The sequence below is a fragment of the Falco cherrug genome, chromosome 15 (genome assembly GCF_023634085.1).
Source record: "Falco cherrug isolate bFalChe1 chromosome 15, bFalChe1.pri, whole genome shotgun sequence".
NCBI lineage: Eukaryota > Metazoa > Chordata > Aves > Falconiformes > Falconidae > Falco > Falco cherrug.
Window position 1 is genome coordinate 16,031,292 of NC_073711.1, and position 71,076 is coordinate 16,102,367.

The 71,076-nt window shown below is 42.0% G+C and overlaps 2 protein-coding genes and 1 non-coding gene across 4 annotated transcripts; 1 reads left to right on the forward strand and 2 right to left on the reverse strand.

The window, feature by feature from the left end:
* Nucleotides 1–3,088: 3,088 nt before the first annotated feature.
* On the reverse strand, nt 3,089–13,926 carry RBMX (RNA binding motif protein X-linked). Of its 2 annotated transcripts, none has more exons than XM_055727732.1 (9): nt 13,788–13,926; nt 12,246–12,372; nt 11,943–12,049; nt 6,338–6,509; nt 5,107–5,223; nt 4,618–4,732; nt 4,379–4,504; nt 4,199–4,287; nt 3,089–3,697 (listed from the first exon to the last, which is right to left on the reverse strand). In XM_055727732.1, exons 2-9 carry the CDS (start codon nt 12,352–12,354, stop codon nt 3,390–3,392), a joined length of 1,143 nt encoding a protein of 380 aa, XP_055583707.1. In that variant the 5' UTR covers nt 12,355–12,372; nt 13,788–13,926; the 3' UTR covers nt 3,089–3,389. The 2 variants fall into 2 exon arrangements, with proteins under 2 accessions (XP_055583707.1, XP_055583706.1); XM_055727731.1 differs by having other exon boundaries at nt 4,199–4,302; nt 13,788–13,925.
* On the reverse strand, nt 12,121–12,193 carry LOC114015048 (small nucleolar RNA SNORD61). Its single transcript, XR_003558789.1, has one exon. It is a non-coding gene; the product is annotated as a small nucleolar RNA SNORD61 (small nucleolar RNA).
* Nucleotides 13,927–18,648: 4,722 nt separating the features above from the next.
* On the forward strand, nt 18,649–52,209 carry LOC102058650 (transmembrane 9 superfamily member 2-like). The gene is made up of 17 exons (XM_055727329.1): nt 18,649–18,930; nt 19,439–19,506; nt 20,807–20,900; nt 22,712–22,839; nt 23,058–23,187; nt 25,447–25,574; nt 27,932–28,043; nt 30,482–30,561; nt 31,509–31,617; nt 36,028–36,160; nt 37,691–37,810; nt 37,987–38,044; nt 40,648–40,807; nt 41,464–41,615; nt 43,143–43,254; nt 43,687–43,858; nt 51,583–52,209. The coding sequence occupies exons 1-17, from the start codon at nt 18,664–18,666 to the stop codon at nt 51,648–51,650; spliced, it is 2,091 nt and encodes a 696-aa protein (XP_055583304.1). The 5' UTR covers nt 18,649–18,663; the 3' UTR covers nt 51,651–52,209.
* The last annotated feature ends 18,867 nt before the right edge of the window (nt 52,210–71,076 follow it).

A 71,076-nucleotide genomic window follows, 5' to 3' on the forward strand; every position in this document is an offset into this window, starting at 1 on the left:
GAAAAAGCTTAGGGTTTTTAATCTTTAAAGAGACACCTGTAATTCACATAGTGTCCTTTCCAGTAGGATTTGTGATTTAAATATTTCAACAGTCAAGCTTAAGAGGAATGCAAAGACAAAGAAAGTAAAGCTTTTTGTTGGTTGAAATTCTACCAGGTCACAGAAAAAAAAAAAAAAAGCTGTGTCAGGTAGCAGTTTTTATTTTATTTAACTACATGCTTCCTTTGACTCAGAACAGAAAATACTTGTGCTTCTACTGTACTTGATTTGAAATACAACCCAGTATCCTGAAATAAAAGTGCATTTTTTCTTCTTAATCAAGGTAATAGCAATTTATCTGAAGTATTTACAAAACACTACTGGCATATTCTGACAAAGGTGCTGCACAGAGCTATTTAGTTGCTGAGACACAAAGAACCGACTGTAAGCCAACTGAAAATACAAACATCACACAGTATGCAACAGAACCTAGCCTTCACACAAGATGGAAATTCCCTGAAATCAGTGACCATGTGTCAGATGAACAACACTGTACAAACTACAGCTTTTTTTCTGTCATCATTTCAAAGTCGATTCTCAAAAGCAGTATCTGAAACGAACAGCAAAGCATGTTCTTGCATTTACGAAGTACTTTGGAAACGAATTTAAAAATTACATAAAAACACACAAACTTCTTAAATAACTTCCGTTGGAAAAGGGATTTGTCCTTATCCTTTACACTTTACTAAATTTTCACACATTTTGTACACATTATAAGCCTGGGTTTGTTGTTGGGGTTTTTTTTTAGTAACAATTATTTAGTACAGAAGTTTTCCAAAAAGCTGTATTAGCATAACGGCCATTACCACTTTTTCCCTGGCAAATTATCAGAGAAATGGGAGACAACCACTCTTCCACATAATGTCTGAAGACAGTTGCTCCTACCTCTACTTGAAAAACAATTTTAATAGGGTAGGCTTCGAAGTCACAAAACACAGCTGACCTACAAAGTTTTAAACCACTCTGGAAGCACCTGCAGGGGTCTGCAATTTAATCCAATGATCTCTGTAGAGATTAATTCCTAATCAAAGATCATAATCACTATAATCGTTAAACTGCATGTTCCACACACTTAACAAGAGTGATTTAACATCTGTACTGACTGTGCTGTATTACTCCAATTCAGATTTTTATGGTCTGGTCTTACAAGATTAAATACTCTCTGCAGCATGATTTACAAGTCCATTTCTAATCTTATTTTATGTTCAACCATACCCAAACTGGACCAGTTTCTGCAGGGCTCACCATCATTCCTAACCTGTCAGGCTTAAAAATCCTATTTAAACCTCCTCCTCCAAATTCAAACACAAGTTGAAAATATTATTTAGCCATGAACGATGCCCATCCAAATATCTGAACACAGAACCTCCAGAAATCTTCCTTTCAGCTATTACACTAGTATATTTACCTTACATATCGGTAGAGGCACCATCCATCTCTGCGATCAAAACAGATGACACAGCACTATACTTCAGTGGTATCTTCTAGAAGTTATCACCCTGCAATCAAGAGAAGATACAACTAATTGAGAAAAGTACATTTTACAGCATGAGTCAACCTATAGTGCTTCCCCCCCATTTAAAACAAAAAAAGTCACAAGCTTGGGTTTGCAGATTATTCTGTTGCAAGTTTTACTACTTCTCTTTTAAAAGTGGTGGAGGATTCACTGCCTTGGAATGGACTGGAATGGCTTAGTGATAGGTTGCATGGCTTATGGATTCTCATTCCTTTTCAATGGTGCACTGCCATGTTAAATCCATAAGTTGAACGACAAAATTTACTGAGGACTAAACAGTAGTGCAAAGCTTTTGGGTTTGTGGTTTGTTTTTAGTTGGAGGTCTTCACGTCTACTATATTCAAGAGCATCTTTTGAACTTCATGGCTTTACCTGAGTCACAACTTGCCACAGGTTCTGCCACATGTACTAGGTATCCCCGCAATGCAGTGTCAAACTAAACAGAGTCAGGCATCCAACTAAACGTCAAGTTTGCAATGGCTCGCTTCAAACTCCCCATAGCCGAGCTGACATTTGTCAAATCTAAACCAATTCCTGATTTCACAAGGCTTAAATTTTGTTCAAATATAGCATATGCAGCCTCTTTAAGCATCTTCACTGAAAGATACTGGGCACAAAATACCCCCTCCCAACCCTACTTGGCAATATTCTGTCTACAGTGAGCTGCATTAATGTCTTTAGTTTCAAAATAGGTGCCATAAATGCTTTTATCCAAGAAGAAATGTTGAATTTTGAGAACTTCTAATGTATTGGAGTATTTCTTTTCCTTTTTTTTTTTTTAATCTAGACAGCACTTCCATTGCCATGACGTGCAGCTTGTCTTACTGTACTAGAGGAAGATAACTTGGTTCAATTTTGACTTAGACTGAAAAACTAGTTTGCTTTGCTTACCATCTTTGCTGTTTCACAGGCATTTGATGCTTTAAATCAGCTGTGGAATGCTGAAAGATTCACTTGTTTTTATGAAGCCATAAGCCTTTGAGAAGTTGGAGAGAAAGACTTCTTTGCTTATCTTATTTTCTCCTTTGGAATCAAAGATGTTCCTTTAAAAGTGAAACACTACAGAGTTGCAAAAATTTGAAACAGTATGAGTAAGCATCGTTTTGCAGCTTCTTTGATGGAATTGGTCAAATTCTTTTTTTTTTTTTTATTTTTACAGTATTCTGTAGCTCACTTACATGTACATGATTTATGGAAGGGGAGACCTTTTCAAACTCCCCATGAAACAGTAGAAAGGCAGAAAATAGTATTATCCACTTGCTTTCTCAGGTTAATTGAATGATATCCTCTATTTTTCTTTACACAAGGATCTGAAGGCAATTTGTACTGGGAAAACTGTGACTTCAAATTCTAGGCACAACTGTACTTAGTGTGGAATATCCCCACCACCCTCCACATCACAAGCAATACTCTGTTAAAGAATGAGATGCTGAACATGTAGAACAATCCATCTCCACGTTAGATGGCTGGATGTTGTGTGGAAGATCTTAAGAACTGCTTGTTCCATTCATGAGGAAAATCAGATGGGAAGTGTGGCATTTCAGGGAAACTTTACTTTGAAAATTACAACACTAGTACACAGCTCAAGTTTTATACATTTAACATCTGCTTTCTGAAAGAAATGTTAACAATTTTGAAATGAAATTAAACATTGGTTTAACTTTTCCTCACAAAAGCATAAAAGTCATGGAGGGGAAAACTTAACAGGCAACAATAAAAAAAGGTAAAAACAACGTTTCCTTTTAGTAGTTCTCTGGTAGTAAAGATAGAACAACTTCCACTTTTCGTTTTTTTGAGAAGTAATCTGTCTTGGTCCAAAAGTTTAAGAGTGTTTTTAGTATCTGCTTCGGCCTCCACCTCTATCGGATCTGCTTCCACCACGGCCACCACCTCTGGGTGCTCCGCGGCTTGAACTACTGTAAGAATCACGAGGAGGTGGATAGCCCCTTTCCATGGATGGGGGAAGACCCCTGTCTTGTCTTCCAACACGATCACGGCCACTTGAGTAGACATCACTTCTGCTGCTTGAGTAACTTTCTCGGCTTCCATATCCATCTCGAGTGCTGCCGTAATCATCATATCGACTGCTTCCACCATAAGATGGCGGGGGCCCTCGTGCAGGTGGAGCACTACGTGAGTTACCTGCAGGGTCAATGGTCAGGTAATATGGCAACACCATAAGTTATATATAACAATTTCAACCTGAATTTACAGAATTGCTGTATTTAAATGTTTACTGCTACTCTTTCGTATGTATTGAGATGTTCTAATATAATCTGCCACATTATGGTATTTAAAGTGAGGACTGCATATCAGGCAGTGAGTGGATTTAAAGACTCTGAAGGAATGAAGACGGTGTTTATTCAGGCAGGCTCTTTACTGGGTATTGCAGAACAGCTTGTTATTTTAGAGAAGAAACTCAGCCATTATTTTCCAGAGATAGTTGCAATTCTGAACTGTAGACTTTGCTTCTTTAGCTTACAGCTTATTTAACAAGATGATCAAATGATAACCAACAACTGCACTTTCACTGTAGGGGAAAAAAAGTGTGCCACTTCCCCCTAGAACATAAGCAACCTAGTAAAAGTCAGATTTTATGACACCTGTACAGATTACTACATAATCCTCAAAATGGATTCTTACCATAACTCTCATATGAATCTCTGTAGGAGCCTCCACTTGGATGATCCGAGTAGTCTCTGTCACGTCCACCACCATATCCATCACGATCACTGTAAGAGGAAAGACTACTAAGACTTAGTACAAATCAGTGAGATCACAGCAAGAATAAAGTGACAGAGAGAAAAATCCAGTAGTAGGTACCTATATCCCCTAGATGGGTATTCGTCACGTGAACTGGAATGACCATAATCACGATATGCATAGTCTCGTGGAGGTGGCGCGTAGTCCCGTGTATCCCTGGAACTGGGATAATCTCTGCTTGAGTAACTACAAAGAACAAGAATTGGTATGTTAGCCATACGTCACACCTCAAAATATCAGGGATCAACATCCTTTTCTGAACAAAAAGAAAGTCAAACTAAATTAGAAAAATAATTTACCCGTCTTTAGTGCTATAGCCATCATCTCTTGGAGACATGTAGACATCTCTTCGTGATGGCATTGGTTCTCTGCGTGGAGGACCACCGTAACTGTCTCTTCCACGAGACACAGGAGCTTAAGAGAAACAGTCCCAAGTTTTTAAAATTAATTACCATTTAGCCACACAGACTCTTCAAGGCAAAGAAGTATTATCAGACTGTTTACAGCTATTTCAAACTATCTCCAGCCTACATCTGTAATACGTTTCTGCTTGTACTGTTTTGAAGCAGCATTAGAAAGAACCCTCACTGAATCACAAATTCCACACAGCTACAAAATTACATTGGTAGGCATGAAAAGAACTGATAAGATTAAAAAAACCCCACCACGCTACACTACACTACCCCACAGCACATTTAAGTCAGAATCAATGACTTGCAACACTTCCTGAAGAGAGACTAAGGTGCTACAGCTGACCAAGCAACAGAAGTAATTCAGCAAGTCCTTACCTCTTCCTCCCATACTACTGCTACGCACTGGTCCTGAAGGTGCAGATCTTTTAGGTGGAGGGCCTCCACTTCGTGGAGGTGGACCTCTCTTCATAGGAAGTGGCCCTCGAGAAGACCCTAGAAGAGTAAGCCATGAACCAACTTTTTATTTCTATGATACTTACCTGCACACCCCTAAAGCCTGAGCTGCAATAACCTAGGCATTATTTGTTATTACCACCATGTGATCAACAAGACATCTCTAATATTAAGACCTCAAAGCATTCTCTTGTGTTTTGGTCACTATTCGATGCTATTGGCAGAATTGAGAGCCCACCAAGTTAACTTTCCACAGCCTAAATTCCTGTCAAGAACTGTCTTTTAGAACTTATCCAAAAGCCACAGCACGTGACACAAGGCAGAAAGACAGCTGACACATGTAATCAGTCACAGCTTAAATGCTCAACAAGTTACTGTTCTCGGAAGACAAGAGCCACCTGGGAAGATGTACTAGAGAAGATCCTAGAGAGGTAACAGAGGCACTAGAGAGTCTGCAGAACCTACTACACAGACTCTTCAAGACACGAGTTTTCACTATTTCAAGTTTGCAATTCTTTCTGTGCATTACAGCTTTTACTGTTATACCTCAGGTGCTGCTTGCTTTTTCTGTTAAGCAAGAGTTTTGTTTTGATACTGAAAAGTCTCCGAATAAATAGACATATCTTAAGTTAAAAAATATCCAGTATCAAGTAGTATACTATTCTTCCACTTCAGAAAGCTTCAACTCAACACACTAATATGTTATAACAACAAGGCTTAGCTTCCCTAACTCCCATTATAATCTGGAAGGATCAGTCCTAGAATTTAGTAAGTTTAGACCTCTTGCTAGTAAGAACGAAAGGCAGTTCCCTTTCCCTGGTGGAAGAGAATCACTTTTTCAACTTGAAATACCAGAAAGCTTCCTTCCTCACGTGCAGGGCAGGAGTATTGCTTTTCTTTCATAGCCAAAAGTCAAGTGGAGTGTTAGTTGTAGAAGGGAATCTTCATATTTGGAAGCCTTTTCTTAAGGAGTACTTGCCTAATCAAAAATTTGACTAAACTGCCGAGATCATATTTCATCATTTTAACAAAGAACAAGGAGTGCACTATTCAGCTGTTTGGCTTTTTTTTTTTCCAGTAGGATTACTGTGATCTTCCAATGGGATTCTCTTGTATGTTGTCCAAGTATATAATGAGAGAGGTAAATACATACCCAAGTGACTCCCTCTTGAAGGTGGTCCTCTCGCGCCACTTCCGCCTCTTCCACCTCTAAGGCCCCTGGGAGGACCTCTGCTTCGTGGAGGGGGTGGCGGCCCACGCCTACCACCACTTTCAAAGGATGGCTTGGTTGCTTGTTCCACTTTAATTGCTTTCCCATCTAATGACTAAAGAAGAAGCTGCTTTACTTACTGCTCAGTCATGTTTGTATTTAAATTAAGCCCCTCTTGCTTCACTATTACAGGGCTTCCATTTTATAAAGTTAGAGCAATTCTAGAACTGATTTCAGTCTTCAGTATTAGTCCCCATGTACTCAGCGGCATGTTGGACCTAATTTCTACAGTACTTCATTCTTGTGGTATTGACGAAAAAAAAAATACAGAGCAGCATCAGAAAGGACTTTCACTGAAAACACAAGCGTCCAATGATTACGGCAGCCCCATGTCATTTATTCTGTAAATGAAACACGATTTATGATCTCCAATTTACTTTTCAATTGCCACGGACTTTTGTACCAAACTAGGACCGCACCAGTAGTTACAGGATTAAGCTGAAGATATCTTAGCTTCAGTTGGGATTTCTGGCAATGGGGAGGCCGTTTAGTACATTCTCTTGATGTCCTCATAAAACGGTGATCACTGAAGTATTTAGAATTTCAGCATCTATAAAGGAGACTGAGTATGGTAATTCACCCCTCCTTCCTACTGTTTCAAGCTGGGTTTTCAAAAAAGGTGACTGTCACGATTTACTCTATTACTTGCTTTTCCACAGTGGAGGTGCTTTGTGGTTTAAGGGTTGGGGGTCTTTTTGTTTGGGGGTTTTGTTGTATAGGGTTTGGTGGTGGGGTTTTTTTGGTGGTGGGGTTTTTTGGTGGAAAAAAAGTAGAATCTTTTTCTGGAACATGGACCTGCAGTAACAGGAACTCTGCAGCCAACAATTATACCTCAAACATGTGCAGCTGGTTAAGACACCCTGAGTAGCTCAACCTAATTAATCAAATTTCTGTATATTCTTTCAGATACCACACATTTAGTAACTGTAGCAAAGCCAAGATCACAAGCTCTGCTCAAGTTAAGTTACTGCACATCTATCCAGGCACAGTTTACTTGCCATTTTGAGCAGTTAAATATTTAACTCTGCTGTAACAACTGATGAATTATACAGGCAAAAAGTGTTGTTTATTGCACTATTTTGCTGCAATGAGCAAACAGAAATTTAACTGCTAGTAATGCCCTTCCTCTGAACTGCCGACAGTATTTTACCGAGGTACTGAGTCTTTCTTGCTCTTCACTGAAACTAGGTCTTTCTGAAATCATCCACTTCAGCAGCTTATGTATTCTGCCACCATATGTAGTTATAGCTACTGTCTGAAAAAACTATGTGTATACCCACAGGTCCAACTCGATCCATTGTGAGGAAAAAAAATACTAGCAAAATCATATTAGTCTTGTTGGCTTTGACTTAATAAAGATGTATTAACATATGGAAGGTTCCTCAAAAAGCCTTTTGGCATGACAATCTGAAACATTCCTGGAGCGAGCATCAGTACCTCTAATCACTGGAACTTCTCAGTTTGTATCATATTCATCATCATTCATCTGCCTCAGTCATCCTTCTCAAAACAGGAATAATTAGTGGGCCTGAAGCCCTAAGGTTCACCATCATGACCACTGCTATCCTCAATTGCATGGCGTATTCTTGACAGCTTGTTTGAAGTTTGGACACCAAACACCATCCCCTTCTGCTAGGCTTGGGTTTTGAAAACCTGGATGCTAGGTCCAAGTTCTTTCCTTTTTTTATGCAGGAGGTAGTGTTTTCCTTATTATTTCTCCTCCTATTTCCTTCTGCCTTGCACTTGCGTTATCTTACCCAGGCAAAAGATGGTTTTCTTTTGAAACTGCTTTATACAAGCAGTCTTAAAAAGCTATGCCCAAGGTCCAAAAAGACCTTTCAATAGGTCCAAGATGAGTATTTACCTTTGTAAATCAGAAAATACTTGTCTGTCCTATTTTAAAGCAGAGGGGGAAAACTCATGTTACAGGTTTTTAGCTCAAAGAAGAAACTTCTCATCTCACCAAACAGAAACTTACACAAGCCATCTCAGAATAAGGAATTTTTTTTTCAGAGCCCAAAACACCAGCTGTCAACACAAACATTCATTCATTGGTGTTTAGAACCTTGATTCAGAGTGTTACAGTAGCATTTTTAGTATGATATGGCCACCATGAAGTGGGAATCACCTTGGTGCTACAAAGCAGGAAATAATTTGAAGTCAAGTCATTTAAGGATAATAGACTGGCAATCATAAAGACTCCTGTATGTGGAATGAACAATCTATACAGCTTTTTAGTGTGAACCAGGGAACCTTAACCAAACAGAATCAGAGAACTGTCCGGCAAACTATTCCACATTCCAACAAAATTGATGAATGAAATTTGGAAAGTTTTCGGAGTAGGGCAGAAATAAAGTACTTCGAAGAAACTGTTACAGAAAACTTGCATGGATCTGCAACCTAACACCACATAGGGCTTTCCTCTCCAATGGATCTTTTACTGTTGATGCTGCAGTAACTCCATTTCTGCATGTTCCTTGACCAACACATCAAATGGGCTTCCTTTCACCAAATATATTCAAGAACTGAAGATCACTTCTTACCAAGGCTGAGCTTCTACATATTGCATCTCTTCTTCACCAAAAGAACTGGGAACACATTCTGTTGATTAGAGGACAACAACCTTCTGCAGCGCTGAGTACAGATCAGACTGTTGACTGGACTGTAATATTTGCTGCCAACCTTTTAACACAGTCCAGCTGGCTTGGCAGGTCTACACTGGAATTAAATCTTTGGCTTGTCCTGGATGTTTCCTCTAAGGTCATATCCTCTCTTTCATTAGCCATTTTGTCCTCAGGACTTAAAAAAAAAATCAAAAGATCTTGAGAACAGCCTACTGCACAGAATGGCCATTATAGACTTGGGAGTATTAACACTTGTGTCCAGGTAAGCACGTGCACTCCATGACATCAGGATGTGGACTTGATGACTGCCATGAATTAAGGTTCTTAAAGGCTAGTAATTTGCTATGATAAAGTACTTAAACATTTCTTCTGTGCTGCTCAGACATACTAACATTGATCCAGTTCTGCAGAGAAAGTAATTTAAGTGAAAAATCTCCACCCCCGCTCCAAAAATCATTATCTTCTGACCTCTTTCTGTAGGACTGAAATGGATCTTCAACAAGCAAGCTTAGAGGAGTCCATGCTTGTCCCATTTTAGAATGGAATATAATTAACCTTCTTCCTTCACCCCACCCAGAAAGAGCAAAATATTTTATATACTTTTTCATGCACACTTACAAAGCAAAAAATCTAATGCAAATTCACTCTTGCAGAATCTAAGTCAGCCTCTTCTACTGGCTGCAACTTTGAATTCTTTTGGAATGACAGAACAAGCAATGCACTGGCAACGCAGAACTCTTCCACCAGCTAGACAGGTCAACTAACTTCTTTGCAGACTGCTTGAACTATTGTCTGCACTGTACTTCTGCTGCTGCTGCTTCTTAAGTGCCCGAAATTCACGAGTGCTCCAATGCATTATTTCCAACTGGACAGAAACTCCGAAGTGCAGATTTATTACTATGATCTCTTCCCACAGCATGCCTCAAATGTCACTCCTCCTCAGATCTAGAACACAGAGTCTTTCTAAGGTACAAGCAGTACTTGTCCAGAAGGCTTTCTGAAGACGAGGACAAGAGACTACCTCATGAACATCTTCCACATCTTTCATATCCATGGTCAAACCAAGCTAGACCAGTATAGAACTGGAGCTATACATAGCATTCTTTTCATACACTATTTGCTGTTCAAATTTCAAAGCAGATGAAGGAACTTTGAGATTTGTAGTGTTGAAAACAGAAACCACGAGCATGATGATCCACAAGGCAGTACTTTCTAGCATTTCTTGCCAGTGCTGCAGACTGTGCATTCCAGAACGCAGACATTACCTCAGTCTCGTTGAGCTACTTTACCAGACATTACCCTCCTGAACGTTTCCGATATGATCAAATACATGCCACAACATTCAAGATTTAGAACAGCTGGCAATTATTTTCAGAGGTATTTTCATTTGAAAGCTGCACTCCACAAACACTTAGGATTAGTGACTGAACTCCTTTCAGTCTGCCAATTAGTTGTTGGTGCTTGAAGTTACCTTATGTGAGAGTTCAGTGTAATGCCTACTTCAGAGGAAATCAGTGTTTAAGAACTACAGTAAGTCAGTCTTCAGAACTGTAGCAAACCACACAATGGAGAAATTCAACAGAAAGAGTACCTTTAAAGATGTTTAGGTTGGTACAGAAAGGACATTATCCAACTTGTCACTCTACCTTTACAAGAACTACAAACTTGTTTAAAAAGGAAGCAAGTCTCCAAAGAAAGTAATACTAATTGTCATGAGGTTGTCCTGATGCACCCAGAAACTAAGTACACACAGCTGAAAGCCTGCTATAATACAAGATTTACTAATTGTGTTCACTGAGAACACTACTGCAAGCTCATTTTATGTGCAAGTATTCGTTATGCTTCACTGACTGCAACAAACGACATTTTTCTTCCATTTCCATGTCTTATACTAACATGACAGCTATCAAAATCCCAAGTGCTAATTAACCAGAAACAGTAAAGGCTTCTTCACCTTACATGAATGGCATCTCAGAAACACTATTTAGAAATAGGCCACTGTAGCATGACCTTAACTTGACTGCTCAGATTATGCATTAAAAGACCAGAAGAGACAGCTTTCACTGCCTGAAGAGACAGCACTTCTATGAAGATATGCAGCTGTTGATGATTAAATTGCAAAAAACCTGCACCTAGCTTTTCAAACACATGCCAGAACACAGATCTCAATAGCCTACAATCCTTTTGACAAACTCCTGGTATTATTTCAGAACTTTTGCTCCCACTTCCTAGTTTTCCTTTCTGAAAACATTACATATGTATTCCATTTTTATTCCCTCATAAAGTCATATCCTTGCATTGCAGAACATAAGCAAGAAATTTACTAACTGCGAAGCTGTTTCACATGAACTGGCAAGATGCTCCTCATACATGCCAAGTGGATTGACAATGCCACTCACAAACGTAGGAGGTTATCTACAGATTACCAGATAGCACATCAATGCTCCAGTACAGTAGGGAAGTCACATTAAACCCATGTTAAGGGAACCATTAGTTTTCAGACAAATCACTTCCCTGAAGTGTAATTTACACAGTACTGCATTAAAATACGATAAAACAGAAACATTGTATGAGACATCCAACAATGAAGAGCTGACTACTAAAAAGCCCTCCATAACCAATTTAAAAAAAACCAAGTGTGACTGACAACCAGACTTCACTTTCTACTGTCAAATCCATAATCAGGAGAAAGTGATTCCAGCTTTGTGGAGACAAGACACATTTTGCCAAATCTCAAGTTACAACTTGTCTCAAGGACCTTCTAACCCACTGTCTTCCAAACTTTTATTACTAGTTAATTCACCCCAAAGAACAATTCTGCTGGTCAGTAGCAACAGCAACATATAACTGGTCGTAATTCCTACCTTTCCATTCATATCTCTGGCAGCATCCTTTGCATCTGCTGGACTCTCAAATGTGACAAACGCAAATCCTCTGGACTTGTTGGTTTCCCGGTCTTTCATCAGAAGGACTGCAGAAATAAAGCCACATTACCCTTTCCTGCAATTAGGCAGCCAACACTTAACTTTTATTTAACCTTTTAAGCTCAGAACTTCTTAGAGGACATGAAAGCACCATCATTTCACACGATCAATGCCAAAAAAGTCATCACTGCCATGCTGCTGCTGTTTGTTTTTTATTATCTTGAAATAGAGTTTTCTTTTTACCTTCCACAATGCGTCCATATTTGCCAAATACAGCCTCAAGGGCTTTTTCATTAGTCTCTGTGTTCAGGCCCCCAATGAACAGCTTCCCAGGACGATCCGCTTCTACCATTTTGATTCTGCAAATAACCTATTAAAAGCATAAGGTTATTATTAACAAAACATCAGCCTGCAAGAGACTTCTATACCACCACATGGAATATAAATTACTTTTCTTAAACGTGCAATTTTTTTTTTAGAAAGATGTCAATTAAGAGGTATTAAGTACAAAGAACTTTAAGAACTTCACATTTTTATACTGAAGCAACTAGAAGCACTACTGCCTTCAGTTACTTCACATTACACAGCCTACTGAAAATAGATTAAGAAGCGGAACAAAGCACCCGTAAGAATTCTTGTTAAAATCAAGCAGTATTGGTGAATGTCTTTCAGGGTTACCATCTTTTTGCCCTTGATGGCAATCCTAGCACTTACTCCCTCTAAACCCCATCATGTTTCAAGACAAGTACTTAATGTGTCAAGGTAAACCCCAAATATCAACTTTAATGCTATCTTGGACCAACATTCCAAATCGAGGTCATTCTTTAAATTATTTACAGTACATCGAAACTACAAGGAAGCGCCTGCCTACACAACACGTCAGCCCGAACGGACACCAGACCATCGCGGCAGTTCTACAAAGCAAGGCCACGGTTAATACAAGGTGGGAGGGCCGAGAAAAAAAAATAAATAAAAAAGCAGCCGAAGACAAAGCAAAACCTCAAAGTGCCTGGCAAACCGCCTAGCGCCTGTGGACAGACGTTACCCGCCGGCTCCCTGCCCCATGGCGGGAAGCCCGCAGCGCCGCGCAAGGGGGGCCGGCGCCCTCCCCCCCCCCCCCCCCCGCACACGAGGGGCGCGGGGACAAAGCGCCCCCCCCCCCCCCCCGGGGCGCAGGAGGCGGCGGGGGCCGGCCCGACCGGGAGCCTGCGGCGCGCGCGCGGCAGCCCCCGCTCTACCCGCGACGGCGCGCAGCGGGCCGGGGGGAGCGGGGGGCGTCAGACCCTCCGCGATCTCCAGACACCTCCACAAAATGGCGGCCACCTTTGGCAGGGCCTCCTCTCCCTCCCGGCGCCGACGAACCGCCTCGGCGCCAAGCCGGCCGCACACCTCAACCCCGCTTTGCACATCCGCCCGGCCCTCCAGGCGCGGCGGCCGTCCTCCTCAGGGATGCGGGGGCCCACGCGGCGGGACCTCGCGCAGAAACCTCCGCACCTAAAATGGCGGCCACCGCGCCTCACGCGGCTGGGACCCCCCGCTCGCCCCGCCGCAGCCGCACCGCTCCCTCCACCCCACGCAGGGACAGGCGGACAGGGAGGCCGGCCCGGCTCCGCCGCGCCTCGCTTGGGGCCCGCAGCGGCGGGCGCCCGGAACGCAGCTCCCCCGCCCAGCGCCCGGGCCCTCCGCCGCGCCGCCACGTTCCGCTGCCCGCTCCCGCCGCGCAGGGCGCCGCTTCCCGCTCCCCAGAGCCCCCGGGCCCGGCCCGGCTCGCCCGGCGGCACTCACCTCCGCGAACACCGAACTGCAACTGCGCAATGAGAGCGAACAAAGGCGCTGCAGGCCTTTATAGCGCTGACGTCACCTGCCGGCTGGAGCCCCGGATGCACGCGGCGGCGGGCCCGGCAGGGGGAGGCCGGGGTCCCCCGGGGCCGGTTCGGCCCGCCCGCGGCTGCGGCAGCGGCCGCTCCGGGGTCTGCGTGGGGCCGGGCCGGGGTGTGCGGCGGCCGGGAGCGGGAGCCGCCATGGCGGAGCACGGGTTGACCCTCCCGGCTAGGAAAGGCGGGCAGCGCGGCCCTTTGTCTGCCGGCTCCTCGGGGGCGGGCGCGCCGCGCTGCTGAGCGGGGTGCCCGGGGGGTGGCTGCCTCACGGCTCTGCGAGCACAATCGCTCGCCGTAGCGTCACTTTAACGTTGGGGACGTCCCTGTGTTAAAACAATCTTAAAAGTGGTTGTCGTTAGTTGAATTAATAGCTGTGCATGTCAATACCCCTTCCTTGGAGACTTACAGTAAACTACAGTAAGCGCGGTTTAAAATGAAATATGTTGTCCATAGCGCCAAGTTTTGCACTGGTGCAACTAACTCCATTTCTTAATTATATCTGAAGTTCGTGGCCATTTTCTTTTGCTGGCTAAACCTGATAGCTGGAAAGTTAGGAGGAAATCTGTACATACAAAAATTGGCCAAGCTTTCATGATTTGAACTTGTAGATGATCTAAACAGGTATTGATCCGTCAATGAGGCCTGTTTTCTTCGAGTCACCCACTCTAGTCACCACCTAGTCTTTTGATTTAATCTAAAAGCATTAGATTTAATCTAAAATCTAATTTTCCTGTAGGCTTCTTAAAAACTAAGTGGCAAAACAAAAGGGAAATTGATCTTGTATCCTGTGTCCTTTTTCAACAGGACAGCTATTTTGCAAGTCTGTCTGTCTCCATTCATTACATTTTATCAAAATTCCAGAAGCATGGTAGCTTGGTCACTGAAAACTGGCAGCCAGGGCCTGTAAATAACAGCTATTCCCACTCGTTGAAGAAGGACCCTTAGAGTTGATCTCTAGAAGATGCAAAAGCTAAGGAATTGTTGAATGTTTGGGGATTTCATATAGCTCCTGACTCATCCTTGTGCAGTGAGGGAACAGTGCCAAGATGTATCACAGGTAGATTATTTAATACACCTTGTTCCAATGGTGAAATCCCACTAGGATTGACCAGAGGACTTAGAACTTCAAGTGAATCCCCTGATTCCAGGTTTGAGTAATAGGATGCCAAAGGCCAGTCCCTGCACATTCTTGGGGGTTTGTGGTGCTGAGGGATGCCTGTCATGTCTGAGGAGCTGGTTCCCAGAGCCACTCCATGTTCCTGTGCTGCACCAGCATCAGCCGTGGCAGGTTAACAGGTATTTTTTCCTAGGGCTTTTCAAAGGATATTCATGCTGGACAGTAGGCAGCGGAGCCTGGTACCTATTCAGTCTGTTGCTTGTACATACACAGATGCATGTCCTTCCAGACACCATAGCATGTTGTTACTGAGAAGTCCCTAGGGCTAACAGGCTCTACAACGAACCTGCAGGGCACTAAGAAGAAAAAAACGCTGCCTCTCCCACATGTATCTACTGCCCTCGACTCCTTCCAACACTGCTGTTTGTACCAGCTGCACAGGGGGGTGTGTAGGATGGTATGCGTGGGGTTGAAGCAAACAGCAACTGTGTAGTTCCCTAGGCCGTGTTGTCTTGCAAGTCACAGGAGACAAAGAATATGGTTCACCAGCATATTACCCTATCCACTTAATGCATGGGATGGACATTGCTCAACTTCTCTGTGATTTCTGTTCTCCCTTGTGGTATTCTACAGACTTTTATTTCTGAGAGATGCCACAGAATAATCTACAGACTCTACTGCTATTGCCCAATGCCGTTACAGTGGCAGAGCTGCAAAATTGTTGCATTCTGGCAAGAGAACATCACACTCCATGCTTATCTTCAGTTTTTCCGTCTCCTCTGTTCATCCTGATACTGAACGGCTCTTTGTGTTAGGGAAAGCAGAAGGCAACATTGCTTCAGACTACCTCAAAGATCTGTTGAGAATACAAAAGAAGGTAGCTCTCAAATGCTTCTGTAGACTGTAGTACATAGTTAAAGATTATTACCTTTCCTGCATAGATGCTAAGAGTTACTGGATGCTGTTACAGTGCATGGGAAAAGGGAAAGATGACCTTGGGTAACGAAGTGGGAGGGCACTGCACGTGATAATAATGCAGTTGCCAAAGAATGGCATAGCTAGATACTCATCCAATTATCATATGAAAAAAAGGTTCAAATTCTAGTTTCAATACAGCAGAATTTAAACATCAGAGCCTCCCTGGAATGGATAGTGAAGACTAAAGCTAATTATTAGTCCTGTAAGACACATGCTAAAAATAGACAGAATCTATGTGTGAAGTCTCTGTGTGCTTCTATGACCTACAGTAGCGTATTTGCTGACTGCCTCACAAATAATTGGGAAGATAAGCAAATGTAAACAAAAGTATCTTTTTCCTCCTCTGCTTAGAAGAGTAAAATTGGTAACTCCAGGATTTATTAACATTCTGTTTATATGTACTGTACATGTAGCTAGATGGGATTAGCATGAACATAATTACATTGGAAACAGCATTTGAACATAACTGCTATAATTGTTTTAGGAACAAATTTTTCTATCCTTTGTCCTAAAAGGTATCTTCATCATGCTTCTTATCAAAACCTTACTTCCATTGCAAAATGGAACAGTATTTTAATCTATTCTACTACATAGTTTAAGTACGATCTTGCTCCAGGTTTAGTGAGACAGATTTTTTTGTCCTAGAATGGAGATTATATAATTCTTTTAATTCTTCCCTCTCCTCTTCCCCCCCCCCCCCTTTTTTTTTGTACATTTGAATTTTTATAGAAAAACTATAGAAATATTCAGGGAACAAACTGCAGTCTGAATAGAAACTAATCCTTATGCTTCATTCAGTAAGAAGTTCAAGGCTGAAGAGCTATAACAGTTTCTTTCACAAATGATCTCTCAACTTTGAATTTTCTGAGGTCTGAGTACTGGTCCCTACAGAATAGGGAACAGACTTAGATTGGATAACTGGGGAAACAGAGACCAGGAAAACTCTACCAACCTTTACAGAGAAGACAGTTGCTATCTAACTAGCACAGATATACTTGCCCTTGCATTATCATAGCTTAGAAAATTTTCCTTACATTTTTTAAAGTAGAAGAAATGCAATTAAGTATGTTACTTACAAACCCAATACATATAAACTGATCCCTTCGTACCTTTTCAGTGATAACCATAAAAATGAGCCCACTAGATGGGAGAGGTGGACAACATTCCATGAGGGTAATATTTCATGAATTTTTGTGCTATCTTTCACCTAAAATGTCACACTCCTGAATAAATCCTATGATGTTCAACAATGTAGTTGAATGTACACTACAAACTTGTTCACACAGTGGGCAGTACTCTGGATCTCCCTTGTACAATGCTGCATATTTTCATCAACCATGTTGGCCTTTTACCAACTTCATCATGCTTTGGCTTTAAACTGGATAAAGGGTTCAGGAGAGCTGGGGGATGAGGACTAATAAATACATAAATAATCTGATCACATAAGACTCATTCAGAATGAATAAAAAAGGGAATGTAATTTCCTCTAGAGATACAGTCCAGCTCTAATAACTGAAAAGATCAGTTTGATACTGTCATGACAAAGAGCAATTTACTAGGCAGCTGTCAGTTGGTAAGTATTTATAGAAATTCAGCATTTTTCCTCTGTAAAACTCAGACTAGAGCGGATGAGGGCAGCACAAAGTAATTGTTTCTGAGAGTGACTTTGTTAGCCATTTCTAAACTGGAACTCCCTCATGTGCTTCTCCCAAATCACTTGTTTGGGATCTAATTGTGGTCCCTTTTGGTTTAGCAATAGAAGGTGGACCACAGGTCACTAAGACATAGCTGGAGCTGCCTGAAATAACTACAGCTTTCCAGGCTCAGCTGAAAAGACACAGGCAAAACAATTATTATAAACCTTTTAGTCTTTCCCCTTTTGCCTGGTGCTGTCCTATGGTAAGAGCAACTCACTACTGATTGACGAGTTGAGTAAAATTGTTGGACCTGAAGGTTTTTCAGGAGTAATGCAAACATAATGTCACAGGTTGGAAACCTGAGTGGCAACAGCTTGCCTAAACAGGAAATACAGAGAAGATGGTGGAGGTGGTGTCTACCCAGTACCGACAGCAATGCCATTAGAGCCATGTCTTAGACAGTAGTATCTGTCTTGCCATGGTAGAACGGAGCTCAGCTCGTACCTGTCATTTGTATCTACCCAGCTTCTCAGACGGGTTTTGCAGCTGTCCCAGAGTGCTGATCCTACCATTGCCACCTGAACGAGCAGGCCTGGAGCTTGGCATCAGGTTTGTGGCACCATAGTGGCTGTGCTGTAGCAAGGAGCCACGGGACACTGGGAGCTGGTGCGCATCCTGCTGTTGTCGGCTGCAAACATCACAAGCTGCTGAACCAGGCATCAAAAAACTAATCAAATAAAATTCTTAAAAATTGCAGGATTGCAGATAAAGGTTGCAATACAAAATCTTGGATTTCCACCCCTAATTTTCTCAGCTGGTAAAATCCCATTTGAGTCTTCCTCTGCTTCGCCGGAAGCTAAAACCTGACAAGAGGTTCTGGTACAAGTCACTGCAGGGGACTTGGGGAAAAAAGGCTGAGGTGAGCGTGTAAGGCAAGAAGGGAAATCACTTGCCCAGCGAGACAGAGGCGACAGCCCGCCCAAACGTCCCGAAGCCAACGGCGGCCTCCGTGAGGGAAACAACCGCCGTGCCTCAGCGTGCCCTGCCTCAAGATGGCGCCCAGCGCCTCACCGCCTCACCGCGCAGGCGCCGTGGCCCCAACGCGATGTGACGCTGCCGCTACTGGCCTCCGCAAGGCGCTGGCCGGGGCGCTCGGGGCTGCGGTCTCGGCTCATGGTGCCTTGGTTCCTTCAGGCTGGAAGATGAGGCTGCTGGCGGCCGGACTGCTGCTGGTGGCACCTCTCTGCGCCGCCTTCTACCTGCCCGGCTTGGCACCCGTCAGCTTCTGTGAGGAGGGCGAGGAGAGCGAGGGCTGCAAGGTGAGAGCCCTCATGGGAGGGCCCCGCTCGGGCGCCCCCCCCGCCCAGTCGCGGAAGCCCGGAGCGGGCCCGTCCCGCGGCGAGCGGGCACCGCCGGGTACCCCCCGCCCTGCCGCCTGCGGGCCCGCGCGTTCTCCCTCAGGCGGCAGCCTTCGCTCTGGGAGCCCAGCCACCCCTAGCGCCCTTTTCCGTCTTTCACCCCGTGTTTTTTTCGGGTGAAAGCTTTCCCTTTTGCCGCTGAGCTTTCCGTTGAGCGCCGGGAGGGTCGCTGGCCGCTGCTGCGCCCCCCGCGGCGGCGGGGCTGGCGGGGGAGGGCGGCTGTGGCGCGGCCCAGCGCCGCCGCGGCGGCCGGGGCCTGTCACGGGTCTGTGGTAACTCCGCCGTGGGATAGCCTCGGAACTTGCAAAGGCGCTTGCCAGCTGGCTATGCCTTTGGCGTCGGCCACGCGTGTGTTTTCACAAGCCTGTATTTTCATACTTCTTCCTCCTCCTGCCCTTCCTTGTTTCAGTCGTTAATCGAGCTCTTCGTGAACAGACTGGACTCGGTTGAATCTGTCCTGCCCTACGAGTACGATGCGTAAGTACGTTGCAACAGGCTTCCAGAAGCGTTTGGAAAGTCTGTTCTCTGTGCAGCAGTGAAACTCCTGATACAGCACGCATGTTTCTTGCAAGCAGTGTTTTGGATGTAGGGGCGGAAGAGTAAATCCAGCGCTTGGTGGCAGGAACAAAATACATGGGTGTGGAGTGGATGAAGGCCACACCTGTGCCTCCTGACCGTCCTCTGTTATTGTTAAAGGCAAGGCTGCTGGGTTTCTGATGGGTGTGTATTTTTGAGCCCAGTACTAGAATTAGTGTTGAAAATTCTTCCTGTTAGTCAAATCTGGGAAGACAGGAGCTTTGTGTTCTTTGTTTCTGGCAACTAAAAGAAATTGGAAGAAGAGTTACTGTTATTTTTTTTCCTTTTTCCACCAAAGCTCTGTGTCTAATTGTTTTTTGTTTTGATTTTTGTCTGTGAAAACTATTATCTGCTTTTTCAGATATTTATAGGCCTACAAAGCAATGATACACAACATGATTTGCACTCTTGCTCTTGGGCATACAGAAAAGAGAAAAATGTAGGTGGTATACGTCTTATCCTGTGCAGTGCAACAGTAGCAGCAAGATCAGAGACTAGCTCAAAAAGCCGATTTTGTCTCTATTTTAATTCAGCTTTATGGAAGCCAATGAATTTAGGGCCACTTAAGGAGCAAAAGTACTTATAAGTGGTTCCCACCCCCGCACCTCCCAACCTACTACTACTCACATTTGAATAATGAATATCCAGAATAGGAGGCATGTTCTCTCTCCCATATTCAGCTGTTTCAGACTGTATGTAGTTGAAAAGAACTGCTGAATGGTGTTTGGCACTGTGGCACATCAATATTAAAAGTGCTTCCCTTGTTTGGAACATATTTCTGGTTAAATACTATTTGTAAAGACTCCTTTAAGATAGGATTGCGGTTGTTTTTCTGAAACCTTTTAGCAAGTGAAATGGACAGGCTGTAGCATAGTCTTCTTTTTTCCTACTATGGAACATTCTGTTGTTTTAGATTGCCATTTGAAAAGGGTGCTTGTACCAAGCATTGTACCTTTTGTTAAAGATACTTCAGCTGTGATACATCTTGGTTGAAAGAGATATCAAAGCAGATATATTTCTGTGTAATATACACCAAATTTCTTTGCAAAGGCACTCAAATTTTTACTAACAGTATCTGACCTGCCAAAAGAAGCATGAAAACTGCCATGTTAAAGGCATAACTCAAGAAATTGTTTTAGGCTCATCTTTAGACTTGTATGTCAATTAAAAATCACAGGTAATGTTTTCCACTTCTTTCCAGATTTGACTTCTGTCAAGATACAGAAGAAAAGAGGCCATCAGAAAATCTTGGACAAGTGCTGTTTGGGGAGAGAATAGCATCATCTCCATATAAGGTTATTGTATCCCTTGAAGTTGATCTTGTTTAAATTTGATAACTGTCATTTTAATGACTGTAATACAGACATAGCTGAATATTTGATGATTGTGTGATATTTTTTTTTTTACTTTTTTCAATATCAGCCTTATAGTGTTTATGTAATAAAAACAAAACCCCTCCCACCAACCACCCCAAAGGCATCTTAGGGTGGCTAATTAGAGTTAGGAAGCTGAGCCAGTAATCGCTGTTCTTTCCTGTTCCTCTGTCATAGAGAAGTTCAGAAACTATAACTTAAGCAATTCTTTAACAGCTGTGTACAGGTTGTATAGTGTGTTAGGTGATCTGAAGTCATTATTTTTTAAAATGTAATGTTGGAGGCTGTGACTGGTGGTTCAAGAATTGTTTCATATGCTTGGTTGTACTATTGGGCAACTTCTGGAGTAGGAGGTGGAATTTGGGGCTCAGTTTCAGCTTTTCCCTGTTTGTACACACTTAGTACCTGTTGTCTAAAACCAAATTTTCATTGTTGATGCATGCCACTTGAAATCTGTAAAATAAATATATGGACGTGTTTTGTAGATTAGGTATGTAATAATTTTCTGTCTCATGCCCTGCATTAGCAATGACCAAATGGAGCGTCTCTAAAAAAGCTGTACAATCAGCTTGGGAAAATTATTAGCAGTAAAGAGATATGGTCAGATGCTGGCTCTTAATGCTTGAAAGCTATGCGCTTTTCAAAAGCAGTTTCCAGACTGGGATTTGATGGTGAAACTGGAAACTGGGCTGTGTTTGTATGCATGGGTTGCTAGATAATCCAAATACCTGTGAGAAAAAGAGGCAGTAGAGTTTATGAGTCTACTGCAGCTCAGCCATTAGGGACCTAGTCACACCTTTTCATAGGACTGTTAAGGAGGTGATGCCTCTTCCCTTGTGTAAACTGTTCCTAGAAGTCTCTTTTTCTTTGAAGCTCTGAGCTAATGTAATTTTAAGTCTTATGGCTGCTGGCCACAAGAAGCTTTTGAATATGTAGCATGATGGACCATTTGGGCTGGATACCCATGGAACAGATTATTATAACAATCACTTGTTTGAAATGGCTGCATGCTGCAGGAATTAGAAATTGCTGTTACTGGTTAGCACTTAGGCCTTGATAATGTTAGAATTTTAAGTCACATTTTAAGTATGTTAGCTCACAAACAGGTAAATCCTAACTGGGTTAGACTAGAAGTCTGATACACAGATGCGAGCACATTTGTGTTAGGTGGTGTCTGCACTCGGACTTTAGATCCTGTGCAACTTGTTGCATTTTTGGCAGCCTTGTCTAATAACTTAGTCATGGTGGGGAAACGCAGTTAAAATTAATGTGAAACATTCAAAAAGGGTGTAGTTAATCCTGTTTTAGCAGATGATGAAATTACAAAAATAAAATGGTAAAAGAAAAAAATAACTTTTTTACTAATTTTTAAGTTTCAGTCACTGAACCACAGAATGGTCAGGGTTGGAAGGGACCTCTGGAGATTATGTAGTTCAACCCCCTGCTAAAGCAGGTCCACCTTGGGCAGGTTGCACAGTCCTCAAGGTTTATCTGGGCTAGAATTTATCTGAAGAGAATTAATTTGAGCAATATTCAAGGGGATTACTGGTGCTGGATATACATAAATCTTGACATTTAAGTTAAAACTGTTATATGGGAAATTCTGGCTTTAGAAACTTCTAATAGCAAGGAAGTGAAGTATCTCAAAAAAGTCAGCTTTACTTAAAAAAAATCCTCTTTGGATTTTTGAAGCAAAACTGAAATTACTCTTTTTGTGTGTTTTTTTTAATCAGTTCACTTTCAAAAAGCAAGAAACATGCAAGAAAGTTTGCACAAGATCATATGACCCAGGAAACAGTGCGGATAAAAGCAAACTGGCTTTTTTGAAGAAAGGAATGCAGTTGAATTATCAGCATCACTGGTAAGCTGTGTGCTTGAGATTGGTGGGGTTTTTTGCTGCTTTTTTACATTGTTATTTATGTTCTAAGTGGTTGCTTTCTTCCTTCAATGTGATAGTTGTCCTCTACTGTGCATCTTGTGGGCAGTACTGAAAACTGTGTGTTACATGAATGTTAAATATCAATGTGAAATAAGGTGCATCCCTTGCTGAGGACGTGTTCTTTGATGATTTCTGTCTAGGATTATCGATAACATGCCTGTAACGTGGTGCTATGATGTGGAAGATGGACAAAAGTACTGTAATCCAGGATTTCCGATAGGATGTTTTGTTACTCCAGATGGTAGAGTTAAAGATGCTTGTGTTATAAATGTAAGTGGTGGAATTTCTTTTGTTAGTATAGCAGACATAATTTCATTTACAATTTTAATTTTAAGTTTTCTTTTCCTGAGAAAGAACAGATAGCCTTGTAAACATGGTTAATGTTCAGACATGGGCGTTGACAACATGGAGTGCTGCTTCTGTATGCGGTGTCTTGCTGGTACGATTGTCCAAAAAAAAAAGTTCATATATCTTTTGAGCAATATAGGTAGAGATGTAAACCAACTGTATTTGTGTCTAAAAGCCTTAGAAAATTGAGGGGGTTGTTCTGAAATTTCATGTGTATCCGTCCTTGTACCTATTCATTCTTTGTCGTATTTGCATGCAAGACTTTCTTTTACCCATTTCAGATAGAAGCTTTCTAGTGAAGACCTAGAAATGAGAGCTGTGCTCTAGTTGCAAAAGTTACGTCTAGCACAGTTTACAAGTTAAATGTGTCGAGGTTTTCCCAGATGGCTGGAAGATAACAAACACAGCTGTGACAAGGAAAGAATTATATTGACAACAACTTGAAATGTGTCAGTCATCCTGGGAGTTCCATGGTGAACTAGTACAGTTACAGATAATAGCGATACAGTTTTATCTGTCTTGGGGTGAGGTAGCACACTCCTCTCAGTGAGGGGGGAGCATTTGTGCTATGTCTCTGCTCTGCCATATGACTTAGTGTTCTTTTGCAGTGCAGTCAATTTATTTGTATTCAGCAGGTCTGGTGCTTCTTGGAAGTGATGCATTACCATGCATGTTCAGTTTACTCTGCAGTTACCTTCCAGCTTGGTAGGCTGGAAGTCCTGAGGCTCCCTAGAGTATTAAAAATGGTCTGTGAATTGAGTAACTTGTTCCAGTTGGGTGTTCAACTTGCTTACTTTAAGTGAGGTTGTTTTATGTGAAATTGATACTAGTGTATGTTGTGTTGGAAGCTATCTGATACACAGAAAGCAGTTGCAGCAAAGTCAGCAACTTGAATGAGAAGTTGATGTTTGTTGTTTTTTTTTATGGGGAGGCTTTTGTACATCAGCATCAATGTTGAATTCCCTAGTGAGTGCATAAGGAGCTTGTACTGCGTATCTATGAAGTGCTGTGCAAATTATGTATGCTAGCTGTGGCGTGGATGCTCTGCCAGTGTAGCTGTCATACCCAGTGTCAGTTTTAGTCTGTGACTTCTAATTGGGATGCGAATGTTGCATGGCACCATGCTAGAGGGGTGATTGTTACATGGGCAAATAAGAATGTAGCACAGTGGGTACAAGTGTAACCTCTGGGCTGAGTTGGGGAATGTCATCTTTCAGATGTATACCCAAATACCTATTCCAGCAGACATAATTATCTTTAAAAATGGGGGCATCATGCAATGGCAGAACTACAGTTCATCCTCACACTTATGCAGCTGGTGAGCTATATTATTGCTTCAATTGCTGCTTTGGAAAAGGAGGAAACAGGTAGCTAAAGATAGGGTTATAGTATGGCACAGGTATGGTTCTAGTCTTCTCCCGATGGGAATCTTGATCATAGTGAAAGAAGAGCAATCCAGATAAATTTAATGCAGGACACCTTCATATTTTGCTGGGGGTGGGGGGGCAAGGGATGAGGTTGTATGGCAATTGGAAAATGGCTAATATACACAATAAATTGAGGAATTATTTTACTTGGAAACTCAATGAGCAGTCTGTTATCCTGGTCCCCTAATACAAATCAAGGTTTTTTTTAACAATGACAGTGTCGAGGAGAAAAGAAAATCCAAGCCAACTTAATTGACTCTGGTGTCATCTGAGCTTTATATAGTTTTTCATAATTCCAGATTCTGAAAGGATAGGAATGACAAAGCAGAATAGCTACTGAAAGTTTTTTTTTTAAGCAGAACCTGGTTTGTAAGCTTTGGTAGCCGGAATGTCTACCAGGAAAATTTTGGGAGGAGGGGGCAGGGAGAAATGGTGAATCTGAATTACTTGTACCTTGAATATATACTTCTTCAAACTTGTTTTGGCAGCCTTGTGTGGTAAATACAAAAATGGTGTCAAATGCATTTAAGTTTTCCTAGTAACACAGATGTGATGCTTTATTATATACATTTGTATTTATATAATACATAGAAAAATATATAAATATTTTATACAGGTGTATTAAAAGTAAATATTGAAGTATTCCCCCTCCTTTCTTGCTCCTTCATTGGACAGTGGTCTCATTTTAAAGTTCTTGACTGCTTATGCCCTCTTTGTTGGAGAAGTTTCTCAATCTGTTGATGGTATTTTGTAGTCAGAGTTTAACAAGAAGAACACTTTCTACCTCTTCAACCACGTTGACATAACGATCATGTACCATAGTGGGAAGGATGAAAACTGGCCTGGTGCGAGACTGGTGATGGCAAGACTGAGACCGCAAAGGTAATGTGTATTAAAGCAGCAAGCTGTAGTACTAGGGAGTCCTAATAGTAGTTGTAAACTTAGAAATGATACTTGGTGTCCGTAAGTTCTGAGGAACTGGTTACTTTGACTTCTGATAAAACTCTCAGTATACTGGTTCGTGGCTGGAACTATTACAAAGAGAGCAGTTCCACGACCTTAACGTTGCTTTTAAAAATGTTCCCCAGAGTCTCTCCTGATGGGAAAACTGTTTATGCAGACTCCTAGAACCTGACACAAACAACAGAAGCTTTTTCATGTGTTTATTGATTTGCATCTGGGTGTGCATTACTTTCTTTTAAAATACATGTTTTCAGATACACTGAGAAACATCCTTTAACTGAGAAAGTTTCCCATGTCATCTCTCTTACCGTTGCTGCATTGTGTCCCAGTTGTACTTTGTATGAGTGTACAGTACTTGTACAGGTGTACTTTTTCCTGTGTTAGTTCAGATACTAAAGTACAGGTAAAATATCAGGTTAGTACTGATATTCAGAACAGCAGAAGATGACAACCGATTTCCTAAGACTTTCTCGAACAGTAGTTTCTGTGTTGGTCGGGGAGGAGATGCAACAATTCAGAGGTCAGAAACAGACTGAAGCAATTGCTTTGGCCTCTTGTCAGTTTGTTCATGCTTGGTTCATACTTACCTGTATTTGAAAACTACAATCTGTTTATAAAATATCAAAGCAAGTTGTGTTGGTTTTTTTAGCTAAGCTCTTTTTTATACAGAGTTAAGTACGTTCTTAAATTACACTCCTCCAGTTTTGCGAGTCATACAGTCATGTATGGTACAATATGACTCGGGTATACTGTTTTTTTCTGTTGCAATGGTACAGTGTGTTTTTAGTGAATTATACTTGCTATGCAAGTTTTTTCCTTCCGTTTACATATGCTCCGAGGTAGTGGCAAGAAGATTCTACCAGTCTTTTCCATTCCTGATTAACGCTTTATCAATAGCATACAGAGTGGTTGAAAATTGGGAATTTGTCTTTTCACTAGTAGTGCAGACCACAAGGGGGCACAGTTAGGTTGCACATAACCTCAGTTCTGTCAGTCTCTGACCTGGTGGTTCGCTTGCTGCTTTGCTTCAGCCTTGCTCTCCTGAGATGGGGAGTGTTTGTGGTTGGAGCACCAGGGTTGGAGAACCCTGAAAGGCTCATGAAGGTTTTTGCTACCTTGTGGCTTGATTTAGTTGTTGACATACAATAATGCGTGTAAAGTAGAATTACCTAAATTGGGTATATACAACTTGGCCAAGAGGCTGTGAGAGGGAAGCTATTTTCCAGTGTTAGAGGAGGTTCACAGGAGTAAATTCAAGCAAACTTTAAGGTTTCTTTGACACTGTGCTTCTATAGCTGCAGTATTTCTAAGATACTACAGGGAAGGGTTTATGTATTTGAAGTTTATGTAGGGTAAAAAAAAAAAAAAAAGATAATAGTAATTAAAAAAAAAAAGATAATAGTAATTAAAAAAAAAGACACTTCCAAATCTACCAAAATAAAATAAACACCCTTTTCCTTATGAAACTTGAGGGAAGGTGAGAACCTGTGGGAAATTGCTAAGAAATTCTCAGTCTTCCTTACTGACGATCACACAGTGAGGCTGAGTCCCTCACCAGTAACACAGTGTTGTTAAAACGGGAAAGAGAGGAATGATGGCAGAAAAGGGATATTTTATGTTAAAACTTACAATCTTACCAGGTAAAGATCTCCAGACTGCAACCCGGTTAACCATGCAGTGCTTTAGCTTAGGGCTAGGACTTCATTTTGATGATTGCAGAAGGTTGGGTAGGGTGACACCACATCTCATGACCTTTAGAGATCTGTGCTTCTCATTTCCCATACACTTTGCAAACAACTTTACCTATAATGTTCTCAAATACCTAGAAGTGTGAACAGATATTAATTGAATATAGGATAGTGATCCAAGATCCAAATCACTAGGGTGCTTTCTGTGGATTTTTTAGCTCTTGCTTGTGAAAAATAGTATTCAGTTCTGGTGTGGCTTTAAGGCTGTTAGAAAAATTCTGAATAATGATACCTAATTGTATATGTGATTTTATTTATCTCTTATTATCTCTAGCTGCAAACATAAGTGTTAATAAAAATATATTTTAACATCTTTGACTTTTGATAGAACAGGAAACAGATTCTCAAAGAACTTGAATAGCTGGTACAAAATTATATACACAGCTCTCCTTGTTGGTTTGTGGTTTGGTGGTTTTTTTTTTCTTTTAAGTAATTAAAGCAAGTTTTTATTTCAGAAAAGAATTTGTGAAAATTCATCCTGTAGAGCATATGCAATTATATTTGACTTTTTTTTCTTCCTCCCCTTAGCTACAAACATACAGATGAGAACAACTTAAGTTGTGAAGGTCCACCTATGGAGATTCCTGGAGAATTCACCAACAAACTGAATTTGATCTACACTTACTCTGTGACATTTGAAGTAAGTATTGAATCTGTTACATGAATATGTAATTCCCCAAAAGAATGAAATCAAGACAATTGGATAATTTGCTAATAGTCATAACTGGATTAAAGCAGTGTAAATTCCATAAGGATGGTCTTGTGAAGCACTTTCCCCAAAATCTCTTACTTTTCTATTAATGTAGTTTGACACTTGGAATGTATAAATAAAGGTGCTTTTTTTTTTTGCCCTGTTTTATTACTAATAGAAATAGAGGTAGTAGATTGAATAACTGCAAGAGTTGTCTTCCTTGAGGTATGCTCTATTTTTTTCAGTTCAGTCAGGATACTGAAAGTCTTGTGTTGAAGAAAGGTTTGTATTATATTTGGAGGCACTTTTGTGTTACAATATGCTAAAGATCAATATTTAAAGCTCTTTTTTTTTGTAGTGAAGTTGCAGGTGTTGTCTCATTTTCCATTGTTTTTATTCACTAGCTTTTTTTCAAGTAGGTGGCCTTTCAGAGTCAATACTCTAATGTCTACTAATACTCTCATGCTTTATTCAGCCTATTATGACTTAGGAGGAAACTAGACTTTCTCGCAACTGGGTCTTTACCCCAGCATGGAAAGTGAGCCTCCGTGGGGGATGCGAAAGATTTGATTCAAGCTGCTTCAAACCTTGGTACTTTGGTCCCAGTCTGTCCCAAAAGCATGGTTGTTTTTCTGATGTAACGCACCAATCTTACTGGATTTGGCTTGAGACCACCAGCTTATTTTGTATAGGCAGTCAAGCAGCTGTCATACGATAACAACTTTTATTCTACCAAATTGAATTTGATTTGAACCAGTGACCCGGAGGTGTGAGGCTCTATATCCCGTTACTTTTCCCTTGAGACACCCAGTCCTCCTCAGACTCTCCAGTTTTACTACATGAATGAGCCTCCTGTCTTTTAACATTGGTGTTCAAATGAGGATGGATTGCCATTTGGAGTTGCAGCGTGAGCGGTGCTGTGTCACCCGTGGGGCTTCCAGGTCCCCGCTCCCTGTCCCATGGGTGGGGAGCAGCTGCCGTGGGCCCTGTGCTGCCGGCTGGCACTGGGCACATCTCGGTCACGGGCCCTTCAGCCCTGCTTGCTTTCTCCGCTGCCTGGGACCCTGCACTTGAAATAATACCTGCTATGTTTTACTTTTCATTACTAGTTTCAACAGAACTTAAAAGGGGAGCAGTTATCAGTGTTTCACAGTATCTTTAAATAGGAGAACATTAGTTTCAGTAAGCCCAAATATGTAAACTAGTAAAATGCGTAACTGTTTCATTGTCCTTTCCAGTATGGCAGCTGACTTCTGATAAAAAGCTACATTGTCTGCTTTAATTCATTGAAATGGGTGAGGTATTCAGCTCTGTGTATGTGGAAAGTATACATGTTTGTGCCTCTAATGTTTAATACACAAGTACACAAAAATGTAGGCATGTGAGCAGGTTGGTACTCAAGTAACAAGCTTTAGAACCACACTTCTGAAACTGTCCCAACTACCTGTGAACTACTGATTGGGCTGATAAAGAACAACTTACGGCATTTCGACTACCTCGTTGGTGCAGTTCTTCATTGTTACATGTTCTTGAGCCAAAACATGAATCGGAACTAAAAAATTCTAGGCTGGAGACATGGTCTAAATTTTGAGAATTATCTGTACAAACTTACCACCTGGTGAATAAATGGAGAAGTTCAGCAGGACTTCATGCCAGTGAGGAGACAAAATTTGTTAACGGGGCAGCAGGTGTACATCTCATGAGAGAAGCTGTAGAGAGCAAGGCTTGGGGATCAGAGAGAACCATCACTTGTACAGCTTTCACATGAAGTGTTTAGAGGAGGAGATAGAAGGGAATGGAAGTGTCTTTCAAAGGTGAAAGTTGTTGAATGATTTCCTCTTAAATCCTTCAGAGGGGTATCTGGAAATGAAAGTTGTCTGCCAGGAATCAGAGTGGAAAGTAGTCTGTATCAGACAGCATTATGACAGGGAGCAAAGAAGCCTGTGCTAAATACATTAAAGATGGCAAGAGAGAAAAATTCCAGGGGAAACTAGAAACATATTCATAGAGTATGTTTAACAAAGTTGAAGTTTCAGTATCAGTGTGCTATACTGGGAGTATCTTGTAGTGATGGCATGATTGGTTTTTAGCATGTGTTTGGCAGCTGCAGGCAGCTACGTACCAAATTAGGGAAAGATGAGGCTTAGAGAAGCTGCAGTTGAGGGTGGAAGATGTGGATAGGAGATTTTGGTGAACAAGATATTCCTTGAGAGACTCAAGAGATGAATTAATGCAAGAGGGAGATTTAACATCCAGGGTCGGTACCAAGCTTAGGTATTAATGCTGAATGGAAGGTTTGTGGAGGAGATTTGATGTGCTTATTCCTTCTCAGAGACCGCACCAAACTTGTACTTGTTTCTGTTAATTGCCGTTTAATTTCTTTATAGGAAAAGAATAATATTAAGTGGGCTTCCAGATGGGACTACATTTTGGAGTCAATGCCACATACAAACATCCAGTGGTTTAGGTAAGATTTGCATTCTTTCAGTGAATAACCCTGTAGGGGAGCACAGAGATTTCTTATTTGTGCTGCTAGGAATGTATAACTTCAGCTGTGGTAGAACAAAGTCTGTTAGTTTTCAGGCAAGAAAATGTTCTTGTTTTCATATGTGAAGTAACTTTTATCAGTCTTCCATCTCTTGGGAGCAACTGCAGTATTGCATTTCACCAAAGGAATGCACTGTTAGTGTACAAAAGAAAAGCAGCTTCCATCGTTTTATTTTATCATCTCCATTCTGTAGAACTTTTGACACATTGCTGCTCTGCAGTGTTCCTGTTGTTACTGTCTGGCTTTCTCTGCCAAGTGAGAGGTACATATGTGTACTGCGTGTTTTGTACTCGGCAGCTGCTTACAGTAAAAAGAAGGGCTGTTTTTGTGAGTAAAAAGTATATGAAAAGCTCTTATATATTTCCCTCTGTACCATGGAAATGATATCAAGTATGTAATTTACGTTGAAATGTTAATGTTTTGCAATATAAAATGTTTGAAAAGGCTAATCTGGTTAAATATGTCTCTACAAAATATTAAATGGCATGATATAGATTTCATTAGTTGATAGTTATAAAGTCTTGACAAAGTCTGCTTTAAGAGCTGTAGCTGTTTCACTAGAGAAATCACTTCTTAGCTATGTAAGGGGAAAATAAAAGCAGTATGTAACTGTTTTGAGAATTAACAATATATTATGGAATATTGTTCTCACTTCTTTCTCCTAAGAAGTCATGTATGTACACAATTTAAAACAGTCTACTGTCTCTGGGTGGGAAAATACTAAAAGGTCTGAATTACTTTAACTGTAGATATTCAGACTTTATTTATTCCTCAGATTTGAGCTGTACATGTATGTGGTATGCATTGGCGTGAGTGTCCTGAAACCTGAATATGGATTGAAAGTTTGACTTCTTCTTTATCTGCAGTATAATGAATTCCCTCGTAATTGTTCTCTTCTTATCTGGCATGGTGGCTATGATCATTCTGAGGACTCTTCATAAAGATATTGCAAGATACAACCAGATTGACTCTTCTGTGAGTAAGATTTACAGCTTCCACATGAGCACATTTTTCTGGTAATAGTGCTGTCTACCAATTAGTTTTGAATCAGTCTAAAGAGATGTGTAAATACCAAGAATCTGATACATGCTAATATATGTGGGGGTTAAAAATAGCTTTATTGCTAGTTCAGCTTTTCTAAAGCAGGAATACATGGGCAGATGTGACAGTCGTACTTTTCTAGCATCGTTCAATGAACTTGTAATGTGCGAGGACATACTTCAGATTTTAGAAGTATGTGGAGTGATTCACAGAAACTTTTTGGTAGTGAAAAAACTTGTATTTGAAATGCAAGTCCCTTTGTTCCAAGGCCTTAACCAAGGAAAGCCTCTTTTTTTGATAAATACTTTCACAGTGCCAACAGCCACAAGACACAGTGCAGACATTGAGAAGTGTTCTGGCGCTGGTTCACCAGCAAGATGCGGCGGTTTGTCCAGAGTCGTATGGTTGCATTGTGCAGTCAGTCAGGTCATGTAGCTGGTGGTATGACGCTGACCTAAGCAGCCAGTGTTTTATTTAGGGAATTTCCATCCTTGGAGATACGGACATGGTTCTGGGTAACCTGCTGTACGTGGCCGTGCTTGAGCAGGGGAGTTGGACAAGATGACTTCCAGAGGTCCCTTCCATCATCATCTGTTGAGTGATTCTGTGCCACCTAGGATTATATGTAAGATTCCTTGTCAACGCAGCCCTGTTTTAAGTAATGTTATGTAGCCTTAGTGGAAAGGACCTGCACTGTGTCTGTTGCAGTGACATTTGTAATGCAGAAGCAAAGACTTGCTACCCACTTTGGCCTATTTTGTCTAAATATTTGTCTAAAACTGCATTTTATAGTCTGAACAACCAAACTTGTGAGGAGAACAGTTATTTTTGATCACTGTTTTTTTCCCTTGTTAGGAGATCAGGCTTAAAAGTGCTGCAGACAGGTATTGTCCCCCCACTGTAATGAAGCTGTGTTAGGAAGCTCAGTTGCTGCAATTTTTCAGATTCCAAGGTGGTGTTTCGTTATAGTAGTTTGTAGCGTGCCTTGTCCAGAAAGGAAGTGTGTTAGCATGTGACTTGTGAAGTTAGGAAAGTTTGTGGTCTAAATTTCATGAGAAGTGTGATGCTATGCAACTTCATAAAGCAAAGTGTTTTTTTTAAAAACCCCGATGACAGATGATTATCGCAAAAGGATCAAAAATTAAACCAACGACTAATAATGGAGTGAAATCAGTGTGAATATCAGTAGTTTTGCTAAATGTTAGGGGAGAGATTGATTAAGGTAGACTAATACAAATTGATGTTGCCTTTTGTCTGTGGCTAGAAAGTGTGATGAAATCATATACTTTGTCTGCAGTTAGGAAATTCTAATATTGCAGTTTATGTGCAAGACAACTTACGATCTCTAATTGTGTTAGAACTACTTTGTGTGTGTGTGTAAATTACGTTGTGAGGTTTTTTTAAATACAATTCTCCTGGTGATCACTCTGTCAAACAGAGCCTGGTTTGTCTAACTTAAGGTAGTGACTGAAGCTTGTTGCCATCTGACTGAACCTGTTGGAAGTTTTTTTGAAATACGTGCCTCTTAAAATGGGAAGGGGGCAGGCCTCTACAGTGGCTTGCTGCCTTGGTGGAAGAGAATATAACTGACTGTGCGTTAAAGACTTGACCAGTAAGTAGACTGTGAGTGAAAGGCCGAGTAAAAATTACTCTTTGTCATTGGTAAAAGTGGTATCTGCAAGCCAAAGATGAAAAATAATGTCAGATACTAGAAAGGCTTGAATTTTCACTGTTGTTGCTATCTGTCTGGATAAAGAAATACTTTAAAATGCACAAAAACGTTTCATATTGAAACTAAAACATCCATCTGAAAGTATTTTATTCTTCTATGTGGTTTTGATATTTAATATCTTTTGTTAATGCAAATTCAGTAAAGTGGAGGAATTTTTGCACATCTTATAACTGATCGTTTTTGCGAAGCTCCTGTTTGATCTTTCAATTAAATTATGTTCAATATCTTATACTGTGTTATCCTTATTGGTCATTCTTAACGTGCTGAAGAACATGACCTGTAGAAGCTTGGTTCATTTTTATGGCTAACAGCAGGGATAGGTGTGACTTTCAGAAAACCACACTTTTTTTATTTTCTTGCCAGTTGTAAGACACTTAAAGACCTGTTTGCACTTCAAGGAACTGATTTAAAAAGATGTGAAGTAATTGTGCAGAAGAAGACCTGGGCTGAGGAAGCTGCAGTGAAGCAAGTTAATATCTCACACTTAGGGAATGTTGGTGCTTCTACTTGAAAAGAGATCAATGCACAAGCCAGTAGTTGTGGTCTAAGTATATGCATTTAATGTTCAGCTAATACCTTTTAGCAAGATGTAGATTTAGTGAGTCATACTTTAATTAATGAAGTGTTTAGAAATCATTAGATTACTTCTAGGGCGTTAGGACTACGAGAAGATTCCTGAGCTGCAGAGAATTCATGTCAATATATTTTCAACAGTGAAAGGTAAAACTAGTCTCTTTTTTTTTTGTTTTGTTTTTGTTTGTTTGTTTAATTTTTGACCATGACTGCTTGAGTGTAGAGGACTTAGATCTTTGTTAGAGTATTTTGAGAACTAGGCTAAACTTATGGGTAAGATGAGGATTACTGCACTTTGCTAAAAATTAGGCTAAATTTTAAAATATTGGCCAAGAATCATAAGCGTATTTTTAGTTTTTCCTGAAGTATTTTTTTGTAACTATAAAGTATAGCTTCCTACTTGGATTAGTTGTACAGTTCTTGTCCTTTGAACGTTAAAGGTTAGCAATATAAAATACTACTGATTTCTTTAAACAAAAGTCTGGAAAATACTTTGTCTCATAGCTAATTGGCCTGTAATAGAAGAGTTTTATTAAAAATCAGGCTTTGAGACAAACACTGTGGCCCATAGGCCCGTAAAAGATAAATCAGGGGTCTCGATCTGCCAAGCTTGTTTTCTGTCTATTTTTTCTTAAACAAAGATACTTACTATGTAGCTGTATGTTTTAAAGTTTGTGTTAGAACCAGAGGGTGTGTTTTGAGTGCATTTGCCAGATTAGGTGTTGATAAGAAATCCAATACCAGCCATTCCAAATTTGTACAACGCTTTCCTTGTTCTGTCAGGAACTAAAGTACTAAGCATTTACTTCTGCTTAGTGTTCACCATTTTGAAAACGGATAAAGATTTGCTTCAGATGGTAACCTTTTAAATTCTTTCATTCTTCACAACTACCTAGGGAAAATCTTTTCTTCTGTCTTACTTTGACAATTTTCTCATTGTCACAATTAGTTCAAGTTCAGAAAAATCTGAACTTTATGCTTTTTTAACCAAGCAAACCTTCCTTTACTGGAAGAGTGCTGGTGTATTGAAATTATACCTAGATACCTGGTATAATTGTCTTTGCAGGCACAGTCTGGGGTTTTTTGTTTGTTTGGGTTTTTTTAATCAAATTTTATATTAGTTTAATAGTTTTCAGTTTTTGTATTAGTATATCAGACTTCTGAGAGTAAATTCTAGCCAGCAAATGAAATCTTTTGCTAAAAAAAAAATAAATAAAAAATTACATAATCTGTCACAAGTTAAGATGCTGTTATGTCAGTGGCCAGTTTGGTCTTTATTCTTTCTTGCCTTATTTTTTTGTGTACTGTAATTCTAGGGGTAAGAAGTTCATTAAACTAAACTCGGTATTCCTAGGTTGAATTGAACGTGTAGTTTGTAACGTTGTGAGGAAGAGAGTGGTAGTCTTGGCATGTTGTTTACTGTTTGTGGTCACGGGTGTGTGTTTGGGTTTTTTTTGTGAGGGAAGATGTGCGAGTGACTTTATTTAAAAGTTTTATTCTTCAGCAGTGGTTCCTTAGAGCTGCTGGACTGAGATCCCTCCCGTGCCACCCATCCATTCACCTCTGGCAGTGGGATAAAGATTGTTGGTACTTGCCCCCAGTGATTCTAGGGAGCAAACTTCCTTCTGGAGTACAGAGACTATTTTATTCTTTTCCAATGTTGTCATTGAGACTGATGTTCTTTGTAGTGGAAGCAAAAAAGATAAATGCTTGAAGTACGTTGCAATGCTATAATCTGAATTAAATTAAATTGAATGCTGTTTTTGTTTAAATTTAGAATGATGTAATTAGCCAAACCATATAACGTTTTGGTTTTTTTTGCTTTGAGATGAAGATTTTCTTGAAAAATCCTGCCTTTTTCTTTCACTGAACCATTAGGGGGTTATAAAATCAATGAGTGATTCATTGGATGCAGTTAGTCAGTCTTTGGATCTAAACTGGAAGCCAATCAAACTTTAAATGTATATTTTACATCTTGTTTGTGTTAATTCACTACTGCATTATGTATCTTTGCTAAAGACTTTGTTGATTTTATACAGGAAGATGCCCAAGAGGAATTTGGCTGGAAGCTGGTTCATGGAGATGTATTTAGACCTCCAAGGAAGGGAATGTTACTGTCTGTCTTTTTGGGCCAAGGAACGCAAATTTTCATTATGACATTTATTACTTTATGTAAGTAACTTTATTAAGGTGATATTTGTGGTGCAATATATTATTAAAGGTGATAGAAGCCTTCTTTTGGAAATGAAGTCCATCCGTTAGTAAAATAAAATATTAGTGCTGTTAATACAGAATATATAGTAGTACTATTAATTAACCTTAATCTAGGTAGTTTTAGTAACACTGTTAAACAGAAGCAGTTTGTCATGATGTAAATTATCTAAGGATCCAGTAGTGCAAGACACCTAATCAAAGCTGTAATGTTCTCGGAACACTTTCTGTCTAATACGTTTGACACAACAGTCTGCAGCCATGCAGAAATAAGAGCAAGAATGAATGCCAATGAAATAATACTGACACAAAACTGAGATATATGAGAGCCTACCATAAATAGCTATATATACATGCGATGATGTAACCTGTCGCAGGTTGATGGTTTATTATATGTTATCTATAAAGTATATGACAATTCATTTTCTTACTGTACAGCAGAATTGGGAAGTATACTGATACTTATTACAAAGGAAGGTTTTTTTTCTGATTTCTGCTCTCCAGGTTTTATTCAGACTTTTTGGTCTTTCATAGAGGAGCTGCTTCATTTCTATTCGTTACGTGTTGCTGTAAGATTATTAGAATTTTCTTGATGTGCTTGTCTTTCAGTGTTGATCACAACTCTTTGTAACTTACTTAACTGTGATAGTTTCCTGTAGCGTAGAAAGAAATTAGACAGTGGGAGTCCTTTTTCTGTTAAAAAACAAAACTCCCTACTAGAGGTCACTGATGGACTCCTTTTCTGAGAATATCTCCAGGCTGGCCTCTACAATTAGTTTGGGCACGGGCAGCCTTCTTTAATAAAAGAGGCTTATTTTCAAGTTAGTGCATTCTTGACTGGAGTGTTGTCCATCATAGCGGCTGAGAGTCTTTTGTGGAATTTCAAGCAAGTGACTCATACCTCCTAAGATCTTACGTCTTCACACTTACTTCTACCTTAAAAAAGCCCAATAAACAAATATTCCCCCCTCTGCTCCCCACCCCCCAAAAAAACCCCAACCCCAAACCCCTAACAACTTCCCTGCACAACAAAAAAACCCTTAGTGCTGTTGAAGTTCTTGGTTTCTTCAGACCTGCTGTCCTCGGGTATCCTTTATGCCACATATTAAACTTCTGTTGTTACTTAGCATGCGTAAGTATTGACCACGTATGTTTACAGGAGGACTGTAAGATTTTGGAAGCACAGTTTTTCAGGCTGAAGTTTGGTTCAGATTCATTGTTTATCTCTGTGTGGCGTTTTATTTTTCCGTCTTTTGCTCTCGAGAAACTTTCTGTTTAAAAGATGAGGTGGAAATAAATAATACATTATTTTGAATGAAAAAATGACATTGGGAGTATGATCATGTGATAGGGCTGTATGAGATCTTATGCACATAAAACTTTGGTAGTTTTAATTTAAATATCTGGTAGTGAAAGGGATAAACCTGTTCATATGTGTTAATAGGGAATTTTGATGTGCCCACAAATGACTAAATCTTTTTGTCTCTTTAGTCCTAGCTTGCCTTGGTTTTCTTTCTCCTGCCAACCGTGGTGCTTTGATGACCTGTGCAGTTGTATTGTGGGTCTTACTGGGAACTCCAGCTGGTTATGTGTCTGCTAGAATGTACAAGAGTAAGTACATGTGTGTGTTTAATGTGACACAGCATGTTAAATTCAGAATTTTTGGGCTTAATATAAACCTCAATCTGGAGCAGGTGTCTCAGACAACAAATCTGCATCTTGCTGCCATACTGCAAAACAGTTGGAAAAAGTCTTGAACTTAAAATTGTTTTTACTTTTTCCTTCAGCATTTAGAGGCGAGAAGTGGAAGACAAACGTTTTGCTTACAGCTCTGCTTTGCCCTGGGTTAGTATTTTCTTCTCTTTCTTTCCTTTATTCTTAAGTATAAATGAATCCTAGGTGGGAAGGAGTGGGCAAAAAAAATGAATTGTTTGTGTGATTATTTTCTTTAATGTTATTAAGTTGCTGTTCCTTTTGTGTATTGCCCTTCTGTGAATATAAAGAAAAGAATTCTGAGGAGCTGAAGCCCAGGACTCTAGAACACAGCTTCTTAGCATCTTGTTTTGTAATCAGCTGTGGGGCTAAGAGGGGTGATGTAGCTCTTGCAAGGTAGTGTCACAGCCTTTGAGAATTGCTGCACCAGAACATGAGGCATAGTGATGGGGTAATTCCAATTTGTTATCACAGCACTCGGTATGTTCCAGGTGATCCTGTCTTAACTGGTAATAGGTATGGACACCTTGTTAGGAAGTACATGGTTTTGTAGTAACCTTGTAGTGTCTGGAGTGCTCTTCTTATAAGTAGGGAGGCAGCCCTTTAGGCAGAACCTCTGTTACCTTAGTTACAGTATCAGTGTTTTCTTGTAACCATGTTATGGAAAAGGACAGAAGAAATATAATTTAGGTGTGGGTTTTTTTCTTAAGTAAATGGCTATACTAAACAGTAGATGTTTATTATGCTTCTGGGTGAGAATGATGCAGAGATTCTCTTAAACTGGTAATAATCTTGTATAAATTTAGGTAGTGTCCAGTTTTGGATATGACTGTAGTGTATATCATACTATGGTCAATACTGTTGTGCTTGGGAAGGATGATAGCTCTCCTGCCTTTTGTTTTCTCATAGCTCTTAGACATTTTGTGAGAATTAGGTCAGTGAAGAAAGGGAGCAGAAACTTCCTTCTGCAAGTCTACTGTTTTTCTTGGTTGCAACTTTGGGTACATGAAGCTATCTTGTGACAAACGATCTTGACAAAAGTTGAGGAGAAGGTTATAAATATTTTTTTAAGGTGAAAAAGCCCTGCAAAAGCCCAGAATGAATAAAACATGACTTGGTTTCAACTAAAGTAGAATTTTATCAAATTAAATGTAATGCATTTGATAACAACTGAGTGTAGTATTTCTATGAGGAAATCTTATTTCTAAACAAAATGTGCTTCAGTCTCCCTGCTGTCATTTAGATATTATCATGAGAGAGAAGAAAATATTTATCAGTGGAAAAATATCATGCTGATTATTTAAACTCCCAAATAAATTAAGTTTCACAGAGGAAGTAAAATGTTTGGGGGTGGTAGAATAGGAACAGATGTCTTGATTATGCTATGCTAGTTCAGTGAATTTGCATAATATCATAAACAGCCTGAGGCCATTATAGTCTCAGTAGACTGATGGGAATTCATATTTGCAGTACTTTTTTCTAATTTTGGAGGGGGTAAAGTGAGGTCTGTGTTATGAGCCTGGATAGATGATAAAGATTAGCAAGACTCCTAAAAATGGATTTGATTTTTATTTTTTGTTGAACAAGATGCTTACAGCAGGGGTCGCTTGGGTGTGCTTATTTAATAAGTCTATTCCCCCAAACAGTTTTGGCAAGTGTAAGGCCTCTCCTAAGAAAAAAGGAGCCTATTGCTCTGATCCTCCATACTTCCTTTTTAAATTAAATACAGTAGAGGATGCATGTTCACTTCAGGGCAGTTTAAATTCTGCCTCGGGAACACTTTTTTTTTTTAACAAAACCCAGATAATGGTGCACTTCACAGGGGCCCTTCCTGAGGCTGAGTTTTCTGTGATGCATCTCTGAATCCATGAATAATGGCAATTTAAGCAGGCTTTCATGTGGGGCTCCTTTGCAGTACATTTTGCTTTGTTTTCAGAACGGGTGTTTGAAATCTTCATCATATGTCTTGGAGTTGTTTCCTAGTGTTTTCCCAGGATGTTTAGAAAGTGAGGTAGATGCGCTTCATTGGGGAGGGCAGAACAGGTCTGGAGACATGTCATGACTGATGCTGTCTTTAAATCCTCCAAAGGTGTGGGCTACTTAGCTGTAACTCTGTGAGGTGTTAATACAAAAATTCTTGTTGTAGGAAAGAGCCCTCTTTAATCCACGCTTCTGCTATCATGTTGCTGTGACACATGCTGCAGCAGGGTATATGTTTGTTGTAAGAGTGATGTGTGGCTTCCTAAATCTGAGACTTTGTTACCACTGCATTTTTTTCAGAGGGAATTTACTGATAATAAAAGAATTAAATGACTGGCAATAATAGGAAAGGTGATTCAGCTAAGAGGGTTTTCATTAGTTTTATCTTCTTGCATTCTTTGTATAGATTTTTACAATGGAATATTTCTGTTACTTTTTGGTTTTATGTGCAGTCTTTATTTAAACAGTGGCTTTACCATAGAAACTTGCATTAGAAGCATTGGATGTTGCAGGCATTTTTACATAAACTGCACTATTGCTGAAAGTAACTAGCACTGTTAAGGAATGGAAGATTCCTTCTATTCTTAATTGGTTAATTGCTTATGTAGCAAGCATTAAGCTTATTATTAAGATTGCTTAATGTAGCAAGAAGCTACATTTTTCTGATGCAGGCTTTTAACTGTTTATCGTTTTTAATGCTAACTGATGTTTATTCTTCCCTTAATATTTTAGTATCTTCTCGGATATTTTTTCAGGATTGTCTTCGCTGATTTCTTCATTATGAATCTCATTCTGTGGGTGAAAGGATCCTCAGCTGCCATCCCTTTTGGTACTTTGGTTGCGATCCTAGCTATGTGGTTTGGAATTTCAGTCCCACTGACCTTTGTTGGTGCCTATTTTGGCTTCAAAGAGAAGGTAGGGCTCTCTGAATACAAATTTGAAATACACCGATCCTCTGTAGTTGAGCCTCTGAATCCCTAAGCGTGCAAGAACTGGTTGGATCGAAACATCTGTGGCCCTATTATTGTGAAATGATGTTTCACTTTGTCATGATTTTGAAACTGGGTATATGCTTGTAATATCACATTAAACTTTTTTTTTTCTGTCCGTTCACTAGAATCAGAAATTAATAGTGCTTTCGGAGCTCTTGCTTGCCTTCTGTGCTTCAGCAATACCTTAGCAGTGTTTTTTTAAAAGTAGCATTTTGGAAGTACTTCAATTTGTATTTCACTAGTCTGAGATAATGCCAGATAACTAAGTACAAGCTGTGGGTGGTGGTGTTCTTTGTGTTGTGGGTTTCCTTATTTTTTATTTTTTTTTATTAAAGACTGAACAAATTTCTTTCCCTCATGTTCCGACTTGTTTACTGGCTAGTATTTGGAATGTCTAAAGTATATGTGTTTTTCCTAATGATGGATATTAAGTTTGTAGATTTTTGGTTTGGTAACTTGTGATGGCTTATGGATGACAATAAAGTTGTTTACTTTTTCCCTAATATTAACATTAAAGATTTTATAATTTTATTAATGGTGTAACAACTTATCTTTTAATTATATTAATTTCTTCCAAAGCCTATTGAACATCCGGTTCGTACAAATCAGATTCCTCGCCAAATTCCTGAACAGTCCTTTTTCACAAAGCCATTGCCTGGTATCATAATGGGTGGTATCTTGCCCTTTGGCTGTATTTTTATTCAACTTTTCTTCATTCTGAACAGCATTTGGTGAGTACCACTTTTTTTTTTTTCTAGTTGTGCTGGTTTGTTAATAAACACATGGTGAATTTGAACATCCCAAGCCAATTAATATAAGGAATAAAACAAGTTTTAAAATTTTTGTCATTGTGCAGACTTCTGTGGCATTTCTAGAATCTGCATATATATTCCAACTTATAAAACTAGTTGTTCTTCTTGACAGCTGCGAAGTGTGAAATCAGTTCTGTTGCCTTATTTTATCTTTCTGGCTCTGAACAGCACAAACATGGTTTCATGCTGTTGTGGTTAGGTGGAACATAATCTGTTATGTAACTATGCTAAATATTATTAGTTTCATAAATCGTAATAGTTCCAACTGCTGAATAAGAATGAGTTCAAGATCTTGGGATGCCATGTTCTGCAAAAAGAAGATTCCACCCCCTGTGAAGCATCCACACCTCTCCTAAATTTGTCAAAACCTTGCCAAAAAAGCAGGTGCATGGCAAATTAAACCACTGCAATCTTTCATAACTTTTCACATGTAAATATGAAATGTTTAATATATTGTTGGTCAGTGGGAAGTGTTAACCTAAGGTGCTGGCTTTTTAATGTGTCCTGTCTTTATGTTGAGATTTCTTACAGAACAATTTTCTAAATCAGTTCTTAAACTCAGATACGTTGGATATGTTAGCCTTTCACATTAGTCCTCAACAAAAGTAGAAACTGTGTAATACAGATATGCTGAAAAACGTAATCAGCTGACAAAGAGGTATACTCTAGACTTTTGTACTTGAAATTACTGAATTCCAAAATTGTTTTCTCATTATTTATCCTATAGAAGGGAAGCATGGAGGGAATGTGCAATTAATACTCCCTCTGTCCAAGCTTATAATCAATCATCCTATTATCATCACTCAATAAGTAGATTTGGTTACTTTCCTTATTTGAAAGACCAGATTAAAAGTAAATTAACGTATTTCCTTTGCATTTATTTTTGTGAGTGTTCTTGTGTTTCGTTAACCCTTGGATTGGAGTCAGACTTGGTCTAGGAATAGACCGGGAGTGGAGGAGCATCTGGTTGGATCTAGTGAGGACGTGCAGAGACACCTGGAAAACTTAGGTGCAGTAGGAGGAAGGGAATGGGTATCGTAACTCGGGAAGGGTGCAGGTGATGCAGCAGGCAGGGAAGCTAAAGGTCCTCTCAGCAAATGACCTGAAGTGATAAATATCTCTGGTGGAAATTGTCTGTAACTGTTCTCTGTGAAAGTTTATTGACGTTAATTTCAGGGGAAGTATAACTGAAGACTTGGAGCATTGCTCTGTAAAGCAGTGGATTTATTACCGCTTAAATGAATGGTATTTACAGAGTACATTCAAGTAAACAAAACTTTCCATGAATCAGCCAGTAGTGGTATAGACAAAGTTACCCTAGTGGTGTGGGTTGTTTGGGTTTCGGTTTTTGTTTTTATTTTTTGATTAGCTTAGTATCTGGCAGTGTGACACTGTAAAACTCAGAACTTAACCAAAAATGAAACTTTGTTTGTTTGTTTATTTTAGGTCTCATCAGATGTATTATATGTTTGGATTCCTGTTCCTAGTTTTTATAATTCTTCTAATTACGTGTTCGGAAGCTACAGTTTTGCTGTGCTACTTCCATCTGTGTGCAGAGGTATAAAGTATAGTTTTGATGCAGATACCACTTTTAGCTGGAAGATGTTAGAAATAGAGTTGAGATATTCACATATGCTGTGATGTGCTGGACACTATGAATGGATTGTATTGTCAACCCTTGACATGCTTATCTTAGCCACTCTTTTGACACGTGCCTTTTTCCTTCAAAATCCACTGTTTGCAGCAGATAAGCAAAAATAAAGAGCCTTGATCATAGCATAATTTCATGTTCGTAGTGGAAGCAATACAGCTGGCTTTGAGAAAGAAAAAAAAAAAAAGTAGCTATGTGCTATGTTTGAATTTTTATTTTTTGAGATAAATTTTGAAGAATTAAATTATTTCCTAAGACAATGTTAATTTTTTAACTAGCTTATTTGTATTCTGTTTTCTCCGTGATGTGTCTTACTGAATGGTTTATTGTTTCTTTCAGGATTATCACTGGTGGTGGCGATCATTCTTGACGAGTAGCTTTACAGCAGTTTATCTCTTTATCTATGCAGTTCATTACTTCTTCTCTAAACTCCAGATAACAGGAACCGCTAGCACCATTTTATACTTCGGTTACACAATGATCATGGTCTTGATTTTTTTCCTTTTCACAGGTAAGTACAATGTGCAAAGTAGAATGAATGCAGGGGATTCTGGTTTTAAAATGAGAAACATCAGGTGAAATTTAGACTGTCTGAAACATTAAATATAATTTATGACTTCTTAGTCAGTATTGGTTTGTGACACCACACATCACAGGAAGATATTCTTTAAGGTTTGGTTTTTCCTGACTTGAAATTGTATTTATTTACAGTAAAACAAATTTCCTTTATTGCATATTATATTAGGAGTGAGTTGAAAACATTACATTTTCAAAGTGTGGTTCTTGTTCATTTGATATTGCGTGCTTAACTTGATTCTGGAGTTTACAATTGGTTCTAGAAGCTCTATAGTTAGAGACAATTGCCCTCTGTATATGGAAAAGAAAAGATATTTTCTGCTTTCACTGTTAGCAAGTGAGGCGGGTTGATGCTGGGGAAAAAAGTGAATGTTGACAATAGAGAGTTCTGGTACTGTTAGAGGTGATCTTACTTACTCATTAAGCACCACTTATTAATGACAGGAATGTACTTTAATGGAGGAACCTATTTGAAAAACAGCTCTCCTTTTTTAGTCATCCAACGTTTCTGATGTTACTGATGCAGACTAAGTGTCTTCTACAGAATTAACTCTAATGTTCATAATCACTTGACTCAAACTATAATTTCGAGGTTGATTTGATGAGAAATCTGTGCCAGATTCAGCATGTGTTAGAAGAAATTAGAAGCTCTTTGAAGGGTACTGGCCCTTAAAAATAGCCAGGAGCACTTCATATTGGTGTTTGTCATACTGCTGCTGTTGTGTATTTAGCTTTAACACATGAAGTCAGATTTTTATGTATCACTCTGCTTAGCATCATGAAGTACTGCAGTGGCAGAACTAAAGAAAATGCTAGTTCACAATGGGTTGTTCATAAAACCAACGTTTATGTTCATTCCTAAGATTTATAATAGAGAATCTCGCTGTGGATGGCATGATGGTTTGTATTATTACTTCTTAATATCTTCTACCTGATTATTGAAACCTGCTGTAATTACTTTGTGTTGGCTTTATGAAATGCATCACTTAACTCCCTTGATGCAGTTAAAAAAGAGTTGCTAAAATAAGTAATGAAAGTAAGTCTTAGCATCAGACTTCAAGTTTGTCAGTTCAGCAGTGAGAAGGGCCTCTTTCATCTTTATTGCCTCTAATACTGGTTGATATGAGGAAAAAAACACTGTTCATAATAGAACACTGAAGCAAATTACTGTATGTGCTTGAACAAAGCAATTACTCTGTAGAAATTATACTTAATAACGTTAACTGGCACTTACTGCTAGATTTTTATTGTTGTTTGTTATTTAGACCTTCTTCAAAAGAAGTCTCTTCAAAAGAAAAGAAAAAGTTTTAAAAAGAAGTGGGGGAGGGAGGATTTAATTCTTCCAATTCTTAATTATTAGAAGGTGAACATAGAAGTTGGCGTGTTGCCAGTTAAACCCCTGTTTAAATCCTGGTGAAACAGACAAGCTCCAGATGTCCCTTCTAATATAGATCTATATTTTAAAAAAACCTCCCGAAGTATAGTCTAAAATGTTTTAATTACTTTTAAACTAAAGCAATATGTTAATATGTGTCTGGATTTTAGCGTAGTTTAGTTGCTATTCTGCCAATTTCAATTTCAGTTACAAGATGCAAATTGGTAGAATTAAAAATATCCCTTTCATATATAAAATGATAATTGAAGTTGTCATGGCAGCTGCTGAAATGGTATTAAAAGCTTCAGATGTGCTGATCCTGGAGTTCTTGATGTGGAGGCCAGTGAGGCCCCAAAGTACTGCTATATAAACTGTGCGGCTGGTATTTTTGCAGTGTCTCTCTTTTTGTTCATTTTTCCTTTTTTTTTAAATAGAACTGCAATAGTGATAGCTATGCTGCATTTCTAGTTCATAAAGAAAGCTACTAATATTCCTTTTTTTTTTTTTTTAAAAAATGTTTAATAGAATGCCTAATCACTAGAAAGGTAGTAGGGTATAATAGGTATTTGGAGTGTGTAACACATCCTTACTAATGTAAAGTGCTGTAATAAATTTCTTCTGCGTGTTTAGTTTGATTGATTTTTGGGGACTGAAATGTACAGTATTTTAGATGGGTTACTCAAGCAGAAGACACCTAACTTTGTTTTGTAAAATATTCCTTAATAGCACTTGCTTTGGAAAGTATGGGTTTAGTCCTTCACAAGTTTATGGAGGTGAGGGAGTTTGCTAATGTAACTTTACACACTGTTTGCATTAATAGCATTCTTCTGTATGTTTCCAAAATGGGACCTTGATCTGTTCCACTTAAGTTAGCACTAGGTATTTTGGTTTTCTCTATTCTTGCCTATTAGATCTCAGCCACTGTGACAGAAATATAAAGGGCAGCGTTAATACCTCCTACATGGCAGTGTGTTGGTTACTGTGGACATTACAAAAGAGATCATAATGAATACATAAATAGGAACTGAATGCTTGTATGGCAACAACGACAATAATATAATCTGACTGGTGAAATCTAATGATTAATGTGCACACCCAAACAGGACAATTTTATTTTAATGTACAAAGTGCGGCTAATCTTTCAAGAAATAATACATGCGGTTGAATGGGGATAGCCGCATGATTACATGTGTTTTATGCTAGGAGACAAAAAAAAATGCTGAATATAGTCAAAGCATGTTGCTTTACAGTGACCTCTATTTTTGAACATCATTTTCACTTGTGAGTTAATGCCATTTTCAAAATTGAGTTTTGATCTTCTGGGTAGATTGTGTTTAGAATCCGAGATTCTGAAGCACCCACCACTGTGCGGTGATTGAAACCAGTATGATACAGAGAGCTTTTAAGGTACATAAGAAGTATCAGCCAAGTGCAGAGAGCCTTTCTATTTGCTTTCTTACAATCTGTTCGTGCTTTGAATTCTCTTTTCTTCATTAAACAATAAAGCTAGAAGAAACAAATAGAGCAGAACAGTCTGCTTAATGTATTTTGGCATTATTCTGTGCAATAATCCTTGGTTTTAATTTTGAGTTTAAACTAGTTTACTAATAACTTTCTCTCACCCAGTCAGATGCTAGCTTGCTGTGTAGAAGATCTTTCTGTGTATAAGAAAACTTGTGCTGAGTGGTAGGATATATATCGCAGACCAGAATATTCAATGGTGTATAAACTGGAGGACAAAAAGATTTAAAAACTGAGGTGTCACTGTCTCCCTAGTAAGTATAAATGGATGTATTGGCTAGAGAAATGACTTGAGACATCTTAACAACTGGGGTTTTGAATTTTAAATAGCTCCTGCAAACACAATCTTTTTAGCCGTGCCACTCTAGGATGGTCAGTGATGTACAGTGGGCTGCAGCACCCTAGGATGGCATCGCTTTCCTAGACTAGCACAGGTCATTTAGAAAGGCAGAATCTTAAAATACGAAGGAAAAATAAAGGTTTGCCGACAAAACTTAAGTTGTTAAATGCATGCTGTTCAGATGGGTTTTCTTTTAATTTAAGCTGGTGAGTGGTCAGGATTGGTTAAAGTAAACATTAGCTATGACACTGATTTGTAATAGTAGATTAAAACAAACAGCTTTTACATGCTCATGGGAGGAATTGGTGTCAGGCTTGGTATCTTTGTGCTCTGTCATTTGATAGACATGTGCATATAAAAGCTGTAAAAACCTTACAAATGGAAAGGAGTTTAGACAAATTGGAAAAAAAGGCTAGATCTCCACTCTTTCAACTAGAGGGGTTTTTTTGATTGGTTGGGGTGGGTGAGTTTTTTTAAGTACTTACTGTTAGAGTATTTTAGCAGCTTTAAAAAAAAACCAAACACCTTTGGTGTCTCTTTTCTGTCATGCAGTGGTCATTGATGTCTATCAGTGAAGCAGTAAGCTGAAGAGGTGCGCTCCTTGTTGGTAGTGCTTCAAAACTTTGGTTTCAATTTGAATGTATTTTGAAAGAAATAAATATAAACAAGATCCTAGGTTGGTGTTATCTAAAGCTTACCTAAATAGTCGTACTATTCTAATGAGAGGCACATTTTTAAATAAAGTATGATTCTAATTTTGGTGCAAGATGTGATTGGAAAAATGCTCAAGATAGGAGAGCTGAGCGGGCTTTTCAAGAAAATATATTTCAAGCCATGCTGCTCGAGATGGCAAGGTTGTGTTTAACTACTATAACTAATAATGGCAATTTTACTGGGTAGAGGTACCAGTTGCAGGAAACTGGTCGTGCACTTACCTGTGTTTTAAGATTGGCCTTAGTCAAAGTAGTTAACGGGTTCTCAGTTTACCCTTATATGCTAGCCAGCGCTGGCGTAAAGATCTAGTATGTTGATGCTTTCCCCATCTAAAGTGCTAAAATCTGGAATAAATGGCAAATTTGTGAAAATGGGCTAAAATGAAGAAAACACATTCAAGCTAGAATTTTCAAACAAACCAAACTATTCAGAGTTGTTCTTCCGCAATCGTTATTCATTTGCAGATCCCTTTCTGATTGGGATATTTACTCCTGTATAGAAAGTTGGAAGCTTTTTTCTAAATCGCCTTTTGTGGACCTTTTAGTGGTTCGTGGAATCGAAAGCACCCCTAGGTTTGAGGTGGAAAAAAGCCACTGAATTTCAGTGAAACCAGGCACTGTACTGTTTACATTCTCAAAAAAAAAAAAAAAAGTTTTTTGTTGCATTAACACAAGCAATCATGTAGGTAAAGTAGCTGCACATGGAAGCCTTGTAAATAATGTTGTTTTAATTTACATTTATTTCTATCAATCAATACTGATTTTGTAGTAGCAACACAACTCTGTGCTGACCTGAGCCTTTGGAAGTTTCTAGTCTGTTTGGCCCATGTTATTTTTAAAAAGAGAGCGCTAAAAATACCCAGTTGATTTGCTGCAATTAATTCTCACTTCTAAATTTGCAGTTTGATTCTCGATGTGGATTTTCAACCTAGTTGTATTTCTGCTAGCACCTTTAAACCATTCTGATCTTTGCGTGTCATGTATACTATGTAGAAGAGGTGCTTCTAATGGGTAATAAGGTCCTTAGTTTGATGTTCATTTTGAAGTTTCTGGTCCATAGAGCTATCCACATCTGCAGTTTGTTCATGGGAGGGAAGAAGAAATGAAAATACAGGGAAGCCCTTCTGTTGATGTGGAAGTAGCAGAAGGAATCTCTGCTGACCAGAGAAGGTACTGACTGCCTAAGGCTGTAGCTTAGTGATGAGTCTAGACTTGCTCTCCTGAGCTTGTAAGTTCCATGGTTCAAATCTGGTGTCTGACAAACATTACCACTTGTGTTAGAAAATATAGTCTTATTCTCATTCCAGTACATTGGCAAAATTCTGTTAAAGTTTAAAAAAGGAGCAGGGGGTACTTGGTCTTTGATTTGCTAAACAGACTTTTTAGGAGGGAAGTTGAAAATCAATGTTACTGAAACCTGTGAAAATCTGTTCATGGATGAAATGCTTGTTCACAGTGTGAAGTCTTCAGGTTCTGCTATGAATGAGGCCATGTTTTATAGAAAGCTGCTGTGTCACAAAGATTCAGAGTGACAAAGATGGGAGGAAAATAGTGTGGGTTTAGGGTGTGTTCCCATATAAAATTATGGCGTGCTCAGAAAGCTGTGGTAAATCCCATTCTTGTGCTAGTTATATGTTTTTGTTATGATATGACAGTTTTGTTCTAGAACAGCAGATAGATTTGTAAGGTATCTCATCTGTTAAACATTTGGAAGAAACATTGCTTTCAAAGCCATAAAAGGCTCAAAGTAGGCTATATTATAAAAACAACTAGAAAGCAGATGATGAGAAACCATTATTAGGAAAAAATCGTGAGAGTAAGGCTTGGAGTAACAATGCTGATATTGGAGTATTGGACACAGTAGGAAGGAGTGAGAATTGACCATAAACTGCAAAGACTTAGTGATGTCAAGCCTACAAAGGAATTAAATTCCTTCTGTGGTTGGTGTCTGATATCCTATCAACAGCAGTAAATCTGCTGTCTCCTACTGTTTCAGAGGATGATAACTGCAAACTTGGAGGGAAAGGGTAATCTGTGGCATATAATAGTAGGCTGTCAAAAAGCCTTTAACTGCAAATATACATGATAGCCTGAAGAACACAAGAATTGGCATATAGATAATAAGCATCCAAAGACAGGTTCCTGACTTGGGAAATGCGTAGATGTACTCTGAAAGACAGAAGAGTAATGAATGTAAAAAAGAATAATGCTCTATAAAGAACCTTCTAGTTAGTATAAACCAGTCACAATGAAATAGTGAAAAAAGTTGGAGCCGATGTTAAACATGGGCTCTACAAACAGAAAAGGAGGAATGTAAAACTGGAGAAGCAGAGTGTGTGATTTTGCAAATGCCTGTAGTGTAGCTGGTAAGCGCTGTCACAGGGCTGGCAGGTAGAGTGAACTCAGCTGAAACTGAGACCCTTCCTTTTTTCCGCTGGTAGGGCTTCAACATCTGTGTGGCATTTTTGCCCCTAGGTAAAAGCATGAGGAACAATGCATTGCTTCCCTTAGAGGCTTAAGACTAAATTAATTGTATGGGACTCAATGTCTCCTTGTGTACTAAGTTCTTAAAGTAATTTTAAAGTATATATGATGGACAGTGTCTTTGCAGTTGCCTTAGAATAGCAACTGTGGGATGAAAGCCCTAGACTTGTTCTTCAGCGTAAAAATAGAAAATTGGTATACGCTAATCTCATTCAGTGTGATCTCGGCTCTCCTTCATCTTACTCTGCACTGCACTAACTCAAGCCACAGCACTTGACACGTGGTCCAAAGTGCCTCCAGAAGGTAGTTGTATGGGTTGGTTTGTTGTTTTTTTTTTTTCCTCCTGGGTTGGCTGAGTGAAAACTGGATTGGTAAGAAACAAAGGAAGGCTCTACCAAACCAGACCACAGGTCCGCTACCCAAGCACCCTACTAGCAGTCGGAAGCAGTATGAGAACAGGACAAGCATGCACTGGTACTTTCTCCCAGCCTCCCGTCAGCTGTGGCTCAAGGGCTTTTTTAGCACTTGAAATGGTATCACTGTAATTCATAGCCTTTGGATTTCTTTTTTCGTGAACTTGTTCACTTGCCCAACTAGTGTGTGTTTTTATTATCTAGAGTGACCTGTGACAAGAAAATCCGCAGCTTGAATACGTATATGTTACACAAAAGTATGTTTTGGTTTGTGTCGCTGCTAGTTTCATTTGATGCTTGCTCCCAACTGCTGTAGCACTCGGAGCGTTATTTTAGCAAAAGGAAGCAACAAGATATACAGAGTAAGAAGTTTCCTGTTCTTAAGTATAAATAGAGCACGATGAACAGAAAACTGGGCCAGGTGACTTTTTCTCAAGGCTGTGTTTTGTGGTGTAATTCTTAGGTGGCTGTTAACTATTGTAGACCTGAAAAACCCAGGTGGGGGTTGACTTTGTGTGCGTATAAAAGTCAGTTTCTTAACTAGTGCTTGTGTGCCTGCTAGTGGTGGCAGTAGCATCACGTTCAGTGCCTTAAATGTACATCAAGCAGCCTGGTCCTAAAAGTAATCTTTTATCTAAATCAGTAACTTAGCCTAGGGATGAATGTGTGTTGTCGAATTTAACAAGTACTGTTATTCTGGATAGTTAGCTGGAATACAATGTTATTTTCTGTCCTGCTGGGAAGTACTTCTTAGATTTTTCTCTCAGAGCAAACTGTAAGATAAACTTAACCATTTTTGCTTTTTCATTTTAGGGACTATTGGATTTTTTGCCTGCTTCTGGTTTGTAAGTAAGATTTACAGTGTTGTGAAAGTGGACTGAAAAGCTTCAAAGTGTCTTTAGAACATATCTCCCTTGCTGTTTGATAATTTTTACCATGTATTGAAAAACATCCTGTGTAATTATTCTAATTTGTAAAAGCTGAAAAGCAGACTACAGCATAAAATACAGATTTTTATGGAAGGAAATAGCACCATTGGAAAAATGTTTACATTGGTGTACTCATTGAACATGCTAATTCTAATAATTCAAAAAATTATATCCAAAATGCGATTTAGGACAAATAAAAATTGTTACCTAGTTTATTTGAAAAATGAATGCATTATACAGTCCTCCAGCTGAAATTCCTTGGATTTGGGTTTGGTTTGGGTTTTTTTTGTTACCTCTTTTGGTTACATTTATGTACCATGAAAGCATAGGACTGTCAAGTAAATCTATGTAAAATGTGAATTTTTTTAACTTAACTATGATTGTACATATTATCCTGCACATTCTTTACAACTAGATATCTTCTTAAAAATGTACATTCATTTAGTGTAATGTAGACTTTATTAAAAATATCAACACTGGTTTTTGTTCAAATAAAACTGCACAACTCTAATGTGTTTCCTTTCTTGTTAATTAGACCTTCACCACTTGGACACAGATCACATTAGTTTGGACAGTTGATAGCTTTTGAGTTTTATATTGTATTTATTTTATTTGTATTATATATTCAAGTTTATAAACAGTTTGGCTGTGACTGGCTGCAGATTGCCTCTGCAAGCAGCAGAACTGGTAGGTCACTTGAGTCCATGGGGCTGTAGGGTGGGCAGGGGCTTCTGAAGCTGCTGCTGCTGTTACTTGTGCCTCAGCTGTGCACTTTGACTTTCCTCAAAACATTTTTTTGCTGGGCAAACTATTACGTTCTATCAAAGAGCAAAAACCTTTTCTTTCTTCTAGCCCCCCAAAACACACATCTTCGTTGTTCTTCATCCTGCAAAGATCGCATGCAGCTTGTTAGGAAGTTTAGCCATGAATCTAGTGGGCTTGGGAATGGATGATTCTTAAGGCGAAGCCTTTCTTCCTGCTCTGCAGAGCTTGGGCTTAAATGCTGGATTACATGAGATGGAGTATCTTAATAGCCTCTTCAGTTATAAGCTTGCAGGCGTTCTTCTCTCAGGGATGGCAAGGCTTTAAAGAAAGAAGCTCCCCAAAATCTTGAATTGCACTTGAAGCTGAGCGGAGTCACTGCAGACGTATAATTCAAATGGCTGTGTTACTGATGCTGTTGGAGATGAATAAGGGGATGTTCTCTCAGATTAATGGGCAAAATACTCAAAGCCTATTAACTGGCATATGGAAACATTCATCACTGGAAGCTGCTTTTCGGTGTCTAAGCCCGCAATTTAACAAGACCCAAAATGACTCTGTATCTTTTCATCGTCATACAAGCACCAGGTTATTGTAGCTAAATATTTAATATGCTTTCCAAAACTTAATCTTTGGTATGAGGATTTCAGGTTTTACTTCTATGTGTCGTTGTTCCAGGTTAGTGTGGGACAGATCACCTGGCTAAGCTGGGGATGAGTACCAGCCTGCATCTTTTGAACAATGCCTGTGGCATAAAAATGAGGCTTTAGACAACTTAATAAAAAGAGCCAAGTGTTAGTGAACCAGGAGGAGCTGGCTACAGTAAGGGTTGTTTCAAATGAGGTTCAGGTGTGCTCCTGATGGCAACCCGACCTCCCAAATGTGTTCCCCTCCTACCACCAAAATCTCCATTTCCCTTTCCAGAGGTGGAAAACTACAGAGTTGCCATTAGAGAGATCAACTTGCAGTTATCTGCTGGTTCAAGAGCACCGTTCACTCTACTAGAGATTTCACACTCTTGAAATTGGCACTGCTCTGTTTAAAAAGGTTCTTCCTATTAAATTGTGTGTTTAAACTTTGGGGGGATTTTATTGGATACTTAAAAAAAAAAAAATCTTGGCTGAAGCTGGTTTTGAATTTTACATGTTCAAAGGGAAATGAATTCATGAGAATTTGGAGCCACAGTTGGCATAAACTCCCAGCAGAAAATCTTGCCAGGTTAGTAAATACGCATTTCACAAGCGGAAAAGTAAAATGAGGTGTAAAATTGTATTTATGGGGCTTTTACTGTGACTGCTAGTGAGATAAAAAGTAGATACTCGGTTAAGTGAGTTTTTTGAAGCTTGCCAGTAGTCTAGAGCCAAAGCCATGAGAAAGTAAACCAGTCGTCCTCAAGCGGTTGTCAGAGAACTTTTACTTTTTTTTTAATTAGGCCCTTATTCATGCAAATCTGGTGTAACTCATATTTCAGCAGTCTTTGTGATGGCAATAACACTCCGTTGCTCCACAACATTTATCTAAAACAATCAGAAAAAGGCTTGAGTTTTAGTCTCATTTCTTCAAAATAGATGGATCCTGTCATGGCAAGGGCCGTCGCTCTGCTGTTACTGTCTGTCGTGGGCTTTGCGTTTGAGTATAATTAGAGTGAATTTTAAGGACGATCTTTACATGCTACAGGGATGAGCTGGGGCAGGCACTGTCCTGACTGACTAACACCTGGATGGTGGCACGTTCTAAAATAGTCTTATTTTCCCATCTGTGGATGCCTGTGAGATTTGCTGCTGCTACACTTCCCCTGCCGAGGAGACGACTACCCCTCCTGCCTCTTGAAGTCTTCTACATCAAAGTATTTTTGCTGGCCCCAGCTCTAAGGTTTGTGCGGTTTGCAGAGAATCTGAATATAAGCCCTCAGCATCTCCTGGCGTCTTTTTTTGACTGAGGAAAAGTTGCAAGCTGTCTTCTGCTCCGCACTTACAGAGGAAGCACGGATCGATTTAAAGGTGGTGTAAGCCCTAGCTAGGGAGCAGTAGACAAACTTCTTAGTTTTCATTTTATTGAGCCCAGGGATGGGCTGTAATTAAGTGGCTTTCCAGTGACTCTCGGTGTTCTTCAGGAGTTTTTACACCATGGTTAAAGATTTTTGTCCGCTCTGTGTTGAATCAGCCATGGGCTTTGAAGAAGAGATGGTCAGTATGGGGAAACGGGAGTGGGAAGTGCTTGGATCGCCGGTAACTGGTGTCTGATCTCTAACCCATTTTATATTAACTTAATAATAATGGCTGTCACGTGGAAATAACAGTTACTCGTCTACTCCCATTAGAACAACGGGCTTAGTAAAACATTCCCTATCCTGCTGCAGACACTTCAGCCTTCCCGCCCTCTTCAAAAAAGAAAAAAATCGGGTGGAGTTTTAGTTTTACCGAAGTGGATCTATAGGCATCCACGTTGCATTTTGTGATGCTCCCAGTAATGGACTCGCAGCAGACGAAGTAAAGTGTCTCCCGTGTCAGACTCTTCTTGTAATAACCACCCAAATCCAGCAGACTTTGTAAATGTTGTGTTTGTCACATTTTAAGTAAAACTTGACAAGTTACAACAGAACCTCAAAGGAAGAAGGGATTTCAGTGCTGCTGTTTTACATTTCATTCCACTTGCTTGAACAGTGCTGAACAGGCACAGCCTCATCTTCTTTTCCTGCATGTAAATGCCAGGAACGAGGCCGTGCTGATGTACCGCCAGGTGGGAGGCAGGTGCAGTACGGATATGGGATTCATGCCCATCCTATGAAAACCTCCTTGAGGACTATAAAGGGTGGAGGAGCTGGGGATGCGTGGCATGTTCATGGTTAGTTGTGAGGGAAGGATGTTTGATGAACAGCAATAACCTGGGCTTCAGTGGCTTGCTTCATCTTCCTTACACCAGTTGGGCTTTTGCGTTTGATAACACTTGCCAAGTTAATATTTAAAAGTTGTCTCTTAGTTTGCTATGCCAATAGCTCAAATGTTTAGTGGGTTCTGTTGCAGAGAACTGGGGAAGAGGAAATTTAAACCAAACTTTGCCTGCAGTCAAATGCTAGTGTAGACGTGGGATCTCTTCTGGAACCTAAGTGGTGAGATCTTTAACAACGCTGACCACATGAAGGTCCGGCTGTGAAAATCACACATAAAAGAAACAATGTTAGGTGTTCTGCATTGTAAGAATTGGGGTGGAGGCAAATGGCTGCTGAAGCAGATGGAAAAAGGTCATGCTGGTCAGAAACCGTAAAGAAGGGATGATTCTTAGACGTGTGATTTCCTGACAGAGATCTGTCCTCCGTAGTCCTACACCAAATGTTCGGATGCCCAGTTCCATTCCCATGAGCTATAGCACTGAAGCTGGTGGGGAAAAAGCGAAGTGTGTCCCCGTTTCTCTGAGCTCTCCTATATTACTCTGCATCTTCGTTTGCAAGCAGGAATGAGATCACAGCATTTCTGCAGAACAACTGCTGGTGCCTCCAGGCTTAAGAATAGCGAGGCAGAGCTGCTGTGCTCTTCACCTGCAACTATGACTTGTTCAACTAAAGTTAGATTTAAGTCTTTAAAACAGTGTCTGCTAAAGTCATGTCACGGAGCCGAGTTATTTCAATATTACTGGTTTTATTAATTAGGAACTATGTGTGCTAACCATTATTTTTAGGAAAGGCACTCAGGGTGGTGCGGGTGGCTTTAGGTTAGGTGGCCTTCGTTTTTCCTTTTCTTTTTCATATCTGGGGACACCATTTTTGCCCTGAGCAGAGCTCCTCCTGCCAGAGAGGTGTGAAAAAGAGGGTCTGACCCCATTTCCCAGAGCTTTCCAGTGCAGTCCTGCAGCAGCGGAGCCCAGGAGGGGTCCTGGAGGGCGCAGCCCTTGCAGCAAGCGCCTGAGGGCCCACGAACACGAGAAGTGACCAAACTGTTGCAGCCTCTCCGTTAAGGCCAAAGTCAGGACTTGACCGCAGTGTGATTTGCTTGAGGGGAAGAGACTTTCTTACGGCAAAGAGCAGGTGGGAAAAGGCTTAGCAACAGCCTAGGCTTTCCCCTAGGATAATAACCAGTGATGCAACTCTCCTGGAGACACGGTGCATCCTTCTTAGTAGGGTTAGTTTGCACCCGGGTGGGATGTCTTTGACTTTGCTGGGATAAAAGCAGGATGGATGTCTTTCATGTTCTGTTGGGATGCTGCAAGTCTGTACCCAAAACTTCAGGTCAGGGTCACGGTCTGTTTTGGTACCCAGAGTAACTACAGTTAGGGAGTTCACAGCATGGTACTTTATCTCCCTAATCTAGATGCCTCTTTGTTACAGACTACACACACTAATTAGCTGTGCTCATACAAACTGGAAGCCCTTAGACTTTCTGTGAAGTTATTAGTGCCAGGATTTTTATAGATAACATTAGCGTCTGCGGAGTTTACCCAAGGTAATTTATGTTCTATTTGCAACTCAGGGAAAACTCTCAGATGTTTGACATCATAAAACAGTAAAACCCAGAGATTTATTACAGGGGCAGAGAGAACAGGGCCCTTGAGCTGCTTTGTTTATCATAAAAAGTCGGGTTAATCAGACGTGCACATGTGCCTTCCATATTTTCTGGTTTTGTTTCCCTCCTGTGCTGCTCCTTGACAGGCTCTGTAGTAGATGAAAAGGCGTGGGAGCCCTGGCAAAAGTCCTTTGGACTCTATGGGACAAGTATTATATTTGTACATCCAGAGGATGTTTATCTCCCTCTTGAGCTATCATTAATAGAGAAGAGACATATGCAGCTGAGCTGTCAATGAGGCTTTAACCTCTCCTGGAGAAGGGCAATGGAGGAAATCCCAGTAGCGCAGTTGGTGGATGGATTGAGAGCTGATACTCCCAGTCTGTGCCGGAGCTACTGGTGCGATGTCGGCACCTCAAAAATGCTCATCCCAAAGGATGATGGCTGCAGGCAAAAAGAGATACAATAAAGAAACCCCGCTTTTTAGAAACGGACCAGGAATGGCTACGCAGAGGAAGCTGGAGCTTGGTGGCTTGTGCCAGACCCAGCGGGTGGGAGCGTTCGGCCATGGTGGCCACCACAGCATCCTCGGCAGCCTGGCCAGCCGAATGGGGCTGTGGCCACCACAGCATCCTCGGCAGCCTGGCCAGCCGAATGGGGCTGTGGCCACCACAGCATCCTCGGCAGCCTGGCCAGCTGAGCGGGGCTGTGGCCACCACAGCATCCTCGGCAGCCGGGCCAGCTGAGCGGGGCTGTGGAGGGCAGCCTGCAGCCGGGTGTCCTGGCTGTCTTAGATGGCTTAATAAGACACTCCCTCTGCCTGGAGAGCTTTTCCCACCACTATCCTGAGACCACCGGCTGCGACAGCCCTGCCTCTTCCTTTTGGGTTTTCTGCAGTACTGATGTGAGTAACATCTGGGTACTTTGGGAGGGTTTGCAGGGAAACACAGTCACCTCGGGGGTGCTGTGACCAGCAGAGAGAAAGTGGTTTCTCCAAACTGCGCAAAAGCTGTGGCAGCGTTTGGCTCGGCTCATCTGACAGATGCTGCTCCTGCCTTTACATTCACAGGTCCTCGCTTTGTTTGGCCTGGTCACGCACTCAGGGTTAAACTTAATCTAGATTAAGAGACGGTCCATCAGACTGGCAGGGGCCAATGTGTAGTTTCACCTGCAGGTTAGTGTGGGGTACTTTTTCCAACAAATTTCCTACTGATGCCGGCACTGGGCATCTCAGGCTGATCCCCAACCTGCCTGCTATGGCTACTCCACTCGGTCTTTCTCGGCTGGTCTTATCATTTGCTGTGGATATGTGGGGTGCATCAAGTAAATGTTCTCTGATGCTCCCAGGCAGCAGCAGGAGACGCCCTCTGGATTTCTTAGTGGTGGTGGTGTGTGAGCAGAAAGAGGAGGGTTGCTAATGTTGCAGGGGTCCTGTAATGGTCAAGAAGCGTGGAATGGCTAGATGTGGCCAGGCATCCCTCCAGGAGGGGTGCAGATGGGGTGGCAGTGGGGAGCTCCTGACCAGGCAGAGGGATGCAGGGTCATGCAGGTGACTGCTAGTCCTCAGGCTCCACACAGGCTCAGCTGGCTTCCAGCTTTCTCCTGCCTCTCCTCTCCAAGCATCTCCTTTGGAGGTTGCATCAGCAGGGAAGCTTTGGTTAAGACAGAAGGGGGAAAAAAAAAAAAAGGCAGATACTTTATATGAAACAACTGCGCAGCATCCTGCATGCATTGCAGGGTAAGCTTGTACTGCAGGAAGAAATCCAAGGGAATTAGGGAGGCTGAAGCAGAGGTTGAGGAAAAGCACGTTAAATGGTCTAGGTGTCTCAGGACGCTGCATGGACAGCTTCGAGCAGGGTGGGCTGGGGGAGCTGAGCGAGCTCCAGCATCAAAGAGGGAAAGCAGTGAATTGGTATTAATTGTGCAGCTGAGGGTGGTTAAGCAGCAAAACCCATAATAAGAGGTATTTACTTTAAAAAAAAGGGGGGGGGGGGGGGAAGTAAACATCTGTAGTGAAAAACAAGAATTTGAAAAACAGAGGATGTTCGTTAAATCCTTACAAATGGTTAGCAAGACATGGCCTTGGGAGAAGGAACGGAGCCATAACTGTGGAGCTGGGGTACAACAAGATAAGCTCAAGGAGAACTAAATGGTTAATGAGACTAAACAGAAAATTACTGGAACTGCGTGTGAACTATCCTAATTGGCATACTACAAGATGCAACCTCCAGCAAAGAGACCCCCCTACTAACAAAGCCCCCTCCCCACACAACATGGTGTAAAAAAACCCCACTGTACCTTTAGATGGCCACCAGGCTGGTAAGAACCAAGGACACTTAAGTGTGACTAAACATAATTATAAACAATTGTTCAAAGCGTATTAAAAGTTTTACCGCGTGTGCAGAGGTGTGCTGGCTGTGTGGGTTTACCACCAGCACCCACGTCTGTGCAGACATGCATAAACAGATCCCTCCACTCCTGCCCACCTGGTGGAGAGCCCAGGTTGGGATAATGAGAAGACCTTGTGACCTTGTGATGCTTTTAGGGCTTTCAGGTGTGGTGAGGAGCAGAGTCGGGGAAGGGTGTGTGTGCTGGGCTGTCGGCTGGAGCTTCTGCTGGTTTTCTATCCCAAGGAGTGGGACACGATGTGAGTTCAGCAAACCTCTGCTGTTGAGCTTCCCCTCTTTGAAGGGAGTGGGGGGGAAAGGGGGTGTTTGTGGTGGTCACTGTGGTGACACTCTCTTGGCGTAGGGGTTTCCTGGGCAAAAATGGGCTGCGTGGTCATCTGGGAGCTGGTTCCTGAGGCTCCCTTGGAGCAGGGAGCGTCTCTGGGCAGGGCAGGGGCTGTGCTGTGGTGTGTCCTACTTCACAGGGAGTCCCCAGGCTGCAATGTTGCTGTCACAGCAAGCTTGGGGACCCCCAGGCCAGGTACCTCCCCAGGAGCTTTCTGGAACAGAGCAAGACCTCAGGGTGGGGAAGTGGCTTACCCTAGGCTTAACTGAGACTAAATGGCTTCACGGTGAAGTGGCCAAACTGGGAAATTTAAAGCAGGGAATGAAACCCTGTGGGCTTCTCCCATCATCTGGGGTGTTTCTGTGCCACGGGTGTAAACCCAGGAGGATGGCACTTGTCCCATGGTTAAATTGGGGGAAAGTGCTTGACCAGCAGAGATGGTAGGACAAAGATGCCCCTGCCATGTTGGCTATAAGGTGCTGGTGGCACCAGGCTTTGCTCGCCCGGGAGATGCCCTCAGGGCCACGTGCCATATGTAGCTCCTGTCATGCTGTGGGTGTGCTGTGGGCAGTGGAGATACATCCATAATGTGTTCGGGGCTTGTGCTTTGTGAAAGGGCTGACTGGGGTGGCTGTGGGCACAGAGAACTCCTGCTGACCTTGCAGGACAACATTGTGTTGGGTGATGTAGGGAGGAGAATGCCTTTTACCTCCCAGACTTCTGACTCAACCCCAAACCAGCCTGAAAGCAGATCCCTTTGAGGCCCCTGAACAGGTCCGTGGGCTGCAGATCAAACCCAGCAGGCGGCTGTTATCTCCAGCTCCCTCTTTGCGTGACAGATGCCGCAGCATGCGCTTTGCAGGACCACCCATGCTTTCCTTGGCCCAATGCAGGTGTCCCTCAGGAAACGCCTTCCTGCGCATCACATCACTAATAACTTTAAACCACCATGCCTGCATACGATACGTAATTCTTTTTACATACTGACTAGAGGTGTCCGGGCTTCAGAAACGTGTTCACTGCATATGAAACCACACGCCAGCGGTGATTCAATTAGCCAGCTCCTTGGGATCTTGCCATGGGGCACGTGGGACTGGGTCTTTATTTCCCTCTTCTTCCCGCTCTGATTGACTCCCAGGTTTCCTCCTGCTCTTTCCCTTAATGAGTTGTGCTGCGCTGGGACAGACCTCTCAGCTGAAAGAGTCTAATTGCTGGAGTAAGGATCAAATAGCCATTAGAGTGTTTGCTACTAATTAATTATTGCTTGTCGCTGCTCAGAAATGGAAAGGCTCAATTGCGGTGTAACAGGCTTACTGGTGCTAAATAACTCCTGTTTACAGCTGTGGGGACCTGACGGCCGGTGGTTACTTGCTGCTTGTAGTGCTGGTCTTCTGGGGACGTGGGGAGGGCTGAGCCTCCCGTGTCACACCTTTCTTGGTTTTCTTTTTTTGGTGGTGTTTTTTTTTTGGGGTGGGGGGTGGGGGGGCGGTCTTGTGGTTTCTTGCTCATCCTGAATGTTTTCGGTTGGCTTAAAATGGATGGTGTCTCCCTTACCAGTCAAACATTGCACTCTAGGCAACATCAAAGAACTAATTAACCTGCCAGACTGCTTAACAACATCACAAAAAGATTTCTTGTAACTAAATACAGGACATATCTGCCATCTCCTTGGCTCATTTTTAATTTAGAAAAGGTGGAAAGCTGGTGGGGAGAAATCTGTGCATCCAACTGGAGGGCTGATGGTTGACAAGCAACCGGCGGTGATTTATGGCTGGGTAATTTTCCAGCTGCCATAGTTTGTGTTAGTGCAAATGAGAATTGATGGCAGTTTGAGTTAATAGCTGATGCAGTAAGGAGCTGGCACATGGTAGCTTTGATCTCCTCTGCCACGGGAGCAGCCGCTTCTCAAACCACCCAGGCTCGTCTGCCGAAACCTGGAGGAGTGGGTGGGCTCCAGCTGCGTGGAGGGGTGGGCCCCTGGGAGAAAGGGGGGAAGGTGCAAATGGATCCAGGCGTGACATGGAAAGGGCTGTGAATGGGGCAGCGCTGTGGCAGCAGAGCCCAGCGCGTGCCTGGTGTGGCTGGGAGGAAATTTGGATTTCTCTCTTTGCTCGCTCTTTCCGACACCGTGCTCCTCTGTTGTCCAGGGCACCCACACCCTGTGTGGTGTCCTTCCTCAGCATCGCACGCTGCTCCTCCAAGCATGGATAAAGCAGCCAAGGACAGTAGTCATCTACCAAGGCATGGCCACCAAGCATCATCATCGTGATGCTAAGGCTACTGGACAAGGAGCTGGAGTGTTTCAGCACAATTGAAAAAATGGGAAAGTTTCCCCCTCCATTCCCTTGCTTATGTCCAAGGGACTATTTGGGAACCCTCTACCCAGCCCTGCCTCCGTCGTGCCCCACTCTGAAGGGATGCAGAGGCTGGGGCAGGAGCATCATGCCTTGGAGGTGGAGCAGGGCCAGTCCCAAGGTGATGGGAGCAGGACTGGAGCAGGGCGCCAGTGTTGCGGCAGGGGCAGGACCGGTGCTGGCACCATGGTGGTGCCCACCCTGTGCACACAGGGCTCGCCTGGCCTCCGGGAAATGCCAGTGGCCATCAGAGCAATGGAGAGGTGTTTAGTGGAGAAGAAACAAAGCACATGGAGAAAGCGTGCACCAAACATGAAGCCCCTCAGGGCTGCCTTGTGAGCATCCCACGGTGGCAGCCCAGCCCCAAGCTTAACGTGAACACATGTTAAGCTTGGTGGTCCCCAAACCACCTGGCATGTGGTCCCCAAACCAGGCGTTACACTCCCTATAAGGTGTTTTTAATTTTTTGCTGAATATTTTCTCAGCCCTAGCAGTGATAGAAAGAGGGGTTTATTCCAATGTGGTTTATTTTCAATAATTAAGGAGAATAATAAGACAATTGCTGGCAAAGTGCATTCCTTATAGCATCAATAGTCTTTGTTTTAAGGTTTTCCCCAGTGTCGAAGTTCTTGAGTGGCTCTCGTTAGGAAATATAACACATGCCAGTCTTTGACAAGTGGCAGTGAGAGGAGCATAGCCTAGCAGGAAGAGTCTAAAATATTTAAATATAAATTATTTACCTCAAAAGTTGACTCTGAATGTTTCTTGCCACCAGTACCTGACTAATTATCATCTTATCAAAGGAGCGTGCAAACCTGTAAGCCTCGGTGTTTGGAGTGGTTTGACAGATAAGCCTTCCTGACGGAAATAGATGTAACTCGGCTATTAACAGTCTGGTTCACTTTTGAATTTTGAATTACAATTTTTTTAAAAAAAACTAATAGTCTGTTTTATGTAAACCGCTCGGAGATTAGGAGTTGATTTCAAAGATCATCCTCCGTAAAGTCTCTTGATCATATTTTATGGTTCCTGTGACTCATGGGTGTAATCTTGTATCCCTGGGATATTCATGACATGTTCGCCTAATTCCCCATGGTAGCTAATCTTACTTCTGTACCTTAAAAAAATATTAAAATATCTTTAAAGCAGGACTGGTAAAAAGGCAACTTTTATAGCCAATCTTCAGCTCCAATTGCTCCTGCTGGGGAAGTCATAATGATGAATTTGTGACATAATTTCTGTGGCAACATGCTGGGATTTCATAAATGGGGATGGTGATTATAGAGCAGGATCAGGTGAAGCTGGATTGTGATGGAAAAAGCCCCGATTCAAATGCAAATTGTTCAATAATGGCATAGGGGATACCAGAAATTACTGGCAATTTATTTTATTTGGGTTAAGCTCCTCATTCAGTCTTCTTCAGTTGGAAAGTCACTCTTTTAAGGACGTGAGTAAAAGAAATGGCTGGAAAACATATCTTTCTTCTCTCAAGAGAACAAAATTGTCCTAATTTAATAATAATTAATCAGTTAGTGTAATTAATAACAATGTTCTGTATGTCTACGATTCCTCCCATTCAAGACTAAGTGCTTCACAAACCCTAACTGATTCCACCTTACCATTCCCTGTAGCAGGACCAGGTAATTTACCCCATTTTCTGAAGACAGGGAGGCATGAGCCAGGCAAATCATTTTAACCAGGTTAAATGATTTGCCCAAGGTCAGATGAGGAGCTGAAGTCGGCACAGATTTGCATTTCAAAGATCAGCCCCTACCCAGCTGGGGTTTGGCTATGGGACGGCGCGTGCAGCTATCACACGGCCACGCGAGTGGTGGCCACCCAGTTGCAGCCTCAGAGTAAATCTGGCGGTTTTCTGGTGTCCAGCACGTGGAGTCGGGGATAGGAACAAGCCCCGTGGGCGTGCATTGGTAGCAAAACCAAAAAGCAAAAGCAGAATTGGCTTTTTGTTAGTTATTCTCACTGAAACTGGAAGCAAGTTGGTTTGTTTTTTGGATTTTTCTTTTCCTTTTTTTTTTTTTCCCCTGCTCCAAATTACTTGGAATTTAAACTGTTTAGTTGAGGATTAAACTAATTGCTTCTGTAAAATGCTGTTCCCACACCATCTAGTGTACATCTGTTAACTGGGGAGGGATAACTGAACCAGTTGCCAGATGGTCTCTTGGATTTGGGTGGCTGGGAGCCAAGGAGCTGCCAGTTGGTGGTTTGTGGGGTTCTAGCAAAGAAGTCACGCTACGTGCTCATTCCCCTTGGTTACTCTTCTCTGCCTTAATGAAGATACTGCCTAATGCAATAAAGCAGCTATTAGCCCCCTCCCTGCACTTCCCTCTCCCCAAAAGGAGTGAGTTTTTGTAAGTCTGATCTGTCTGCCTGAAGCAGGCTTTCCCAGGTTCTCCGCACGCTATGTGTGCAAAGGCACTTTCTCAAGTACGTGAGTTATTCAGTCCCATGCCTGACGGCTGCCTCTTCCCATGCCGCAGTGGAAAGATGCCGTCGCAACAAAACTGCTGTTTGAAAGTGGGGTTTTTTTATCTTTATAGCTCAACTCAAAGTTCATTGCTTAGCCTTGATTATCGAATGACACTTCCATAATGCATATTGGCTCACATCACGCTGTACCAGTTTAAAAACTTCAACCTGAGGGCTGGATGCTGTGCTTTGTGTTTAAAAGGCATGCGATATTTACCTGTGCTTGCAGGAGGACACAGCTGTACTTTGCTGGAAAGGGCTGTTTTGTCAGATTCTGAAGAGCCTCTTCGTAGTAGAGTAACACAGGTGCCCTTGACCAAAATTCAGAACATCTTTCCCAGGGCTGAGCCAGAGCTTGGGATCCTCAGAGGTGACAGCTAGGCAGCGTGTTTTGCATGGGACTGCTGCTAGGGGACAGCCGTGGCATCTGGAACCCAACCTGGGCATGGACCTCGCTCAGTTCTGAGCACGCGGTGCTAGGCAGGGATGCGGATCTCGGTGGGCGGGTGGTGGAGTCGCTCCCAGCTGCGGGAGAGCTGCAGCAGCCCAGAGTGGTTTGGAGTGGGAAGGGGCTCCCCATGCTGCACATAGCGTACGGACGAGGCAGAGAGCAGTACCTGAGCCGGCGGCCAGCTCGGACTGTGTTCCCACTGAGGCTTTGTGCTGGTGAAATTGCCTCTTCAGGGCGCGTGTCTTTGATAGCCATCAAAAGCCAAAGCTGCCTGCTGGGGTAGGGAAGGACAGAGCCGGGAGGAAATCCAGTTTTACAGTGATGTTTTCTTTTTGGCAGAGAGTGTATGTACTCAGAAATATTAAGCTTATGTGACTTTGAATGCTGCGGTGTCAATACTCATCTGGATCCCCTGCAGCGTAAGTACCTCCTAAGCCATGATGCTGTTACTGGGCTGGAGCTTGCATGCAGTAACATGCATGTGTCTGTCCAGGTGAAGCACTGCTCAGGAAAAATGATAAAAGCGAGGGATGCATTTGGAGGTGATGATACAACTGAATCCAACTGCTCTTGACAGCCAAAGCCTCACCCAGAGCCGTCTGTGGGCAGATTCCCACTCAAGCAGGTGGGTTTTGCAGGTGGAAATTTCCTGCCTCTGTGGGGTTTATCCACACGCCTTGGCATGGGCTGTGATGCCCATAGCTGTCACGATGGGCTGTGGAGAGGAGGTCACCTACTTTGAGATGGGTTAGTGAAAATGGAGCTTTATTCTAGTTGGGGAGGTCTAGGGTGGTGCAATGTGGAACCTTGTTTTTTCCCTTTTACACCAGCAAAGTCTTTTCTACCCTGGCTTGGTGAACCTGCTGGCTTGAACCCTGCAGATCTTGCAGACCTCTTCTTGGAGGCAGGCTCCAGCAACAGCACAAGGGAAATTCAAGGGAGGGGGGAATTTATGGTTTGACCATTAAAAAAAACCAAACAAACACACTTTGGCAGCTGAAAATTTGGTGTTTGGCTTACTGTCAGAAAGGTGCTGGACATGGACAAATTCCAATGAAAACGGTTGGTCTGGGGGAAGTAAGTCAGCAATGGTTACCTCTCTATGCTGTGAGATGGAGTGACAGCACCTCCACACCCATCCGTGCTGGGGTCGGACCGTGGGGCTGCTCTCCTGTCCCACCCTGGCTGGGTGGCTCCTGTGGCCTGAACTGGCAGCAGACCCTTGCTCTCTCCCGGCATTGTGAGATGAAGCTCAGCTTTACAAGGGCATTGGAGTCCTACCTAGGCTTTGGGGGATAATTTGCCACTTTGCTGGTTCTTTGGGATTTCCCTCTTGGCTGTGCATGAGCGATTCCATCCCATGATTGTGGCAGGTGATGGGGGCTTTCCCTGATGGCAAAGCAGCATGGACTTCTGTGGCTGCACCTCTGGGTCTGCATCACCTGGAGGGTGACCAAGCCTACTTCCACTGATTTCTGGAAATTGTTTTTTTTCTTAGTTGTTAAGAGTTATAAACTACTTCCCATAGTCAATGACTGCCAACTTAGTAAGTTTTTCTGCTGAGCAACCCAAAGCAAACAAAGTAGAGGCTAATGAATCTTGCCCTCTGCTGTATCCTGTGCACTTCTCTGTCCAGGGCAGACTGAACCATTCAGCTCTGTTAATGATGGTGTTAAATAGACTGCTTAGCGCTTGCTGTTGCTTTAAGAGGTGAATTACTACTTTTTTTAAAAGGAGTTTGCTAAGGACCAGAAGTGGCGTGTGCCCTCCGTGTGGTGGTCTTGCACAGCTTGCAAACCTCCCCGGGGTGGGTTGTGCTGGTGAGCAAATCTCCTGGCATTGCAAAGCAGTGGCTGTTTCCATGTGTGGTCTGTGCCGACAGGGAGAGATGAGACCGTGGGGAGCTGGGAGCTGCCCTGGGCATGGGGAGGCCAAACCCCCAGTTCTGTGCCTGGAGAGATGCTTGGTCGAGTTGGGCTCAGCCTTTGGTGAGGCAAAGCCCATGTGGAGGCTCTCCCAGGATGTGGCATCACTTGGTGAATGTTTGCACAGCTCCTGGTGGAAGCAGGGTTAGGATGTGAGGCACCCTGCGTAGGCATGGGAAACAGCCCTGACCCTGCGGAGCTTTTTCCTGGTTTGCCACAGTGCCCTGCAGCATGCTCCTGGTGAGCCCCTGACCGTGCACCTCATGCTGCATGCGAGCATGGGTCAGGCAGAGGCTTCCCTAGGCAGGGACCGCGTGTGGTGAGAACAGCACACAGCTATATACGGAGATGTCTGTGCCGCTGTTCAAACCCGTGTCCTTTTGTTTCTCCTCTGGAGGAATTGGACGTTCCCTGCCAAAGAAGTGTTCTCTGGAAGAATGACACCCTGTCCTGGGGGCCCCGTGCCAGGAGCAGGCAGCTGCCTGTGCTGTTGCCCTGCCAGGCAGAGCCTCGGGAGACGCGAGGCACCTGTAGCTTTGCCTTTCTCTCCGGCTTTAGTGTGAGAAGTCTTCTAGAAAAGACAGGGACCTGGGCAGAAGCAGGGGAGAGGGGTTTCTGGTAGATAATTGTTACTGTCTGGGGACATTCCTGCTCCCTTCGAGCTCCTTCACCTGCCCCAGCCCTGGGAGTGCCCCGGAACTGCTTTATGGTTGCAACCACTGCTGCTGTCCCTGTGTGTTACAGGCTTCCCTCCCCAGCACCCCCGCATGGTGCTGGGTCTGTCCCTGAACCTTTTGCATAAGGCCGGTCAGGCTTATGCAAGCAACGGTGCAGCCTGATGGCAATGCAATATATAAGATGATGGCAATGAAATACCTCTCTTTTTTTTTTTTTTTTTAATGTATCTCTGTCTGGCAGTGGCTGCTAGGAGGCTGGGGATGCCTTGACACCCTTTTTGCGAAGCCTGTGCTTCCAAGGGTGTTTTGCTGTGCAGGGGTCAGGGAGATCCCACAGAAGGAGTAAGTGGTGGTGGGGACTGGACGCAGCAGAGCTGCTGGGGCTGGGCCCCCTCCTGCAGCTGCCTGGGCTGGGGACAGGCAGGACAGCACCATCCCAGCGGGACCTGTCAGACCTCCCAGCGACGAAGCATACTGGGTGTGTGTCATGGCATGGGGGGCAGATGATCCGGGTTGCTTTTCTTCTCTGCTGGCTGCAAGCCCCAGGCAGGGGGTTGGGGTTGGTCTGCAGCAAGAGCTGCCAGATCATACCCGTTGTTGTGCTGCGGCTCTCCTGGGACCATGCTGCGCCGCCCCTCCTGCCGAGCTCCATGGTGCCTGTTCGTCTTGTGCCTGCTCGGCTTCTGCTCCTGCCTGCTGCTCATACACGTGCAACACTGATGGAGGACAAAATGTGCGTGTGGCACTGGAAGGAGGAGGACATGAGTGGAGATCTAGGCTCAGAAGGGGTTGTCTGCTGTCGATGTACAGGGATGTGGGTAAGGCCTTGACCGAAAATCCCAAGCAATATAAAGTAGAAAATAGCGTGCTTTTCTGAGAGTGGAGAAAGCAAAGCAAAACATCCTGAACGGGACCCATCAAGGGTGCAGTGCTGCTGCTTGGATGTTCAAAGGGCAGTGCCCAGAGGCTGCCCTCAGAACAATGTTAGACATATCTAATATATATCTTGACTTGGTCAAGATATGTGGATGTACAAACTCTTTCGGTGCAGTCACGCTCTGCCCTGCCCATCCCTGAGCAGGGAGTTGGTGCGTGTCTGTCCTTGGAAGGCACTTCTGAGAAACAGAGGATGAAATGTGAAGCAAGCCTTTATGGCTGTTTCTAAGGATGAGTCGAAGAGATAAAGGCAAACTGAGGTGCCGAGAAGGTGCACATATGGAAGAAGCTCCTTTATTGAAATTACAGGCACACAAATCCAGAAAAGCCTTGTGGGTTAGATCTAGGTGCTGATTTTGGTAAGCTTCTTAATCAGCATGATCCTTCCTTGCCCAGGCTACGGGGAAGCTGACCTTCAGAAACCGGGGTCTGGGATGAGCATGGCAATCCCTGAGGCGGTGTGGTGGCACGCGAGGGACCCCGGCTCCACGGGGATGTGACATGGCAGAAGAGTGAAGCAAATGGCCAATGGCAGAGGACAAACCCCGACTGCTAAGAGTCCCAGTTTCCCAATTTCCCAAGACAAGGCAGAGCCGTGATGCTTAGAGAGGACCCTTTGGAAATGACCGATGGTGAAATGGTAGCTTTGGTTGCTGTACCCACCCACTGCATTTTTAGGAGGGCTGCTTTCTCGCCTAGTCCAGAAGCTCAGGTTTATTGCAGCCCTTGTGCAGAGAGGATCCTTGGAGGTTGCAAAAGCCATGGGCAGCTTAGAAACACCAACCTGGCTTTAGGATGGCGTGTGGCTTTGCAGGGAGCCATCCTGCTGTGCAAGGCTGCGTCACTCCTTTGCACATCCAAGTCATTAACGTGCAAGGAAATTTGGGAGTTCATCACTCGAAACTCTGTTTTCCACATAATGGCCTCGAGTTCTCCAAGCTCATTTGGGATGTGTTTGGGGGTCAGATGAGAAATGAAGCAGGATCAGAGTTAGCCTGAGGAAAGTTCCCATTTACGTGCACTTCTCCTTTTCCAAAAAAAGGTCTCCAGCATGTGCATGTGCAGCAGAAAGGGGTCTGGGCAAAGAACACGCCCTCAAAGCAGTTCCAGTTCTGCCTTGGGGATGTGCCTTGCGTTTCACAGAAACTGAACTCGGTCCAATATGCTCTCTGCATGTTAGATTATGGCTTTGTGAGCACGTTCAAATGCGAGACTAGTATTAGTAGGCACTCGCGCTTTAGTTTATGCTAAGAGCCAACAGATGGGGAAAGTAGATGCCAGGAACCCAGGCCCCGATCAGGTGGCTTCAGCTGTGCTCATACTGTATTTAGACAATAGGCTGTGTTGCATATTTGGAGGCTGATCTTGTGAAAATGAAACCCTGCTGGTGCTAACCCACAGAGGCTTTGCACGCTGGGAAAATGGCCAAATTCCTCTGGAAAATGGTGAACCTCCAGCTGGGGGAATTAATGAAAATTCACTTTTGCCAAAAAGCAGAATTTCATCTTTTTGCATGACAAAGATTGGCTCTCGCTGATGGAGATTCCCTCTCTCCTGCCACCCCATCTCGCACACACGCAAGAGGAAACATGTGGCAGTCAAATACCCAAAACTGCTGCAGGCAGCGCAAGTAACTTGCTCCCTGTATCTGCTGGGGCTAAGGCAAGAAGTGAGGGCTTTGGGCTGCAGCAGGAATGGGTAGGCTCCACGCTCAGAAACCCTTCCTAGATGTAAGGCATCTCCAGGGGTGGGGTTGCCCAGGGCATCTGTGGCACTGGAGGGTTTGAGAGCAGCACAGTAAGTATGTCTGCAGACATGCAGGCTTGTACAAACTGCCTTGAAGCTGGGGATCGGGCTTGGGCATCTCTTCTAGCTCTGTTTCCTATGATTTCTGACACCTGCTCCTCAAGCTAGCTATCGGGCAACTTGGGCTCAGTTGCTGGAGGAGATGGCTGGCTGCACAGCCCTCCTGTGCCCAGCACTGCCCTTGTCCTGGAGTTTTCCTGCTTTCCGGAAATCTTTGTGGTGACTTGGCTGTTCATCGGTTCAATCTGGCTTTTCTGGGATGCTTCCCTAACTCTTAGTCTCCATCCAAAGTGAGAGTAGGCTTTTGCTCTCTGTGTCAGCTGTGTAAGCAAGCTCCCCCAAATCCTCTGCTCTACCCTATGCCCTTGCCTAGGCTGACTTCCAGGAGACTGAATTCACAAGGACCACGTGCATGAGGCAAGGTCTCTAGAGGGCAACAGCTCCTCAGTCCTCCATGGGTCAAGAGAATTTTGACCCAAATAACTTTCCCAGACCAGTTTTCTCACATTTTCTTCTCTGATTTTCAACATCTGGTTCCTGAGGTTGGTGCGCAGTTCCCCTCCATTAGCTCAGTTCCTCTCCTTCCCTGGTATGGACTGCAAGATCTCTGCTGGTAGCACAGGTGAGATAACCAAGCATCTCAGATGGTCACCAGTCCAAGCAGTATTTTAGTTTTTAAAGTGCGGTAAAGAGTATTTCGCTCTTCTAGCAGCCCTTGTCAACTTGTTTCTGAGCAGAAACCTGATCCAAG

Bases quoted from the DNA above. Each gene is read 5' to 3' on its own strand.
- LOC102058650 (XM_055727329.1), top strand. From the start codon at position 18,664: ATGGCGCCCAGCGCCTCACCGCCTCACCGCGCAGGCGCCGTGGCCCCA. The intron at 18,931-19,438 runs GTGAGAGCCCTC...TCCTTGTTTCAG, and splicing joins AGGAGAGCGAGGGCTGCAAG to TCGTTAATCGAGCTCTTCGT. The intron at 43,255-43,686 runs GTATAAAGTATA...TGTTTCTTTCAG, and splicing joins ACTTCCATCTGTGTGCAGAG to GATTATCACTGGTGGTGGCG.
- RBMX (XM_055727731.1), bottom strand. From the start codon at position 12,354: ATGGTAGAAGCGGATCGTCCTGGGAAGCTGTTCATTGGGGGCCTGAAC. The intron at 4,505-4,617 runs GTAAATTATTTT...TGTTCTTTGTAG, and splicing joins GGCTATAGCACTAAAGACGG to TTACTCAAGCAGAGATTATC. The intron at 3,698-4,198 runs GTAAGAATCCAT...TTGACCCTGCAG, and splicing joins AGATTCATATGAGAGTTATG to GTAACTCACGTAGTGCTCCA.